The sequence below is a fragment of the Papio anubis genome, chromosome 18, assembly GCF_008728515.1.
Source record: "Papio anubis isolate 15944 chromosome 18, Panubis1.0, whole genome shotgun sequence".
Taxonomy (NCBI): domain Eukaryota; kingdom Metazoa; phylum Chordata; class Mammalia; order Primates; family Cercopithecidae; genus Papio; species Papio anubis.
In genome coordinates this window covers 45,288,923-45,357,545 of record NC_044993.1, presented here as the reverse complement: position 1 = coordinate 45,357,545, position 68,623 = coordinate 45,288,923, and the positions used below count along the sequence as shown (strand labels likewise).

The 68,623-nt window shown below is 50.3% G+C and overlaps 4 protein-coding genes across 7 annotated transcripts; 2 read left to right on the top strand and 2 right to left on the bottom strand.

Annotated features, from left to right (window-relative positions):
- The first annotated feature begins 17,952 nt into the window (after positions 1-17,952).
- On the top strand, positions 17,953-29,898 carry FUS (FUS RNA binding protein). Of its 3 annotated transcripts, none has more exons than XM_017953298.3 (15): positions 17,953-18,866; positions 21,042-21,066; positions 21,157-21,308; positions 22,494-22,635; positions 22,840-23,018; positions 23,215-23,485; positions 25,104-25,138; positions 26,626-26,658; positions 27,423-27,526; positions 27,962-28,091; positions 28,333-28,434; positions 28,570-28,693; positions 29,034-29,134; positions 29,255-29,402; positions 29,692-29,898. In XM_017953298.3, exons 1-15 carry the CDS (start codon positions 18,854-18,856, stop codon positions 29,729-29,731), a joined length of 1,599 nt encoding a protein of 532 aa, XP_017808787.2. In that variant the 5' UTR covers positions 17,953-18,853; the 3' UTR covers positions 29,732-29,898. The 3 variants fall into 3 exon arrangements, with proteins under 3 accessions (XP_017808787.2, XP_009194577.2, XP_009194576.2); XM_009196313.4 differs by having other exon boundaries at positions 22,491-22,635; XM_009196312.4 differs by having other exon boundaries at positions 21,157-21,326.
- Positions 29,899-41,218: 11,320 nt separating this feature from the next.
- LOC100998153 (apoptosis-associated speck-like protein containing a CARD) lies at positions 41,219-43,109 on the bottom strand. 2 transcript variants are annotated; one of them, XM_021931900.2, is made up of 3 exons: positions 42,137-43,109; positions 41,874-42,033; positions 41,219-41,575 (listed from the first exon to the last, which is right to left on the bottom strand). In XM_021931900.2, exons 1-3 carry the CDS (start codon positions 42,408-42,410, stop codon positions 41,518-41,520), a joined length of 492 nt encoding a protein of 163 aa, XP_021787592.1. In that variant the 5' UTR covers positions 42,411-43,109; the 3' UTR covers positions 41,219-41,517. The 2 variants fall into 2 exon arrangements, with proteins under 2 accessions (XP_021787592.1, XP_021787591.1); XM_021931899.2 differs by having other exon boundaries at positions 41,874-41,930.
- An 11,811-nt stretch (positions 43,110-54,920) lies between these two features.
- TRIM72 (tripartite motif containing 72) lies at positions 54,921-66,818 on the top strand. Its single transcript, XM_003916800.5, has 7 exons — positions 54,921-55,192; positions 55,614-56,010; positions 60,301-60,396; positions 60,496-60,726; positions 61,818-61,840; positions 64,005-64,123; positions 65,323-66,818. Exons 2-7 carry the CDS (start codon positions 55,621-55,623, stop codon positions 65,895-65,897), a joined length of 1,434 nt encoding a protein of 477 aa, XP_003916849.1. The 5' UTR covers positions 54,921-55,192; positions 55,614-55,620; the 3' UTR covers positions 65,898-66,818.
- PYDC1 (pyrin domain containing 1) lies at positions 57,576-58,545 on the bottom strand. The gene is given in 3 exon segments (XM_031658622.1): positions 57,576-57,810; positions 58,140-58,200; positions 58,512-58,545. Coding segments are annotated over 3 exon segments (330 nt in total).
- Positions 66,819-68,623: the final 1,805 nt, after the last annotated feature.

Here is a 68,623-nt window from a genome sequence, read left to right as displayed (position 1 = left end):
GAAGGCGAACGCCAGGCTAGGCGAAACGCTGACTTACTTGCCGCAGCCATTAGGGGAATTCCCCCAAAAGGAGAGGGAAGGGGGGTTCCGGGAAGAATACCCAGTCTAATCGCCCATGCTTGCAACATAACCAATGCGTCTATTGTAAGGAAATAGGACATTGGAAAGATGAGTGTCCCCAACAGGAGGAAAAGCAAAGTGACTCGGAACAAAAGACCTCAGATAAAGATGAGGGAGCTTTGTTCAATCCGGCTGAAGGGCTATTGGACTGAAGGGGACTGGGCTTAAGCGCCCCCAAGGAGCCCACGGTCAGGATTACAACTGGGGGCTAGGACATTAAGTTTTTGGTCGATACTGGTGCTGAACATTCAGTAGTGACCACCCCAGTTACCCCCTTATCCAAGAAAACCGTTGATATAATTGGAGCAATAGGAGTTTTCACTAAGCAGGCTTTCTGTCTACCACGGAACTGCTCGGTGGGGGATATGAGCTAGTTAACCAGTTCTTGTACATGCCTGACTGTCCCTTCCCCTTGCTGGGAAGAGACTTGCTTAGCAAGTTGAGAGCCGCCATCTCCTTTACAAAACAGGGCTCTTTACAGCTAAAGTTACCAGGAACAGGAGTTATCATGGCCCTTACAGTCCCCTAGGAAGAAGAATGGAGGCTTTTTCTAACCGAGCCAGACCAAGAGATAAAACCAGCTCTAGCTAAGCGATGGCTCCGAGTATGGGCAGAGGATAATCCTCGGGGACTGGCGGTCAACCAAGCCCCCGTACTTATAGAAGTTAAGCCTGGGGCCCAACCAATTAGACAAAAGCAGTATCCGGTTCCCAGAGAAGCTCTGGAAGGAATCCAGGTTCATCTCAGGCACTTGAAAGCCTATGGAATTATAGTTCCTTGCCAGTCACCATGGAACACCCCCCTCCTGCCTGTCCCTAAGCAAGGACCACCTGCCAGTACAGGACTTGTGCTTGGTCAACCAAGCTACAGTGGCTTTGCACCCAACAGTTCCTAACCCTTACACATTGTTAGGGCTGCTGCTGGCTGAGGACAGCTGGTTTACCTGTCTGGACTTAAAAGATGCCTTCTTTAGCATCAGAATAGCTCCTAAGAGCCAGAAGCTGTTTGCCTTTCAGTGGGAAGATCCGGAGTCAGGTGTCACTACTCAGTACACTGGAACCCGGCTTCCCCAAGGGTTCAAGAACTCCACTGCTATCATCGGGGAGGCCCTGGCTCGAGACCTGCAAAAGTTTCCTGCCAAAGACCTAGGCTGCGTCTTGCTCCTGTACGTGGACAACCTTCTACTGGGACACTCCATGGCAGTCGGGTGTGCAAAAGGGACGGATGCCCTGCTTTGGCACCTGGAGGACTGTGGGTATAAGGTGTCCAAGAAGAAAGCTCAGATCTGCAGACAGCAGGCACGCTACCTGGGATTCACTATTCGGAAAGGGGAGCGCAGCCTGGGGTCAGAAAGAAAGCAGGTCATCTGCAGCCTACCAGAACCTAGAACCAGAAGGCAAGTAAGGGAATTCTTAGGAGCTGTGGGGTTTTACAGATTATGGATTCCAAACTTTGCAGTACTAGCCAAACCTTTGTGCGGGGTTACAAAGGCTGGCGACCAGGAGCCTTTTGAATGGGGGCCTCTACAACAGCAAGTCTTTTGTAAGTTAAAGGAAAAACTTATGTCAGCTCTAGCTGACTACCAGATTTGACAAAGCCCTTTACACTCTATGTGTCGGAAAGAGAAAAAATAGCAGTTGGAGTTTCAACCTAGCCTGTGGGGCCCTGGCCAAGGCCAGTGGCCTATCTCTCAAAACAACCAGATGGGGTTTTCAAAGGCTGGCTCCCATGTCTAAGGGCCCTGGCAGCAACGGCCCTGTTAGCACAAGAAGCAGATAAACTAACTCTTGGGCAAAACCTGAATATAAAGGCCCCCCATGCTGTGGTAACTTTGATGAATGCCAAAGGACATCATTGGTTAACAAATGCTAGATTAACCAAGTACCAAAGCTTGCTATGTGAAAATCCCCACATAACTATTGAAGTCTATAACACCGTAAATCCCGCCACCCCGCTCCCAGTATCAGAGAGCCCGGCCAAGCATAACTGTGTAGAGGTGTTGGACTCAGTCTATCCTAGCAGACCTGACCTGCGAGACCAGCCATGGGCATCAGTAGACTGGGAGTGATACGTGGACTGCAGCAGCTTCATCAACCCACAAGGAGAAATATGTGCAGGATATGCGGTGGTAACTTTGGATGCTGTCATTGAAGCCAAACCGTTGCCACAGGGCACTTTAGCCCAGAGGCCTGAGCCCATTGCTTTAACTCGGGCTCTAGAACTCAGGGAAGGTAAGACTGTAAACATCTACACTGACTCTCGATATGCCTTTCTAATCCTCCAAGTGCATAGAGCATTATATAAAGAAAAGGGCCTGTTAAACTCTGGGGGAAAGGACATAAAATATCAACAAGAAATTCTACAATTATTAGAGGCAGTGTGGAAACCTCAGAAGGTGGGCAGTCATGCACTGCAGGGGACACCAGCGAGCCTCCACCTCAGTGGCCTTAGGAAACTCTCGAGCTGAATCAGAAGCTCGAAAAGCAGCATCTACCCCTTAGCGGGCATCGGTAGCAGCCCCCTTACTCCTCAAACACCTGACCTGGTACCTACCTATTCCAAGGAAGAAAAAGACTTCTTCCATGCAGTAGGAGGGCAAGCAATAAAAGGAGGATGGATCAGACTGCCAGATGGGAGGGTAGCTGTGCCGCAGTTGCTGGTAGCCACAATCGTATTGGCCATGCACGAAACCACTCATCTAGGACAAGAGTCACTTGAAAAATTATTAGGCCGGTACTTCTACGTCTCGTACTTGCCAGCCCTTGACAAAGCAGTAGTACAACGGTGCGTTACTTGCCAACAACACAATGCGAGGCAAGGCCCCACTGTTCTGCCCGGCATACAAGCTTATGGAGCCGCTCCTTTTGAGGATCTTCAGGTGGATTTCACAGAAATGCCGAAATGTGGAGGTAACAAGTATTTGCTGGTTCTTGTGTGTACTTACTCTGGGTGGGTGGAGATTTATCCAACACGAACCGAAAAGGCCTACGAGGTAACCCATGTGCTTCTTCGAGATCTTATTCCTAGGTTTGGACTGCCTTTACGAATCGGCTCAGATAATGGGCTGGCATTTGTGGCTGACTTGGTACAGAAGACAGCAAAGGCATTAGGAAGCACTTGGAAGCTACATGCTGCCTACCGACCTCAGAGTTCCGGAAAGGTGGAGCGAATGAATCAGACTGTCAAAAATAGTTTAGGGAAAGTATGTCAGGAAACAGGATTAAAGTGGATACAGGCCCTTCCTATGGTATTGTTTAAAATTAGATGCACTCCTTCTAAGAAAACAGGATACTCCCCTTATGAAATACTGTATCATAGGCCTCCTCCTATACTGCGGGAGCTTCCAGGCATTCCCTGAGGGTTAGGTGAAATTGAATTACAGCGACAGCTACAGGCTTTAGGAAAAATTACACAGACAATCTCAACTTGGGTAAATGAGAGGTGTCCCATCAGCTTATTCTCCCCAGTTCACCCTTTCTCTCCAGGTGATCGCATGTGGATCAAGGACTGGAACGTAGCCCCTTTGCGGCCACGGTGGAAAGGACCTCAGACCGTCATCCTGACCACCCCCACGGCTGTAAAGGTAGAAGGAATCCCAGCCTGGATCCACCACATCCATGTGAAACCTGCAGCCGCTGAAATCTGGGAGGCAAAGCCGAGCCCGGACAACCCCTGCAAAGTGACTCTGAGGAGGACGACAAGCCCCGCTCCATTTACACCCGGAAGCTGACTAGTCTATGCATGGCTGAAGCATGAGGAGAATCATCATGGAACTCATTTTCCTTATAATTTGGACTTGCATAGTAAAAACTTCCACTGATTTTCCCCGCATGGAGGACTGTTCCCAGTGTATACATCAAGTCACTGAGGTAGGACAAAAAGTTGCTCCAGTCCTATTATTTTATGGTTATTATAAGTGTACCAGAACTCTAAAAAGAACTTGTTTGTATAATGCTATTCTATGCAAGGTATGTAGCCCAGGAAATGACCAACCTGATGTGTGTTATGACCCATCTGAGCCTCCATGACCACAGGTTTTAAAATAAGATTAAGGACTGAGAACTGCTGGGGACTCATAAATGATACGAGTAAAGTTTCAGCCAAAGCAAAAGAAAAAGGGGTGCTCAAACAAGTCACCTTGAAGTTTGATGCCTGTGCTGTCATTAATAGCAATGTTAGGAATGGGATGTGGCTCTTTTTGTTGGGAAAAAGGCTATATGGCTGAAAATGAGTACATTTGTCATAAATTAAGACTGTGTGAAAATGAATATAGATACTGGTTTTGTGTTATTTAGACCACTTGGATAAAAAATGAAAAGGATCCAGTCCACCTTCAGAAAGGAAAAAACGGCCCTGCCTCAGCCTCCCGAGTAGCCGGGATTACAAGAACCTGCCACCACACATGGCTAATTTTTTTGTATTTTTAGTAGAGATGGGGTTTCACCATGTTGGCCAGGCTGGTCTCAAACTCCTGACCTCAGGTGATCCACCCACCTCGGCCTCCCAAAGTGCTGAGATTGCAGGCGTGAGCCAACGCGCCTGGCCTAATTTTTGTATTTTTTTGTTGTTGTTGTTTTGTTTTTGAGACAGAGTCTCGCTGTGTCCCCCAGGCTGCAGTGCAGTGGCGCGATCTCGGCTCACTGCAAGCTCTGCCTCCAGGGCTCACGCCATTCTCCTGCCTCAACCTCCCGAGTAGCTGGCATTACAGGCGCCCGCCACCAAGCTCGGCTCATTTTTTGTATTTTTAGTAGAGAGGGGGTTTCACCGTGTTTGCCAGGATGGTCTCGATTTCCTGACCTCGTGATCCGCCCGACTCGGCCTCCCAAAATGCTGGGATTACAGGCGTGAGCCACCGCGCCCAGCCATTTTTGTATTTTTAATGGAGACAGGGTTTCACCATGTTGGCCAGGCTGGTCTCACACTTCTGACCTCAGGTGATCCGCCTGCCTCAGCCTGCCAAAGTGTTGGGATTACAGGCGTGAGCCACTGCGCCCGGCTTCCTTTTTAATTTTGTAGGCAAAACTTTCCAAAATAAGTTCTTATGAAGTTTCCACTAAAGAAAGGAAACAGTTACTAAATTCTCTGGTTTCTAAACAGCTAATAGACAGGAGCCTTAGGGCAAAATTCTTACTTTCCTTCTTTCTTATTTCACCATGCAAGCTGGTGCTGAGGGCAAAATTCTTATTTATTTATTTATTTATAAATACTTTAAGTTCTGGGGTACATGTGCAGAACGTGCAGGTTACATAGGTATACACGTGCCCTGGTGGTTTGCTGCACGCATCAACATTAGTTATTTCTCCTAATGCTATCCCTCCCCAAAATTCTTTTTTTTTTTTTTTTTTTTGAGACAAGGTCTCTCTGTGTTGCCCAGGCTGGAGTGCAGTGGCACGATTTTGTATTTTTTGTAGAGACAGCGTCTCATGTTGCTGCCCATGCTGGTCTCAAACTCCTGGCCTCAAGTGCTGAGATTACAGGTGTGAGCCACCTCACCTGGTCACAATATTCTTTCTCACACACACACACACACACACACACACGCACGCACACACACACCAATAAACACAACAGGAAAACTGCTTAGTTGGAAACAAATATCGACATTGGAAATTCCAAGAGATGTCCTTTCAGGGGGGTGTGTGTGTGCGTGTGTGTGTGTCTGTGCATTCTTGGTGTGTGTAGCCTGGCCAGAATCATCTTGGCGACCCACCCACTAGACTTTGAAAGCTTAGTGTGAAAAAAAAAAAAAGGCTGGGCATGGTGGCTCACACCTGTAATCCCAGTACTCTGGGAGGCTGAGGCAGGTGGAGTGCTTGAGTCCAGGAGCTCCAGACCAGCCTGGGCAGCATAGCAAAACCGTGTCTCTACTAAAATTACAAAAAATTAGCCAGGCATGGTGATGTGCACCTGTAATCCCAGCTTCTTGGGAGGCTGAGGTGGGAAGATTGTTTGAGCCCAGGAGTTCAAGGCTGCAGTGAGCCATGATCCCCACCACTGTACTCCAGCCTGGGTGACAGAGTGAGAACCTGTCTCAAAAAAAAAAAAAAAAAAAAAAAAAAATTACTCCAGCAAGGTGACCTCTAAGGGGACAGGGCTCTTGAAGGCCTTTGTGGGCCAGAAGAGTTCCTTCCTGGTGGACTGCAGCAAAGCCAGCTCCAACATGCTGCTGCTCCGGGTCCATGGGCCCACCACCCCCTACGAGGAGGTCTCCATGAAGCATGTAGGCAACCAGCAATACAACGTCACATACATCGTCAAGGAGAGGGGCGATTACGTGCTGGCTGTGAAGTCGGGGGAGGAACACATCCCTGGCAGCCCTTTTCACGTCACAGTGCCTTAAAACAGTTTTCTAAAAACAAACAAACAAACAAACAAACAAAACGTAGCTCCTAGAAAATTTAAAATTACGGCCGGGCGCAGTGGGGCTCACACCTGTAATCCCAGCACTTTGGGAGGCTGAGGCGGGCGGATCACTAGGTCAGCAGTTCGAAACCAGCCTGGCCAACATCGTGATTCCCACCTTTACTAAAAATACAAAATTAGCCGGGCATGGTGGCACAGGCCTGTAGTCCTAGCTACTCAGGAAACTGAGGTAGAAGAATCGCTTGAACCTGGGAGGCAGAGGTTGCAGTGAACCAAGATCATGCTACTGCACTCTGACCTAGGCGACAGAGCAAGACTTCGTCTCAAAAAAAAAAAAAAAATTTAAAATTACATAAGTAGATCATGCTGCTCAAAATAGTTCCCTTGAGGCATCCATTTAAAACAAATTAGGCCGGGCGAGGTGGCTCATGCCTGTAATCCCAGCACTTCGGGAGGCCGAGGTGGGCGGATCACCTGAGGTCAGGAATTCGAGATCAGCCTGACCAACTTGATGAAACTCCGTCTCTACTAAAAACACAAAAATTAGCCGGATGTGGTGGCATGTGCCTGTAATCCCAGCTACTCGGGAGGCTGAGACAGGAGAGTCACTTGAACCCAGGAGGCAGAGGTTGCAGTGACCCAGGACTGCACCATTGCACTCTAGCCTGAGCAACAAGAGTGAAACTCCATCTTAAAAAAACAAAAAAAAACCCCCAAATTTAAAAAATATGTGTACGCTGGGTGCGGTGGCTCACGCCTGTAATCCCAGCACTTTGGGAGGTCAAGACGGACAGATTGCCTGAACTTGAGAGTTCGAAACCAGCCTGGACAACATGGCGAAACCTCATCTCTACTAAAAATACAAAAAATTAGCCGGGTGTGGGTGGGTAGCTGTAATCCCAGCTACTCGGGAGGCTGAGGCAGGAGAATCGCTTGAACCGGGACGTGGAGGTTGCAGTGAGCCGAGATCACGTCATTGCTCTCCAGCCTGGAGACAGAGTAAGACTCTGTCTAAAAAAAAAATAAGGCCAGGCTCGGTGGCTCACACCTGTAATCCCAGCACTTAGGGAGGCCAAGGCGGCGGGCGGATCATGAGGTCAGGGGATTGAGACCATCCTGGCTAACATGGTGAAACCCCGTCTCTACTAAAAATACAAAAAATTAGCTGGGTGTGGTGGCGGGCGCCTGTAGTCCCAGCGATTTGGGAGGCTGAGGCAGGAGAATGGCGTGAACCTGGGAGGCGGAGCTTGCAGTGAGCCGAGATCGCGCCACTGCACTCCAGCCTGGGCAACAGAGAGACTCCGTCTCGAAAAATAATAAAATAAAATAAAAAATAAATATGTGTAATTTTTTTTTTTTTTTTTTGAGACGGAGTCTCACTCTGTCACTCAGGCTAGAGTGCAGTGGCATGATCTCGGCTCACTGCAACCTCCACCTCCCGTGTTCAAGTGATCTCCTGCCTCAGCCTCTTGAGTAGCTGGGATTACAGGCACCCACCACCACACCTGGCTAATTTTTGTATTTTTAGTAGAGACGGGTTTCACCATGTTGGTCAGGCTAGTCTTGAACTCCTGACCTCGTGATCTGCCTGCCTCGGCCTCCCAAAGTGCTGGGATTACAGGTGTGAGCCACCATGCCTGGCCAAATATGTGTAATTTTTGTTTTAGCTGTCCCACAGAGAAAGTCAGAACTCTTCTCAGTAGTTTTACATGTATCTTCCTGGAAATATTTGCAAATTAATCTGAAAAAAAGTATACATACATATTTGGCATGTTAGGGTTTAAATCTCCTTGCAGGGTCAAACATAAACAAGTTTCTTTCTTTTTTTTTTTTTTTCTTTGAAACAGAGTCTCTGTCTCCCAGGCTGAAGTGTGGTGGCGCAATCACGACTCACTGCAGCCTTGAACTCCTGGGCTCAAATGATCCTGCCTCTTCAGCCTCCCCAGTAGCTGGGACTACAGGCATGTACCACCATGCCCAGCTAATTTTTTTTTTTTTTTTTGAGACGGAGTTTCAGTCTTATCGCCCAGGATAGAGTGCAATGGCGCGATCTCAGCTCACCCCAACGTCTGTCTCCCGGGTTCAAGCGATCCTCTTGCCTCAGCTGCCCAAGTAGCTGGGATTATGGGCATGGGTCACCATGCCTGGTTAATTTTGTATTTTTTTTAGTAGAGACAGGGTTTCTCCATGTTGGTCAGGCTGGTCTCCAACTCCTGACCTCAGGTGATCCTCCCGCCTCGGCCTTCCAAAGTGCTGGGATTACAGTGGTATACCACTGTGCCCGGCCTAATTTTTTTTAAAGTTTTTGTAGAGACTGGGTCTGGCTATGTTTCCCAGGCTGATCTTGAACTCCTGGGCTCAAGTGATCCTCCAACGCTGGCCTCCCAGAGTGCTGGGGTTACAGGTGTGAGCCACTGAGCTTAGCTTGAAGCATAAAGAAGTTTCTTCGTTCTTTTGCATATTTGTCCTGAAGCCCCTGTACTGATACTCTCTCTCACTCTTCTCCCTTCTCCTATTTAAAGCTAGAAAATCTGTAGCCCTGAGTCCTTGAAAAAGGCAAACGATATGGAATTGTTAACAGATACTTTTACGTTACACTTTTTTTTTTTTTTTTTTTTTGATACAGAATTTCACTCTTGTTGCCAGGCTGGAGTGCAATGGCGCAATCTCGGCTCACTGCAACTTCCACCTGCTGGGTTCAAGCGATTCTCCTGACTCAGCCTCCTGAGTAGCTGGGATTACAGGCGCCTGCCACCATGCACAGCTAACTTTTTATATTTTTAGTAGAGACAGGATTTTACCATGTTGGCCAGGCTGGTCTCAAACTGCTGACCTCAGGTGATCCACCTGCCTCAGCCTCCCAAAGTGCTGGGAATACAGTGTGAGCCACCGCGCCTGGCCTAAGTTACACTTTTGTTTTGTTTGTTTGTTTGAGACGGTGTCTGTTGCCTAGGCTGGAATGCAGTGGCGCCATCTCGATTCACTGCAACCTCTGCCTCCTGGGTTTAAGTGATTCTCCCACCTCAGCCTCCTGAGTAGCTGGGACTACAGGCATGTGCCACCACGCCTGGCTTATTTTTGTATTTTTAGTAGAGACAGGATTTCACCATGTTGATCAGGCTGGTCTCGAACTCCTGACCTCAGGTGATGCACCTGCCTCAGCCTCCCAAAGCGCTGGGATTATAGGCGTGTGCCATGGCGCCCGGCACACTTTTGTTTTTGTCCTTGAGAAACAGAGTTTTCTTGTGGCCCAGGTTGGAGTACAGTGGTTCAATCATAGCTCACTACAGCCTTGACCTCCTGGGCTCAAGCGATATCCCCCACCATCTCAGCCTCCCAAAGCCCTGGGATGACAGGTGTCAGCCACTGTGCCTGACCACACTGTGTTTTTGCAAACCAGGTACCAGGATGCTCAATTTGTTTCCCTGGGACTTTAACCTGTTTGGAAATGGACCTGGCACAACGACTGGTCAATTTCCCATCTATTGCTGTGACTATTGCATACCTTGCCCCAGGCCCTTTTCCTGCCTCCAGGGGGACTTTCTGCAGTTTTCCCTCAGACCCAGCACTGTGTTGCTCTTTTCTAGCTGGTCCAAGCAGGTCTTTTCTTAGCACAGGCCAATTATCTGCCCAGCATTTACTTTCCCAGTCTGTTTACCATGACAACCTCTCCTAGAGACACAAAATCTGAGTGGGCCCCATGCAGACAGGGGCACTTCCTGTCCTGGGCACTGCCCAAGGAGATAATAAAGCAATTATTTCTCGCTTGAAGCAGTACATCTTGAAGGACGAGTGAGAGAGAAAAGGTCATTTATTCATGCCTACTATGTTCTAGGCCCAGTTAAGGGTAATTTGCAGATGGAAATGTCATTTAATATTCCCAGTAGAAGTTGCTTTTTTTTTGAGACAGTTCTTGCTCTGTTCTCCAGGCTGGAGTGCACTGGTGCAATCTCCACTTGTTGCAACCTCTGCCTCCGAGGCTCAAGAGATCCTCCTACCTCAGCCTCCCGAGTAGTTGGGACCACAGGCGTGCACCACCAAGCCCGGCGAATTTTTGTATTTTTTGTAGAGACTTGGTTTCGCCATGTTCAAGATCAACCTGGGGGCTTGAACTCCTGGACTCAAGAAATCCACATGCTTTTGCCTCCCAAATTGCTGTGATTAGAGGTGTGAGCAACCCCACGCCTGTTGTTTTGAGTGATGTGAAATAGCAGGTTGTTTCATACCTCAGGGCCTCTGCTTAGGAGTGTGACCATTTCGTCCTGCATGAAATCCTCTGTCCAGAGTTGAAATGGGGTGGAGTAAAATTCAGCTCCTGCTCTCCTTCCCAAGCCTTGGGCCCTGGGGGGCAGGGTAGGGGGTGGGTTTCTGCCTGGAATAAGGGATGCCTTTTCCTAATTTGCACAAAAATGTGCAGCAGGTTAGAGGTGGGGCCTGGGTCTGGCCCGAGCTGCACTCTCATCATCCCTCCACACTGCTCCCCAGGTCAGAGTGCTCCTGAGGAGAGGGCCTTGTCTGCTCTTCCTCCCTTGCCCTTCTATAGGGACCTAGGTAGGGCAGTGGCATACATCTGTGGTCCCAGCACTTTGGGAGGCTGAGGCGGGAGGACTGCTTGAGGCCAGGAGTTCGATGTTACAGTGAGCTATGATTGCACCACTGCACTCAAGAAGCCTGGGCAACAGAGGGAGATCCTATCTCTAAAATATAAATAAATACATACAAGAACCCAGCTAAAGTGCCTGGCCAGGACGGGCTCTGGGTCAAGCTTACTCTCTTCTGTTCGTGCAGTTTTTGTACTGAGAAATGCTTCATTCGTTCAGTTGAAATGTCAACTCCTCGCTGGGCACAGTTGCGCATGCCTGTAATACCAGCATTGGGAGGGTGGGGCAGGAGGATTGCTTGAGCCCAGGAGTTTGAGACCAGCCTGGGCAATGTGATGAGACCCTGTCTCTACAAAAAACAAAAATTACTGGGGCATGGTGGTGTGAGCTGCTGGGGAGGCTGAGGTGAGATGATCTTCTGAACCCAAGAGATTGAGGCTGCGGTGAGCAGAGATTGTGCCACTGTACTCCAGCCTGGGCGACAGGGTGAGACCCTATCTCAAAAAAAAAAAAAAAAAAAAAAAAAGGTCAACTCCTCAGTGAAGGCTGACCCAGCCTACTTACTGTAAAACTAATCACTCTTCCCCTGTGACTGGTCTTACCCTGTATAGTACCCTCCTCACCTACTATGCTGTGGTGCTTTGTAGGAGTCAGTTTGCTTTTAAATTGGTCATTATAGGCACATGATGAAAAATTAAAATATAAAAGGATCTAGAAAAAGTGAATTTCCTTCAATCCTTGATCCCAAGTTCCCCAGATTCCTTCCTCAGAAATAGGCTATGAATTGTTTTTCTTCTTCCAGAGATATTTTATGCATAAGTAAACATACATATATTATCCCTAACTGTCCTCCTTCTCTTTTTCTTATTCTTCTTTTTTTTTTTGCCACAGGGTCTCACTCTGTTCAGGCTGAAGTACAGTGGGGCAGTCATAGCTCACTGCAGCCTTGACTTTTTGGGTAGTACCCCCCCCCCCCCCGACTCAGCCTCCCAAGTAGCTGGGACCACAGTCACACACCACCAAACCCAGCGAATTTTTAATTTTTTTGTAGAGATAGGGTCTCACTATGTTATTAAGTGATCCTCCTGCCTCAGCCTCCCAAAGTGCTGGCATTACAGGAATGAGCCACTGCCTGGCCCTCTTTCTTTTTTAGAAACCCAAATAGAGGCCGGGCATGGTGGCTCACACCTGTAATCCCAGCACTTTGGGAGGCTGAGGCAGGCAGATCACGAGGTCAGGAGATTGAGACCATCCTGGCTAACACGGTGAAACCCCATCTTTATGGGCCAGGTGCAGTGGTTCACGCCTGTAATCCCAGCACTTTGGTACGCCGAGGCGGGTGGATCATGAGGTCAGAAGATCGAGACCATCCTGGCTAACACGGTGAAACCCCATCTCTACTAAAAATACAAAAAATTAGCCGGGCCTGGTGGTGGGCGCCTGTAGTCCCAGCTACTCTAGAGGCTGAGGCAGGAGAAGGGATGAACCCGGGAGGCGGAGCTTGCAGTGAGGCAAGATAGCACCACTGCACTCCAGCCTGGGCGACAGATCGAGACTCTGTCTCAAAAAAAAAAAAAAAAAAAAAAGAGGCTGGGCCTGGTGGTGCAGGCCTGTAGGCCCAGATGCTGGTGAGGCCAAGTTTGGAGGATTGCTTGAACCCAGGAATTTGAGGCTGCAGTGAGCTTTGATTGCGCCACTGCACTCCAGCCTGGCCAACAGATTGAGATCCTATCTCAAAAAAAAAAAAAAAAAGAAAAGAAGAAAGAGGCCAGGCGTGGTGGCTCACGCCTGTAATCCCAGCACTTTGGGAGGCCTAGGCAGGCAGATCACGAGGTCAGGAGTTCGAGAGCAGCCAGGCCAACATGGTGAAACCCCATCTCTATTAAACATAAAAAATTAGCTGGGTGCGGTGGCACGCGCCTATAATCCCAGCTACTCGGGAGCCTGAGGCAGGAGAATCGCTTGAACCTGGGAGGCGGAGGTTGCAGTGATCTGAGATCACGCTACTGCACTCCAGCCTGGGTGACAGAGCGAGACTCAATCTCAAAAAAAAAAAAAAAAGGCCACTGTTGCCACCACCGAGACCAAGACGGCCACGAGACTCAGCATTTTCCTCAAGATTTCCTGGGCCAGGGAGCCAGTGCTGGTCGGGTCCTTCATCATCTGGAGCCTCGCTGTAATTCTACCCCCACTTAGCCCCTACACCAAGTACTCCACCATGATCAATGAGGCAATGCCCTGCAACTACCCAGTGCCTGTCTGCGATGACGGGAACACGCCCGACGTGCCCAGCCACCCCCAGGACCCCCAAGGCCCCAGTTTGGAGTGGCTGAAGAAATTGTAAGCACCTCCACTGACAGAGGAGGACCTTCCCATGGCTCCCACTAAAAACGTGAAAACCAACCTCTCCCCACCCAAAAAAAAAAAGAAAGAGAAAGAAAAATTGCATTAAATATCTGATCTAGGCCAGGCACAGTGGCTCATGCCTGTAACTGTAACTCTAGTACTTTGGGAGGCCAAGGCAGGAAGATTGCTTGAGGCCAGGGGTTCAAGACAAAACTGGCCAACAAAATGAGACCTCGTCTTTAAAACATAAATTCCGGGGCCAGGCGTGGTGGCTCACACCTGTAACAGCACTTTGGGAGGCCGAGGCAGGTGGATCACGAGGTTAGGTGTTTGAGACCAGCCTGGCCAACATAGTGAAATCCCATCTCTACTAAAAAAAAAATACAAAAAATTAGCCAGGCGTGGTGGCGGGTGCCTGTAATCCCAGCTACTTGGGACGCTGAGGCAGGAGAATCGCTTGAACCTGGGAGGCAGAGGTTGTGGTGAGCCGAGATCGTGCCATTGCACTCCAGCCCAGGCAACAGTGTGAGACTCAGTCTGGAAAAAAAAAAAAAAATACAAATAAATAAATAAATAAATATAAATTCCTGGCACGGTGCACACACCTGTAATCCCAGCACTTTGGGAGGCCGAGGTGGGTGGATCACGAGGTCAGGAGTTCAAGACCAGCCTGGCCAAGACGGTGAAATCCTGTCTCTACTAAAAACACAAAAAATTAGCCAGGTGTAATGGCGGGCGCCTGTAATCCCAGCTACTCAGGAGGCTGAGGCAGCGAATTGCTTGAACTCGGGAGGTGGAGGTTGCAGTGAGTTGAGATCGTGCCACTGCACTCCAGCCTGGGTGACAGAGTGAGATTCCGTCTCAAAACAAAACAAAAAAAAATTAAATAAGTAAATTAAAAGTAACTAACTAACTAAATATCTGGATATCGAAACCGGGTGCGGTGGCTCATGCCTCTAATCCCAGCATTTTGGGAGGCCAAGGCAGGCAGATCATGAGGTCAGGAGTTCGAGACCAGCCTGGCCAACATAGGGAAACCTTGTCTCTACTAAAAAAATTAGCCGGGTGTGGTGGTGCATATCTGTAATCCCAGTTACTCAGGAGGCTGTGGCAGGAGAATCGCTGGAACCTGGGAAGTAGAGGTTGCAGTAAGCCGAGATTGCACCACTGCTCTCCAGCCTAGGTGACAGAGACTCTGTCTCAAAAAAAAAAAAAAAAAAAAAAAAAATTTATATCTGATATACATGTTCATTTATTTATTTACTGAGATGGAGTCTCACTCTGTCGCCCAGGCTGGAGTGCAATGGTGCAATCTCGGCTCACCGCAACCTCTGCCTCCCTGGCTCAAGCGATTCTCCTGCCTCAGCCTCCCGATTAGCTGGGACTACAGATGTGCACCACCACACTCGGCCAGTTTCTGTATCTCTGGTAGAGACGGGGTTTCACCATCTCAGTCAGGCTGGTCTCGAACTCCTGACCTCGTGATGTGCCCACCTTAGCCTCCCAAAGTGCTGGGATTACACGTGTGAGCCAACACATCCGGCCCAATATCTGATATACATGTTAATTGAAGCTGGGTGTGGTGGTCACACCTTTAATCACAGCATTTTGGGAGGATCACTTGAGCCCAGGAGTTCAAGACCAGCTTGGGCAACATAGCAAGACCCTGTCTCAAAAAAGAAAAATTTAACATTGACTTTCCTGTCAGAGATAGGAAGTAAATAAGACACTTATGGTGAATTTAAAGCACATATGGCAGCTAATGGTGACAGCATCTCACTCCAGCTGACCCTTGGCCTATGGAAGTGGGCCTGGAATGGCCCACTATTCTTAGTGTTGGCAACTAGTTAAAAAAATTAAAACATTCGAGGCGGGCGGATTACTTGAGGTCAGGAGTTTGAGAACAGCCTGGGCAATATAGTAAAACCCTGTCTCTACTAAAAAATAGGAAAAATAGCTGGGCATGGTGATGCATACGTGTAATCCCAGCTACTCGGGAGGCTGCGGCACGAGAATCACTTGAACCCGGGAGGCAGAGGTTGCAGTGAGCTGAGATAATGTCGCTGCACTCCAGGCTGGGTGACAGAGTGAGACTCCATCTCAAAAAAAAAAAAAAAAAAAAGAAATGGCCACTTGATGTAGTCTTTCAGAGTCACAAATTTTTTTTTTTTTTTTTTTTGAGACCGAGTCTCATCTGCCACCACAACCGGCCCAGAGTCACAGTTGGAGCCTAAACTCTGCCTCAGCATCTTCACCACTTGTGCCTTTGTCTTTGCAGTTCTGCCTATTATAGCCTTTCTTCCCTTGCTGCTTGGCGAACTTCTACTTATCCAGTGAGGCCTGGCTTCAGTGTTACCATCTCTCTTTAGTGTTTTGTGGTTGTCCACCTGATGGATGACTTACTCTCCTGGCAGGGTTTCCAGTCTGATTCCATGTGATGGCACTTACTACACTCAAGTATACTTTGTGGTCTGTGTGTCTCACCCACATTCACCCACTGGCTGGTCCTGTGGTTTAGGGACTGAGCTTTTCTTTATCCATATCCATCCAGTCGGCCCCATGATTGGAACATACTATGCAGTGCTCAGGCAATGTCTGCTGAAGTGCAGGGCTTAAGAGCAGGCTACCTGGCTTGGGAACCCAGCTTTGCCACTTCCTGTGTAGCTTCGGCATAACTTTCCATCTTTCTTTCTTTCTTTTTTTTTTTTGAGATGGAGTCTTGCTCTGTCACCCATGCTGGAGTGCAATGACATGATCTCGGCTCACTGCAACCTCCGCCTCCCGGGTTCAAGCAATTCTCCTGCTTCAGCCTCCCGAGTAGCTGGGACTACAGGTGCCTGCCACCACGCCCGGGTAATGTTTGTATTTTTAGTAGAGACAGGGTTTCACCATTTTGGTCAGGCTGGTCTCGAACTCCTGACCTTGTGATCTGCCCTCCTTGGCCTCCCAAAGTGCTGGGATTACAGGGGTGAGCCACTGTGCCCAGTCAGCTTTCTATCTTTCTATGCTTATTTCCTCATCTGTAAAATGTCATCCTTAGCAGGGCGAGGTGGCTCACACCTGTAATTCCAGCAATTTGGGAGGCCGAGGCGGGCGGATCCTCTGATGCCAGGAGTTCGAGACCAGCCTGGCCAACATGGTGAAACCCCGTCTCTACTAAAAATACAAACATTAGCCGGGTGTGGTGGCGCACACCTGTACTCCCAGCTACTCAGGAGCTTGAGGTGGTAGAATCGCTTGAACACGGGAGGTGGAGGTTGCAGTGAGCTGAGATGGCGCCACTGCACTTCAGCCTGGGTGACAGAGTGAGACCATGTCTCAAAAAAAAAAAAAAAGATAAAATGTCATCCTCACATCAGCCTTTTGTTGTGAAAAATAAAATCAAGAATTTACTCAAAGCAGTCAGAACAGTGCCTGACAGTAAGTCTCGTTAAAGTGTTAGCTATCATATATTATAGATGAGCACAATGCATATCATTATTAAATGTCAGCTTTATTATTATTATTTGAGACAGAGTCTTCCTCTGTCGCCCAGGGTGGAGTGCAATGGCACGTCTTGGCTCACTGCAACCTCCGCCTACTGGGTTTAAGCGATTCTCCCGTCTCAAAGCGATTCTCCCGTCTCATCCTCATGAGTAGTTGCGATTACAGGTGCGCGCCACCATGCCCGGCTAATTTTTGTGTTTTTAGTAGAGACGGAGTTTCACCACATTGGCCAGGTTGGTCTCAAACTCCTGACCTCATGATCTGCCCGCCTCGGCCTCCCAAAGTGTTGGGATTACAGGCGTGAGCCACTGCGCCGGGTCAGCTTTATTATTAAAAGTTAACTTCATCTACTTTGTACACTAATGCATACCCAGTGCCCAGAACAGTGCCTGGAACATACTAGGTGCTAAATAAATATTTGTGACTTAATGCATGAATGGGGGTGGACTTCCTTTCTTTTGCTCTCACTGGAGAGTTGAACTCTCCTTCCAACGCGGGTGGGGTGGATATTGGCGTATTCAGGGCCATCAGGGCTGAAGTCAAGGGCTTAGTGGGGCTTAATTTGCTGGGGGGGCCCAGGACATGGCCCTCATTGTTTCTCTAGAAGGAAAGGTCCAACCCTCAAAAGACCTTCCGAAATCCCGCTGAAAGTTAAGTTGGGAAGGAAAACCTGCATGCGTATGTATCAGGAATTAACGTCTTTTGTCTTGCTTTGTTCAGTAGTTTCAAATTGCCTTCTCCAGGCAAGGCTGATGAAAGTGCAAGTTGCAAGTTAATTTGAATTTTTCTTTCTGCTTTTGCTCTCACAGAAAGTGGAAAGGCAACCAAACACTCTAGCATTCATGCCACCAAAAAGAGGTTTTGCAGTTACAAGACCTGGATTCGAATCACGACGACTCTTAGCTGCCCTGTAATCAGGCACAATTACTTGGGTCTCTGAGTCTCACTTTTCTTATGTAGAAAACGGAGATATGTTTACCTCCTTCGTAAGACTGATGAGAAGGAAATTATCTGTGCATTTTGAAACCACTTAAGCCTTGTACACGTTTTATTTCTGGGATCGCCACTGGTTCCCTGGTAGGGCTTCAGAAAAATAAAAAGGAGGTCCCTGAGCAAAGGCTGGGGGGCCCTTCATCTGAGGCCAACCCTCTCTTGTCCCAAGGATGGCCAGGACTGCTCCGCCCCGCGGCTCCCCAGGGGCAAAGCCGCGAGGGTCCGGGTGAGAGCCCAGTGCTGGACCAGCTCGGCGCTCAGGGGTCCCGGCCGAAATCCCTGCTGTCTTTCAGGTCAAACGTCATAATTCCCGAATCCCAGAAAGGCCGAAAAGCAAGGCAACCCCGAAAGACGACGAAGTCAACACCAGGGCGCAGGGCCAGTGTGCTGACGACGAGGGAGGCTGGAGCTGCGGGGACAAGGCGCCCCATACAGCGGCAAGAGGGCGGAGGGCAGGAGCTCGCCGTCCTGGGTGAAAGCGGGGCCCAGCGAAGAGGCCCGGCCACAGGAATCTCGGTTCCACCCCGCGACTCCCGGCGGTGACTCCAGTTTCGTCCCCAGCCGCCCGGCCCCGCCCCGCCCCCAGCGGGCACTCAGGCCGTACCACTGTGCCTTCATGGGGGTGGAGTTAGATCGTGGGCTAGTCCTGCCGCGGAGAGAGGGGTTCTTCCTCAAAAAATATCATTATGTATAGTATTTGCATGATTCTAGTTAACTCGTTTCCCATCTGCATGCTCGGAACCTCTACCTGCGCTAGGAAGGGGGCGGAGCGCTTTCCTGCCTCCCCCTGCTCTTCCGCGTTTGGTGCGCGCCTGCGCGGTGCGTAGGCGGCGGGGCGTACTTAAGCTTCGACGCAGGAGGCGGGGCTGCTCAGTCCTCCAGGCGTCGGTGCTCTGCGTTGTTGGAATCTTGTTGCTTGCTTGGCTGTGCGCGCGTGCGCCGACATGGCCTCAAACGGTAGGTAAGGGCGCGAGGCGGCGGCGGCGGCGCACCGGGCCGAGGCCTCCCACCTAGGCTTTTCATTTTCGGTGGGACCGGGGTGGCGATCCTGTGTGGGATTCTTTCGCGCCCCTGTGGCGGGAAACCGCGGAGAGGGGTAACTGGAGGAGGCTGGTGTCGCCATTTTGTTTCGCTCCTCTGGCCCTCGCGCGCGGGGCGGCAAGTCTTCTCTTCGCAGTCCGTTTGCTTGGGGTGGTCGTTGGGAGGGACGCTTCTTAGGGGTTTGAAGCATCAGGTGAGGGTGGAGAATGCCCGGTTTCCGTGGCCTCGCCTCCCCCAACTCCCGGCCCCGCGCTCAGGCCCGCTTTGTCGCAGTGCTGCATCCGGGCACTCGCGGCGCGCACGCGCTCTGCGGGCCCCTCCCCCTTCGCGGCGCGGGTACCCCTTCTCCGCCTCGTGTCGGTTGAGCTTTTTGTCGCGAGACCCTTCGCGGAAGACTTGGCGGCGCGCGTCCGGTGTGAGCCTTGTTCCTCTGTGGTCTTTCGCGAAGGGGCGGGAGCGCTCCATTCCCGCCTCGGTTGCCACGCGGCTGGGGGCGGAGGCTCGGTATCGGGGCCGCGCTCCGGCTTAACGGTTTGGAGGCGGTGGTCGTGGTTCCACCAACGTACTCGGGGACCTGGCCCGAGAGTTTTTCCCGCCCAAATTTTTTTTTTTTTTTGAGTCAAGATCTCCCTCTGTCGCCCAGGCTGGAGTGCAGTGGTGCGATCTCAGCTTGCTGCAATGTCCGCCTTCTGGGTTCAAGTGATTCTCCTGCCTCAGCCTCCTGAGTAGTTGGGATTACAGGCGCCTGCCACCACAGCCCGGCTAATTTTTGTGTTTTTTAGTAGAGACGGGGTTTCACCATGTTGGTCAGGCCCGTCTCGAATTGCCTCAGGTGATCCTCCCTCCTCGGCCTCCCAAAGTGTCGGGATTACAGGCGTGAGCTACCGCGCCTGGTCTAAATTTCTTTTTTCTGAGATTGGGACGGAGAATAACCGCCGTCGAGGCCACACCCTCTCCTGGTCCTTTCCCTTTTCCTGCGGGGGAAGCGCCGCGTTTCCTGCGCTGGGAGGATGAGTTGATCTTGTTCGTGTATCTAAAGTGGGGCGTTTCAAAAGGGCTTTCGTTGCTTTTGTTTCGCCCAGGGGAAGGCAGGGTAGATGAGAAAACAGAACCACAGAACCATCTGGAGCCCCACGGCTGGGGACTCGAGTACCTGTTGACTTTGGCCTCTTAAGGCGAGCACTTGGATGATCTCTGTCATTTGGGGTCCAAGGGCTCTTGATTCTCTGGCTTTGCACTAAAAAGCCCACTTCTTCTCCGAAATTGGTCAAAGAGTGAAGAATGGCCTTTTTTGAGACATTCTTGTTCTGTGGGTCTGGGCTGAGAGAGCAGAGGCCACAATCTGAACACTGCTCGAATTCAAACCTGTGCTACTTGGTAGCTCTACGACTTTAGGCGAGTTAGTCTGTTTTGACTCCCGGCAATAATGGCTTTGTCATAGAGTGGATGAAGCGAATGCGCGATGTTTTAGAGCAATCACTGACATGAATTGGTCTTGCAGAAAGTTGTGGCTGTCCACCAAGACCTTGGTTTTTCCAACGGTTAAGGCTTCTGGGACTCTGTAGAAACTTGCATTTTCTTCACTTGTTCTTTTTTGTAAGAACACTTGGCTGATAGGCCAGTTTGCTACTCTTCTCAACCAGTGTCTCAGTGGGGGAATTTTATGCCCTTTATTGAAACGTGATGCTTTTTTTTTTTTTTTTTTTGAGACGGAGTCTCGCTCTGTCGCCCACGCTGGAGTGCAGTGGCGCGGTCTGCAACCTCTGTCTCACGGGTTCAAGCGATTCTTCTGCTTCAGCCTCCCAAATAGCTGGGATTACAGGCGTGCGCCACCATACCCGGCTAATTTTTTGTATTTTTATTAGCGATGGGGCTTCATGTTGGTCAGGCCGGTCTCGAATTCCTGACCCCAAGTGATCCATCCACCTCGGCCTCCCAAAGTGCTGGGATTATAGGCGTGAGCCACCGCACCTGGCCTGTGTGGTCCTATTTATTCATCAGTGCTTGAGTTAAGGAATTTAGCTTTAATTCAACTGTTTCAGAGTGGGGGCTGAAGGTAATATGATTGTATTTTTTTTTTTTTTTTTGCAGATTATACCCAACAAGCAACCCAAAGGTGAGTGCTGTTTTTGGGCTTCCAGAGTTTGTAGAGGGGAAGGGTGGTCAAGCTGTGTTTTCTGATCACGCTGGTTTTCCTTTCATCTAGCTATGGGGCCTACCCCACCCAGCCTGGGCAGGGCTATTCCCAGCAGAGCAGTCAGCCCTACGGACAGCAGAGTTACAGCGGTTACAGCCAGTCCACGGACACTTCAGGCTATGGCCAGAGCAGCTATTCTTCTTACGGCCAGAGTCAGAGCAGTGAGTCTTTCTCAGCAGGTCACCTCTTCCTGCTCTTTCTGAATATTGCTTTTCTTTTTTTTCTTTTTTTTCTTTGGGAGACGGAGTCTCATCCTGTTGCCCAGGCTGGAGTGCAATGGTGCTATCTCAGCTCACTGCAACATCCGCCTCCCGGGTTCAAACAATTCCCCTGCCTCAGCCTCCTGAGTAGCTGGGATTATAGGCACCTGCTACCACGCCCTACTAATTTTTGTATTTTTAGTAGAGATGGGGTTTCACCGTGTTGGATAGGCTGGTCTAGAACTCCTGACCTTGTGATCCACCTGCGTCAGTCTCCCAAAGTGCTGGGCTTACAGGTGTGAGCCATCACGCCCTGAATGTCGCTTTTCTTAAACCTGAGCAGGACTGAAGTGTTGAAACTCTTCCATATTTCTTTTCCCTAAATGAGTGTATAATTCTTAAAACTCTTTGGGGTCTGAGTCCTTTACAGGGCATTGTGGCACACCTGTAGTCCCAGCTACTGAGGAGTCTGAGGCAGGAGGATCCCTTGAGTTCAGGAGTTTGGGGCTGCAGTGAGCTATGATAGTGACTGAACAGCGACTGCATTCCAGCCTGGGCAGTGTATTGCGGCCCCATCTCAAAAAACAAAAATGTTTTTTGGTTTGTGATTCTGTTTACATTTGTTTTCTTTGGCTTTTAATTTTTATGACTCTCATTTCCCATCTCAGCATGAAAGAGCATATTTTCTAAAGGGAGAACCAGTTTTAGGCCAATTCTTAAATGGAGAAAATGGTTTTGCTTGAAACAAATGTATGAAATCATGTGATACATAAGGAGGTGGGATTTGCCCCAAGGTCCTGAAGTGTAACTAAGAAAGGTGGTTGTCCTGTAAGTAACTACATGCACAACTGCATATCACAGTGCTGTTAACAGGAATCCTTGGGCTTGGGATTAGAGGGTGGTGCTGGAGATGGTGTTGGGGTTGGCGGGGTTAAATTGGAACTGTCTTAGAGAGATGATAGAAGTTGGAGCATTAACTTTGGGCTTTGAAAGGAGGGTAACTATATGAGTTGCAAGATTATGAACAGCTTCTGAAAGGCTGACTTTTTGAGTATAGGTATTAGGTTGTATATGTTTTAACACATTTCTTACATTTTCTCTTTCCTGGTGGCTTTTGTGACTTCTTTTTTCTTATTCTTGTAGCAGGCTATGGAACTCAGTCAGCTCCCCAGGGATATGGCTCGACTGGCGGCTATGGCAGTAGCCAGAGCTCCCAGTCTTCTTATGGGCAGCAGTCCTCCTACCCTGGCTATGGCCAGCAGCCAACTCCCAGCAGCACCTCGGGAAGGTACGGTGGTGTCGATGTCGGGGAAGGCTTGAAAAGAGGGGTGAATTGATGAGGAATGATAAAGGGACCAGCAGCAGTAGGAGCAGTTTAGAGGTGTAATTGGGGTAGGGGAGCCTGTGTTGAGTACAGAGAATGGAATCCACTAAAAGGAAATTGGGGGTGTATGCTGGGATTGTGATTGTGTTTTTTGTTTGTTTTCCTTAGTTACGGTAGCAGTTCTCAGACCAGCAGCTATGGGCAGCCCCCAAGTGGGGGCTACGGCCAGCAGCCTAGCTATGGTGGACAGCAGCAAAGCTATGGACAGCAGCAAAGCTATAATCCCCCTCAGGGCTATGGACAACAGAATCAGTACAACAGCAGCAGCAGTGGTAGTGGAGGTGGAGGTGAGATGTCCTCAGCTTCGTCTGCAGCCCATTTTCTATAAGGATTTGTATTCTCCTGTTTTAGCCTAAAAGGGTTCCTGTTTTATTTCCTAGCTGTCTTTTTAATTTCTTTTGTACTTCATTGCCTGGCACTTGTCAAACCTTTTTGTGCTACCTTGCAATTTTTTTTTTTAAACCATCCTTTTTTTCCTCACAGGTAGCTATGGCCAAGATCAATCCTCCATGAGTGGTGGTGGTGGTGGCGGCGGCGGTGGCGGCGGCGGCAGTGGTGGTGGTGGTGGTGGTGGTTATGGCAATCAAGAACAGAGTGGTGGAGGCGGCGGTGGCTACGGACAGCAGGACCGTGGAGGCCGTGGCAGGGGCGGCAGCAGTGGTGGCGGCGGCGGTGGTGGTGGTTACAACCGCAGCAGTGGTGGCTATGAACCCAGAGGTCGTGGAGGTGGCCGTGGAGGCAGAGGTGGCATGGGGTAGGTGTCTCATGAGCCAGGGAGTATCTTTGGTGGGGAGTGTGGAGGATTGCATGAATCTCCCTGAAGCCAGTCCCTAATGCATGGTTTAGTATTCTTGTTGTCTGGGGGATCTGTGAGGGCTTTGATTTGGGGGCAGTGATTTTCTTTTTACATCCCCATTTTATTTTTGTGAGAATTTGGGAGCCTGAACTCCCATCTATACCACCGAATAGAGATTTTGAGTATTGATACTTGTTTTCAAAAAAAAGAAATCATACATAGATTTCCAATACGAATGGATTGGAGTCATTGATATCCTAGGCAAGAAACATGGAAGTGAAGACTTCTTTCTCTGCAAGGGAAACCGATGAACCCACTCCTGGGAAATAGTAGGGAAACTTGGTATGTGTGTTCCCATGTGTCCTCTAGGGAGTTGGTAATGGTTAACCTGACTTCAGCTTCCAGGAATTGGTTACTCTTCCCGTTTTCTGTAGTCATTTGAATCCACGAGCTTGATTTGCACCAATTTGACTGACATTGATTTTGGGTGTGACTTGGTTTATGGGACCAACTGACTGAAGTGTGCAGACCTTTTGGGCAAAAATATGCTTGACAGTGGTCTCCCACCTAGTTGTTCCACTGTCTGCCTTACCCTGGTTACTTAAAATTCATCAGCTTGTCCAACTGGACCTTCTTTCCTTCCTGCTGAAGTTGATTTGAAGTAAAACCTTAGATTTGATGTTAAAACAGTTGTCAAATCTGTCGGTAAATACGATTTGAAGGACCCTACTCTGTCTCCCTTGAAAAAGGGCAGGAATGTCAGTGTAACTGTTTTTGGAAAAAGTAGATTTTTAAACTGAGTTTGGATATGGTAAGTATGCAGAGGTGGGTGGGGGCAATCTCAAAAACGTACAAAAATGAGGAAAACTCTGTTGTGTGCGTGTGTTTAATGCAAAACTTTAAAAAGAAAAACAACTGTTATGTGACTGTTAACTTGCTCTGCATTTTATGTGCCACAGGTATGAAAGGTGACATTGCAAAATACTCCGCTCTTCTCGCAGTGTAGAAGGGGTGACCCCGGGGGTTGGGGGAGATTAAAAACAGCTCAGTAGTTAGGACAGAGCTTAGCTAAGTTTGTCTTGCTTTAAGGGGAAGTTGCCTTTGGTTTTGACTTTTTATGGAATGGGGTTGGGTCTGCTTGCTGCTTTCAAAGCAAAAACCACAAAAGTGTGTTCAAGGCTACCCCAGCCTGGTGTGAAATGTCTTCTGGGTAAATTGGGGTAGGGTTTTTAAACCAACTACTTGGTTGTCAACCACTTGCGACAAGAGGAAAAAAAAACATCTGCTCCATCGGAAGAACGACCAAGGAAAATGGGTCATTTTTTTCCAGAGGAAATAGATACATAACCTTTTAAAGCAAAATCTTTATAAACTGTGTCTGAGAAATTGCACACGTGTGTGTGACATGCTCAAAGGTCAGACAAGGGGTGGTCAGGAAGGGATGTATTTTAGTAGCCACTTGTATCTTTTTCCAAAAACACCTACCCGTGTTTGGGAAATGTTAAACAAAATCAAAAAACACCCTTTTGTAGCCGTTGGAAGCTTCATGTCCTTTCTTCTAACTTGTCTTCTCCAGCGGAAGTGACCGTGGTGGCTTCAATAAATTTGGTGGTAAGTGAACAGAGTTTCCAAAATTCCCAACTCCCAGCAATGCTTTGTCTGATTGTTCATTTGCAGATGTCTTAGCGTGTTAATTTAAATGTCAAAGGTTTTGAGGTGTCCAGAACCACCTCCATAAAGGGGTAGGGTAGAATGCCACCTGTTGCCTGGTGTGTGCTAACCTGGAGCAGGCAGGGGTAAGATTCAATAGTCGTCTTTTACCAAATGGGTTTGCCCCAGGTTAATAAGAGGGGTTTAGTAGGCCTTGGACAGGGCTGTTGCCACACCTGGCACTTAGTGACCATCATCATGAGAAACTGGAGAGTGCGTGCTGGAACACGTGGTGCCATCTTGACTTTAGGATCCTTTTGATCATTGTGTCCAAGGCTTGTGTGTGTGTGAGAGTGGGAGACAACCTCCAAATGTTTTAATTCTGGAAGAGGGATGTAACATTGCCCTAAGAGTGGTGAAGTTGGTATACCTTTATAAAGTACGGAATGGTGTCAATGAATGCAATTCTATGTATATGGACTTAACTCAGATGGGCAAATAGAAACTAGCTCTGGGAAGGAACATGTGCACTACTTCAAGAAAGATTGGAAGCATGTGTGGCTCATGGGAAATAACCAGGTCTTAAACAGCACAAACTGAATTCATGGACCAGGAAGGTCTTAAACAGCACAAACTGAATTCATGGAAAAATGACAAATTTGAGAAGTCTCCCAGTAAGCTGGAACTTTTCTGGTTTGGTTAACTAACAAAAGGTTTCTTGATTTTTCTCAACATTTAAAGCCAAAGGCTTGGGTTCATAACTTAGGTGTCATTGCGTGTGGGTACAATATTTATATATGGCGAATTCAGATAAACATTGGTCAAAGATGGTCTCTGGAAAAACAAAATAGAGGCTGCATTACGAAAGTAAGATTTCTGGTCTGTTCCCTGGGACATGCTTAAAAATACAATAGCTATTATGTATGGTTTTTATTTTCATGTGGTTTTGGGGAAACATAACACGGTTTTAAGGATGGTTTCTAAAGATGAAATTAAAAATTGTTCCACAAGGGATAAGTGTCTTTGGTAAAGTTGGGAGAAACTGGATGGATGCACATCTCATGGCTGGTGGCGAGCCCATCTCTCTTCTCTCGGGTGAGAGAACTGGGCCAAGCTGAGTTGGTTTGTTCACTTTAATGGGTCTCCCTTTCCCCTGCCATCTGTGCTGAGGACATTTCCCAGCTTGAGCTGGGGGAGGCAGCATTTTCTGAAGTGTGGAGTTGTCTCTGTGGAGACTCAAGTTACAGATCTTAAGGGGCCTGCCTAGAATTTTCTCCGGGCAGGCGACCCAGGAAAGGGTTTGGAGTGAGGCTGTGAGCATTTACATGATATTTTACAAGTTTGGATTTGGTGTTGATTTTTTTCCTTGTCCATTTTTTCCTGTTGACTAACGGCTCCTCTTCCTTGTTTTTGTTTTTTTTTTGTTCTTTTTTTCCATGTCACTTAAGGCCCTCGGGACCAAGGATCACGTCATGACTCCGGTGAGTTCACAGGTGGTGGCATGAAGAGTGGCTAAAGTGGTATCAAGACTTTGCCTGGATATTGTTTGAAACTATTATAAAAAGGAAACTGAAAAAAAGGGGATAGAGAAGGAAGGGAGTTAGGTGTATCCTTAGCTAGCAGTGAGAAGTATTCATTATTAAGTATTTCTCAGAAATACCTGGCTTGTGGGTTCCACCCCCAGCGATTTAGAAGGTCTGAGATGACCCTGAAAACCTACCTTTCTAAGAAGTCCCTAGTGATGTTGATGTGTCTGCACCACATTCAGATGGTTTTTACAGCAGTGGTTTTTTAAAAATGTGGATCATGTCCAAGCTGGTAAATAAAAACTAGTGAACGAAGACCAGACCACATGAAGTAAAGCATTGAACTCTTGTTTAGATTGTATTGATGTTTGTGTACTAGATTTGAATGTAAAATGGGTCTCTTAATTCGGGACCTTCAACTGGAAGTTGATAAATACTGATGGGCTTTTTTGTGTGGTCTTGGGCATTTCACTCCTGAGCCCGTGTTTCCGTACTGTATACTGTGTGTTAACATGTTTCAAAGGATAATATTCAAACTAAATTTGAAATGTATCAGCGTGGGTGGCATATAGGGACTCAAAAGGGATGTGGATTTTTCAGTTGTCTTCATAAACCAAATAATACGAGTTGCTTGATGGATACTAGGTGCTTTAGGTTTTTTCCTATGTCATTTATTTTACCTTTTCACATTTGCATTTTCTTCTCTGTTCAACAAGCAGAACAGGATAATTCAGACAACAACACCATCTTTGTGCAAGGCCTGGGTGAGAATGTTACAATTGAGTCTGTGGCTGATTACTTCAAGCAGATTGGTATTATTAAGGTACTTGTGGAGCGGAGTGGGTGCTTTCTGTCAGTGTTGCAGGCTTTTGGATTTCACACATTAGTAAAAGCAAGTCTTTAATGGTTGCCAGCAGTAAAAACAAATCTTAATGGTTGTTGCCAGCTTAATTTGTTGAGGAAAGAGCCTTAGTTACTGTTTTCTAAAAGAAGTTCTATCTTAACATGAAAAGTATAACTGATAAGAATGCCCTAAACTCTGAAATTTGTACTTTATAGTAACTTTTAGTTTTATCCTTCAATATTGGAGGGAAAGACAGTTTTCCTCAATGGAGGTTTACATGTGAGGTAGGACGAAGTAACTAGGAAGAGGGGAGCTGAAGTTTGGGAATGATAAACCTCATGTTCTGGAGGAAGAAGATGGAAAGGGAGTACTGTAGCCTTTAAAATTGATGTTACCTCATTTTGCTTTCTTTAGACAAACAAGAAAACGGGACAGCCCATGATTAATTTGTACACAGACAGGGAGACTGGCAAGCTGAAGGGAGAGGCAACAGTCTCTTTTGATGACCCACCTTCCGCTAAAGCAGCTATTGACTGGTTTGATGGTATGTATGAGAAGGCTGGCAGAGGTGGGGCTGGGGATATAGGGCAGCAAGCCATAGGAAGCAAGTCATAGTTTGAGGGTTCATTTGAGTCTTCCGACACTTTAGCTGCGGTTTCAAGTAGTCTCATTTTTGCTTATGAGTCAATAGATTATAAACTATTTGAGAAAGGCACGCTTATCTTGTATTTTTGGATTAATGTATCTTGCATTTAAAGTCTCTTGATACTTTTTTATTTCTCTAGGTAAAGAATTCTCCGGAAATCCTATCAAGGTCTCATTTGCTACTCGCCGGGCAGACTTTAATCGGGGTGGTGGCAATGGTCGTGGAGGCCGAGGGCGAGGAGGTGAGGAGCTACCTGCTGTTGGTGCAAAGGGGGGTGATGAGGAGAGTAGAGAAGATGGTAAAGGCTTGCATGGAATGGGTTAGGTTTACCAAACTTGGAGGGGGAGCAGACCCATACTTGTTTTATCTGCATTAGGACCCATGGGCCGTGGAGGCTATGGAGGTGGTGGCAGTGGTGGTGGTGGCCGGGGAGGATTTCCCAGTGGAGGTGGTGGCGGTGGAGGACAGCAGCGAGCTGGTGACTGGAAGTGTCCTAATCCGTGAGTGAAACTTAAATTTTTTTCTTAGTTCTCTCACATGCCTGCTCTTTGATATTATGGTAATGAGGTATGTGCGTGTTTTCCAAAGAAGTAAATGTCAAGGCCGCACTGTTGGGGTCAGATTTAGCCAAAAGCTTACCTAGGTAAGGTTGATGTAATGGGAAAGGTAATGGATTGGGTTCAGTAATGATTTTTGTTCCTGGCTTTGAGAAGCAAGCCTTTTTGTCTTTCTGAAGCCTCAGTTTCCTCACTGTATCTCTAAAGTCATGGTAGTTTTTTCCTACTTCTAGGTCTCGTCTATTCCCCATTCCTCTAGACTAATTGTCTTCCTTCTCCTTAGCACCTGTGAGAATATGAACTTCTCTTGGAGGAATGAATGCAACCAGTGTAAGGCCCCTAAACCAGATGGCCCAGGAGGGGGACCAGGTGGCTCTCACATGGGTAAGAAAGGCAGACCTGTTGCTAAGGAGCTGGGACCAAGGAATCCTTAGTTTTTCAGCAGGGAGGCTCGGGGAAGGTAGGGGAATGGGAATATGATAGATCTTACTTCTTTTGTCCTAGGGGGAAACTACGGGGATGATCGTCGTGGTGGCAGAGGAGGCTATGATCGAGGCGGCTACCGGGGCCGCGGAGGGGACCGTGGAGGCTTCCGAGGGGGCCGGGGTGGTGGGGACAGAGGCGGCTTTGGCCCTGGCAAGATGGATTCCAGGTGAGACTTTAAATCAGAATAAAAAAGTAGAGCAGGTGAACAGAGGCCATAGGATAACAGGGTTTTGTTGAGAAAGTGGTTTCATTTTGAGGGCTAGATGGAAGGATCTGAGATTGTAACCAGTAGTGGAGAGGGAAAGAAAATTAACTCAGGAGGAATGAATCTGTAGACCCACTTGAGATAAGATACTCGCTGATTTAGGTAGGAGGGGCAGATAGGATATCTAGGCTTGGAGAGACTGGTAACTCAAATACAATGGATACTTAATTTTTTTTTTTTTTTTTTGCAGGGGTGAGCACAGACAGGATCGCAGGGAGAGGCCGTATTAATTAGCCTGGCTTCCCAGATTCTGGAACAGCTTTTTGTCCTGTACCCAGTGTTACCCTCGTTATTTTGTAACCTTCCAATTCCTGATCACCCAAGGGTTTTTTTGTGTCGGACTATGTAATTGTAACTATACCTCTGGTTCCCATTAAAAATGACCATTTTAGTTAAATTTTGTTCCTCTTCCCCCTCTTCAGTTTCCTGGAAGATTGATGATGTCCCAATCAGGAAGGTGGGGAGTTTTCCTGTTCAGATTACCCTGCCCAGCAGGAACTGGAATACAGTGTTTACTCCAGGGGAGAAGGCCAAATGATACCCCTTGAGAGCAGATATGAAACTTTCCTGTCATGGGCAAAGTTGGATGTATAAATGAGAAATGAAGAACATGGGATGTCATGAGTGTTGGCCTAAATTTGCCCAGCTATGGGGGAATTTCTCCTTTACCACATTTATTTGCATATTGGTCTTAGTTTATTTGCAGCAGTTTAAGAACTTTTTAAGAACTCTTGCATCTTTGGCACATTTAATGGTGAGGCTCAAACAAACTAGATTTAAATGGGGCAGTATTCACATCTGACCATGGTGGAGAGTGCTTAGCCACTCTGGGTCTTTCACAGGGAGAGTAACTTAGTGCCTGCTGAGTGCTGCAGAGTTTGTGGAGTCAGGATCTAATCGTCAACCCTGGGAGACCAGCCAGTTAATGGCTGAGAAGGAAGTACATGAATTACATGGCTCTCAGAACCAGAAAATGGGAAAGCTGGAAGTGAGTCCTACTCGAGATTTCTTGACTCCATTTCCGTTTTATGGCATTTTGACTTGAAACCATCATGCGGGAGATCCTGAAGAGGCCAAATTCCTATCCCACACTGGTTTACTTAGGTCTTAAGAGGATGCTACAATAAGAGACTTGGGAAATGGAGATGGTGAAGAGGGGGAAGGTTTTCTGCGAAAGGAAGGTAGAGGTAGTTGCTTGTATTTAGAGGAGGCGAGTGACTCCCTTTGTAGCTACCCTGGTGAATGGGGTTTAGGTAGATACTTGCTGTAAGGAGACTGGTCTGGCTGGGTCACTTTCACATCCTGCCTGCACTCGGAGGGCTTGAGGTCATTGACATTTTGAGATTTTAGGCTTGATCGTTTTTGATTGGAGGGTGGAAGGCCCTCCTGAGGGAATGAGTGATAGAGCGGAGAAGGGGTTGCAGCCAGTGAGTTAAAACGTTGGAGCAGTGCCCCTCAGCCTCTTACCATGTGGCTGAAAACTTGCACATACCTGGCAAGCAGTTACTTTAAAGCATACTTTTTATTTTAATTACACAGCGTAAAATTAACCCAAGAGCAAAAAGGTTTTAGTTAACGGGGTTTTCAAACTTGGTTTATAAGACAGCTGCCATCACAAACATAGCTTATAAATGTGCTGGGGACCCCTAATTGGGAAGTGCTTTCATCCCAAATTTTTATTTTTGGAGACTTGCTCTGTCATGCAGGCTAGAGTGCACTCTTGGCTCACTAACCTCTGCCTCGCGAGTTCCATCGATTCTCCTGCCTCAGCCTTCTGAGTAGCTGGGACTACAGGCCCACCTAATTTTTGTGTTTTTAGTAGAGATGTGGTTTCACCATGTTGACCAGGCTGGTCTCTCAATTCCTGACCTCAGGTGATCCACCTGCCTTGGCCTCCCAAAGTGCTGGGATTACAGGCATGAGCCGCTGCACCCGGCCGTCCTCAAATTTTCAAGTGTGTTCCCTAAGCATGTTCTTTACAGAAGAGTTGCTGCAACCTTGAATCTTGGTGATTTGAGGCACAGAAGCTAGGACTTTATTTTTTGAGATGGAGTTTTGCTCTTGGTCCCCAGGCTGGAGTGCAGTGGCGCATTCTCGGCTCACTGCAACCTCTGCCTCCTGGGTTCAAGCGATAGCTGGCATTACAGGCATGCGCCACTATGCCCAGCTAGTTTATTTCTATTTGTAGTAGAGACAGGGTTTCTCCATGTTGGTCAGGCTGGTCTTGAACTCCTCACCCGAGGTGTTGAGCCCACCTCGGCCTCCCAAGAAACTGACTTTTAAAAGGAATAGCAGGTTTACCTTCCCTGCCAGCATTGGAGTGCTCTCTAAGCAACAGTAGGCTAAGAGTAGTCTGGCATGTTGAAGGATTGTCAAGTGGGCCTTCCCAGGCGTTGCTTTGACTTGGTACATGTAGAGAAGTTCTCTGAGAACAAGGATGTGGCAGTTCTGTCCCTGTCCCTGCTGCTTTTGGTTTCTTTGTTAAATGTTTAGTTGAAATGGCCAGATAGGATATTTCTGAGTAGTTCACTGTTGGTGCTTTGCCTATCAGGATTCTAGCTTTGGTTGTGGTCCCCTGATCTCTTCCAGGAGTGGAGGAGGTTGAAGCTCCTTGTAAGACCTGATTACTGGGACCGTTAGTGTCAAGTTCCTGTGCCCTTCAAATGGCTTATGTGATTGGCCTTGGCCTTAAAAGGAAATAGGGTCCCAAGTGACTGTTCAGTGGGTAGGTCCAGTTTGGGGGCATTTTCCAGGAGAACGGATAGAGACACCTAGCAGCCGAGAGAACATTGGTGCCTCTGAAGCCAACCTCCCACCTCAGCCTCCCAAGTAGCTGGGACTACAGGTGCTCCCTCGCTACCATACCTGGGTAATTTTTTTTTTTTTTCTTAATTAGGAGGGTTTTGCTGGGTTGCCCAGGCTGGTCTTGAACTGGGCTCAAGTGACCTGCCTGCCCCAGCCTCCCAAAGTGCTGGGATTACAGGTATGACCCACCGTGCTTGGCCAGAATACTCTTTTGTTTTGTGAGATGGAGTCTCGCTCTGTTGCCCAGGCTGGAGTGCAGTGGCACAATCTCAGCTCACTGCAAGCTCAGCCTCCTGAGTAGCTGGGACGACAGACACCCACCATCGCGCCTGGCAAATTTTTTTTTTTTTTTTTTTTAAAGTAGAGACAGGGTTTCACCGTGGTCTCGGTCTTCTGACCTTGTGATCCACCTGCCTTGGCCTCCCAGAGTGCTGGGATTACAGGCGTGAGCCACCGTGCCCAGCCCAGAATACTCTTAACTGAATGATTGAAATCTGTCTTGAAGCATTAGGTGCCCCATTTTTGTGAGTTGGAATTGGGACAGGCTAACTAGGAAGTGAGGATGGTGGGGAGAGGTGTGCTGTAGATCTGTTTGCCCCTTCCTTGATGTAGTCTTCGGTTAGCCCTATCAGCTTTTTTTCCCCATCTCGTGCCAGGCCTTCCTGGGTTTCAGTACTTCGATGTTGGGCTGTAGTTAAGTCAGTGGTGGGTAGATTGACCAGGAGTTAAGTTCGTGTGAGACTTGACTCATTGATCACCTTTAGGCATGTCTTCCTACTTCCAGTCTTCCTACTTCCAGTCTCATCCTTTTTAAAGAAAAAAAAAAAATTTTTTTTTTGAGACTGTGTCACTCTGTCGCCTAGACTGAATTGCAGTGGTGTGATCTTGACCAACTGCAACCTCTGCCTTCCACCCCCAAGCAATCCGCCCACCTCAGCCTCCAGAGTAGCTGGGACGGGACTACAGGCACCTGCCACCATGACTGGCTAATTTTTTTTGTATTTTCTGTAGAGATGGGATCTTGCCATGTTGCTCAGGGTTGTCTCAAAACTGCTCTGGGCTCAAGTGATTCTCCTTTTGGCCTCCCAGAGTGTTGGGATTAGAGATACGAGACACTGCGTCTGGCTATGAAAATTCTATTTTCAGTTGACTTGCATATATTTATGGGGTACAATGTCCTATTTCTGTACACATACATATTGTGGAATCAAATCGGGCTAAGTAACGTATCTGTAACTTTATATCATTAGCATGAATGAGAACATATAAAACCACTCAGCAAATTTTGAAATTTATGTTACTTCAGCCCTTTTATGCTGGAGGTTGCAAATTTTGTGTGTGTGAATTAAAAGACCAAAAATAAAAACAAAAAATGATTGAAGACAGACTTCAATCATTCAGGAATGGTGTATTCTGGGTAAGCGTGGTGGGTCACACCTGTAATGGAACACTCAGCGTGGCATAAATGGGTGGAGACGGGTCTCCTTATGTTGCTCAGGCTGGACTCGAACTCCTTGGGCTTAAGTGATCTTATTGCCCTCAGCCTCTTAGCTGGGACTATGGATGCATGCCACTGTGTCTGGCATTTTTATGAACTATAGTCACCATGCTGTGCAGTGGCTTACCAGAACTCATTTCTTGCACCTGAAGTGTTGTACCCTTTGTCTCCCTGCTTACCCATACCTCCAAGCCTCTGGTAACCCCCATTCTACTTTCAGCTTCCGAGTTTGACTTTCTAGATTCCATGTATATGAATTCAGGTGGTCTTTCTGTGGCTTACTTCATTTAGCATAATGTCTTCTAGATTCATTGATTCACCCATGTTGTTACAAATAACAGTTTCCTTTTAAAAAGCTGAATAGTGTTCTGTTGTGTCAACATAGCACATTTAAAAATCCATCCGTTAATTGGGCACTTGGGTTGCTTGCATATCTTGGCTAGTGTGAATAACACTGCATTGGGTGGGAGTGCAGATGTCTCTGACGTACGGATTTTTTTTTTTGATCAGACAGATCAGTCTTGGTCTGTCACCGAGGCTGGAGTGCAGTGGTACAGTCTTAGCTCACTGCAACCTCTGCCTCCCAGGTTCAAGCGATTCTCCTGCCTCAGCCTCCCAAGTGGCTGGGATTACAGGTGTGCACCACCACGCCCAGCTAACTTGTGTTTTTAGTAGAGATGGGGTTTCTCCATGTTGGCCAGGCTGGTCTCAAACTCCTGACCTCAGGTGTTCCGCCTGCCTCCATCTTCCAAAGTGTTGGGATTAGAGGCGTGAGCCACCGTGCCCAGCCGACGTAGATTTCAGTTCCCTTCAATGTACACCCAGAAGTGGTATTGCTAGGTCATAGGATACTTCTATTAGCTATTTGAGGAGACTTCCTACTATTTTCCATAATGGCTGTATTAGTCCACATTTCCACCAACAGCGTACAGGGGTTCCCTTCCTCCACGTCTTTGCTAGTTATCTTTCATCTTTTTGATACAGCCATTCTAACAGGTGTGAGGTGACATTTCTTGTCCTTTTTAACCGTCCACCATGGAGTCTGTAACCAGGTCTCACTTTCTATCGTAGCCTGCAAGAGAGGCTAAACTTAGTATGGAATGTGGGGTCCTATCTGCAGTCATTCCTCCCTAGTACTCTGACTCCATTTTTACCTTTGGATCCTCAGTTCTGACCAACCCTCTTTTTTTTCATCTTTAACTATATTTTGAAATTTTAAAGACACGGGGTCTCACTTTTGGCCTGGCTAGTCTCAGTAGGCCCTAGCGATATCCTTCCACTTTAGGCTCCTGAATGACTGGGACTACAGGTGTGGTACTGCACCTGGCTATTTTGGAATAATTTGACTTCGAAGAAAAGGTCTACAATTGCGGTGTTCACTTTCTTAATGCAAACGTCTTCAATGGCGCTGGCATATACAAGCTGAGAAAGTATTGTCAAGTGGGTTGTGCCAGCACATCTGACCAGGATTTTTTGTTGTAGAAATATTGGATCCTCACCTGAGGCCAGGAGTTCGAGATCAGCCTGGCCAACATGGTTAAACTCCGACTCTACTAAAAGTACAAAAATTAGCCGGGCGTAGTGGCAGGCGCCTGCAGTCCCAGCTACTCGGGAGGTTGAGGGAGGACAATCGCTTGTTGAACCCAGGAGGTGGAGGTTGCAGTGAGTGGAGATCGCGCCACTGCACTCTAGCCTGGGCGATGGAGTGAGACTCTGTCTCAAAAAACAAAAAGAAGTATTAGATCCTCAATCTCAAGGTATTCTAAGAGCTTTTGGAGACCATTGAGTCTAAAATTCCCAGTATCCTTGAGGCAGTAACAGACTTGGAGAATGTAGTTTACGAGCAGGAGTTTGGAGCTGGAAGAAATACTGCTTTCTGTCCTTGGATTGCGGCTTTAACTCTAAATATTGGGGCAGTAGAGACTCTTAACTGGAAAACAATTGAGGGCCACCGGTGTAGGGGCAAGAGGCAGAGGAAAGCTTGGGTGCTTGGGTTGAAGATGGTGGATGTGCTGTCCCTGTGAGAGTGTTGTTGCTGGACCCTGGAGCCAACCACGAAGCGTTTCAGCGAGCAGGGTCCAAGCAAGGGCAGTAGAGGGCCGGATGAAGTGGGCAGGAACCGTTTCCCAGGTGACATCCTGCCTGTGCTCATCACGCCGAGGGGTGGCAGTGTTGCACAATCACACAGATTCCTTGTCACTGTTGAGTGCAGTGTTCTTTTTTTTTTTTTTTTTTTTTTTTTTTGAGACGGAGTCTTGCTCTGCTGCCCAGGCTGGAGTGCAGTGGCCGGATCTCAGCTCACTGCAAGCTCCACCTCCCAGGTTCACGCCATTCTCCTGCCTCAGCCTCCCAAGTAGTTGGGACTACAGGCGCCTGCCACCGCGCCCGGCTAGTTTTTTGTATTTTTTAGTAGAGACGGGGTTTCACCGTGTTAGCCAGGATGGTCTCGATCTCCTGACCTCGTGATCCGCCCATCTCGGCCTCCCAAAGTGCTGGGATTACAGGCTTGAGCCACCGCGCCCGGTGCAGTGTTCTTAAGAACGGACCTGGCGGCCAGGCACAATGGCTCATGCCTGTAATCCCAACACTTCGAGAGGCTGCAGTAGGCAGATCGCGAGGTCAGGAGTTCGAGACCAGCCTGGCCAACATGGTGAAACCTGTCTCTACTAAAAATACAAAAAATTAGCCAGGCGTGGTGGCAGGCATCTGTAATCCCAGCTACTTGAGAGGCTGAGGCAGGAGAATCGGTGGAAACTAGGAGGTGGAGGTTGCAGTGAGCCAAGATTGTGCCATTACTCTCTGGCCTGGGTGACAGTGCAAGACTCTATCTAAAAAAAAAGAAAAAAAATAGGTGGGGGGGAACCTAGGCTTGTTGTGCTTGAATTTTGGTTTTGATTTTCCAGACTTTGAGGGAAAGTTGACCCATCCTGTTCATTGTGCCCTTGAGGAGGAAACAGGGCAAATCCCCATCCTTGTGAGCAGGGGTGCGCAAACCTGTCAGTCTGAGATGGCTAGTACCACATCCTTTATAACTTGGGGGGGGGGAATATATATGTACACACACATACAGATTAAAAAGATAAAAATATATACACACACACACACACACACACACAGAGGAATCCTCCCTTATCTATGGTTTTGCCTTATACAGTTTCAGTACAGTATAATAATCTCGTGTGCTTAATTTATAAATTGAACTTTATCATTGGTCAGCATATGGATTCTAGCTCAGTAGGTCCAGGTGGGGCCCTAGATGTGCATTTCAGGCCAGGTGCTGTGGCTTATTCCTGTAATCCCAGCACTTTGGGAGGCTGAAGTGGGAGGGTCACTTGAGCCCAGGAGTTGAGACTAGCCTGGGTAGCAACGACATTTTGTCTCTACCAAAATTTTAAAACATTGACTGGGTGCAGTGGCTCACACCTGTAATCCCAGCACTTTGGGAGGCCAAGGTGGGCGGCTTAGCCAACATGGTGAAACCCTACCTCTACTAGAAGTACAAAATTTAGCTAGGTGTGGTGGCATGCACCTGTAATCCCAGCTACTTGGGAGGCTTAGGCACGAAAATCGCGTGAGCCTGGGAGGTGGAGGTTGCAGTGAGCCGAGATCATGCCACTGCACTCAAGCCTGGGCAATAGAAATGAGACTCCGTCTCAAAAAAAAAAAAAAAAAAAAAAGTGTGGCATGTACCCGTGGTCCCAGCCGGGGAGGTTGAAGCTGCAATGAGCTGTGTTCCCACCACTGCACTCCAGCCTGCAGGCCTGGGTGACAGAACAAGACTGTCCCCCTGCCCTCCCCCCAAAGAAAGCATTTATGACAGGCTTTCTGGTGATAATGCTGCTGTTGGTTCAACGCTTCTCTTAGAGTAACGTTCTAGAGTTTGGCAGAGTCAAATTGTTTCTGAAAGGGAACTTGACTTCGTACAAAACTTTCATCTTTCTCCCTCCCCCACCCCACTGCTTTATTTTTTTTGAGACAGGTCTTGCTCTGTGGCCCAAGCTGGAGTGCAGTAGCATGATCACAGCTCACTGCAACCTCCAACTGCTGGGCTCAAGTAATTCTCCCACCTCAGCCACACGAGTGGCTTGGACTACAGGCATGAACCACCATGTCCAGCTAATTTAAATTATTTTGTGGAGATGAGGTCTCCCTGGGTTGTTCAGGCTGGTCTTGAACTCTTGAGCTCAAGCAATCCTCTCTGCTCGGCCTCCCTAAGTGCTAGGATTATATTTCTATATAAACTGTGCTGGCTGGGAGCTAAGGAAAAGGAAGACAGGGTCCTGCATGTGGGTTTTTGTAATTAGCAAAAGCCCAGCCAACACTGGCTTCTGTTAATTTTTTTTTTAAGTCTTGTGAAGCTTAGATGGGAGGTTTGAGCAAAAAAGAGGATGCTGTCCTCTTTGTGGGATTTTTGCTGGTATGCAGAGATCTGGACCATCATGGAGGGAGTCCTCAGCACAGGGATGGGATTTGGTTCCTGCAGGGCCTCAGAGAAGCATGGGAGAGCCCTTCAGGTGTTAGGGGAAGATGATTTTGAGTTGCTCCTTCACTTTGTTGAATGTCTCTGAAATCCAGTTCTGGGGCTTGGCAGGAATGTTGCCATTAGCAGTGGTTGCCCTTCAGCTTGTCTGGGATGTGTCCCAAGATGCTGGAGTTGTCTGGGGCCATCTGGACTGGGGCTGGGGTTTCCACATCCATGGAGCCACTACTAGGACTGGGAGCAACAGAATGAGTCTGGGGGTGCTGCCAGAGAGGCACTCTAGATTGTTTTTGGGATAGCACAGGTGCCCACCTACAGTTCTCAGCCACTGAGGGGCTAGGAGCAGAACCGTCCTAGTGGAGGTGATTGCTAACGCTGAGGTGTACTTAACATGAGCCAGCTGCTGTTAGAGGATGAGCTATGTCCTGTCACTCCCACTGTACAGAGGGGATGCTGACACAGCTAGTGAGGGGTGTGGCTGGGACTTGAACCTCTATTCTTTAGCTATAGAACTGTCGTTAACCACTATGCTATGCCTAAAATCTGAGGAGATTTCTGGTAGGATTCTTTCTCCTGCAGCCCAAAGGAAAAAGGAAGCCCCAAGAAATGTTTTATCTTAGGGAAACCTTACTGGAACCACTTCCTTCCCTCAGGCCTGCCCTGGTTTTTGTAGTGACTCTAAGGATGTCTGTCATGCAAGGATGTGTTACCTATATGGCCCCATGCCATGAGAATGATTAGGTTCCTGTGAAGTTTAAAAAAATCCTGTGGCCAGGCGCGGTGGCTCAAGCCTGTAATCCCAGCACTTTGGGAGGCCGAGACGGGCGGATCACGAGGTCAGGAGATCGAGACCATCCTGGCTAACACGGTGAAACCCCGTCTCTATTAAGAAATACAAAAAACTAGCCGGGCGAGGTGGCGGACGCCTGTAGTCCCAGCTACTCGGGAGGCTGAGGCCAGAGAATGGCGTGAACCCGGGAGGCGGAGCTTGCAGTGAACTGAGATCCGACCACTGCACTCCAGCCTGGGTGACAGAGCGAGACTCCGTCTCAAAAAAAAAAAAAAAAAAAAAAAAAAATCCTGTTAGATACTAGAGATACACAGTAACTGCCATATATTGATTACTTTCTACATGCAAGGCACTTGTATAGAGGTTGAAAAGATGTCTCCATTTAAGCGTCCATTTAAGCAGGGGAGTGGTGGAGTCTTCTGTGAAGGTAGACCAGCACATGGTTTGCATTGCCACAGAGACACTGGGAAAAGCCTCTAAAATCCAGAGGAGTGCATGCGTATGGGCAGTCTGGGGCACGTAGAAGATGTCAGCGTGTCCAGAGATAAAGGGGTCAGCATGTGCTAGGGCACTGGGTGTGCGCAGATAGTGGTGGGATCGTGGGTATGTGAGGAGAGGAGACGTTGCATGGGGTTAAGCGCCAGGTTAGGAGGAGAGTTTAGGTGTCCTGTTAAAAATGACAGTCAGCTGGGCATGGTGGTGTGCACCTGTAGTCCCAGCTATTCAGGAGGCTGAGGCTGGAGGATTGCTTGAGCCCAGGGATTTGAGGCTGCAGTGAACCATGATCACACCACTGCACTCCAGCCAGAGCAACAGATGAGATCCTATCTCAAAGAAAGTGAGAGTCTGTTGCCATGATCAGTTTGGATTTCTCAGGCTCTTGGAGCTAGAGGCAGGGAGGACAAGGTAGGAAGTGTTGCAGATAAGATGTAATTAGAGAAAAGGCTGGTGCGGCAGTGAGGTTGGAAAGTGGTTGTCTGGTGATTCCTAAGAATAGGATCCAGGGCCTCCTTGGTATCTGCCCATTGCTTTGCAAATCTTCCCTCTTCAAGGCCAGAAAGGATTGCTTGTAAAGTATACTCAGAAGTAGCCCTAGATTCCTGCTTTCCCAAACAGCCTCTGGAAAGACCAAATTTCCTGGAGTGAGAGACTCATATTTCCCTTTGTAGGCAAAAATTGCATCAAGAAGGCGGGCGCGGTGGCTCGCACATGTAATCCCAGCACTTTGGGTGGCTGAGGTGGATGGATCACTTGAGGGAGGCCAGGCGTTTGAGACCAGCCTGGGCAACGTGGCAAAATCCCGTTTCTGGTAAAAATGCAAAAATTAACCGGGTGTGGTGGCAAGCACCTGTAATCCCAGTTACTTGACTGGCTGAGGCATGAGAATAGCTTGAACCTGAGAGGTGGAGGTTGCAGTGAGCTGAGGTCGCACCACTGTACTCCAATCTGGGTGACACAGCGAGATTCCATCTCAAAAAAATTTTTTTTAAATGTTCCTTTCAAATGAATGAATAAATAATAACCCTCCAAAAAAATTGCATCAAGAAAAGAGGCAGCTACCACAACTCATTTCCTGAAAATTTGCTTCGGTGGTTGGCATGTTTTTTGAGCAAAGTGTAACCTATGAGCCTTACCCCCATGGAATGGGGTGGGGCAGAGGGGGCATTTAAGCCTGTTAGAGCCAGGGCCAGAAGGAGCCCTCGAGTAATTTGGTGACTTGTGCTCTTCTGTCCTATGTTTAGATAATGCTCTAATGTGTCTGCCCCTGAAAATGTCTCTAATTTTGCATTTTTCTCCTGTGGAGAATGTGGAATGTAGGGGAGCTATGAAGACTAGTGTGTTTCTAAATGCCTTGGACAGAGCTGCCCACCACAGTTCGTGCCCTTTCGTACATGCCTCTTTTAACCTTCGGAACTGGGCCACAGGCTGTTGTCTATAATGGCAAGGTTAGACCCTTTAGGGGAGCACTCAAGGAGCACCACCTGGTGAATGAGGAGGGATAGTCCATGGCCATACCAGGAAGGATGGAGGAAGCATTTGGGGTACAGGAGGCATAAGGGACATGGAGCTGGAGGCTGGGCGGCCTCTGAAGCATAGCTGAGCTCTGCACATGCCAGCAGGCTAGAAGCAGGAAAACACACAAGTTCAAGCTGGCTTTTCATGTATTGTTTACAAAAACATCAGATGCAGGATGAGTTTGTTGGGACTGCCAGGGGCTGACTGGAGTGTTGCTGGGAAAGAGCCTCAGCTCCGCTCCAGGTCCTCCACCAGGTAGGACTGGGTCTCCCTTAGGGCCTGGAGGAACAAGTCCTTGCAGGTCCAGTTCCAGGCTGGCATGAAGCTGAAGAGCTTCCGCATCTTGCTTGGGTTGGTGGACTCGGCCTGCACTTCCTGGTACTGCTGATCCTTCAGGACCGTCCCGTACAAGGCATCCAGCAGCCCCTCAACGTCTGTGACCCTCGCGATAAGCGCAGCCCGGTGCAGGTCTACAAAGTGCAGGCCTGGGGGTGGGAGGAGAACATGAGCCAGCAGCCAGGGTGTGGGGCCTGTCCCTGCTGAACTTGAGTTCTTCAGGAATTCCTCTGCAAGCCTAGGGGCGGGGGCTTTACGGGGCGGCCCAAGAGGACCCCACATGCAGTGGGATGAGGGTAATATTGTCTCCCTTCCCCGGCAGGGTGTGGGCTGGTGGGTGGGGTGCGCAGGGTTGCCAAGCTGTGCCCTGCCCTGCCCTGGTTGCGGGAGCACAGATGCAGGCTGTGCGGGAGTGTAGTGGGGCTGGGCTGGGTGTGGAGGCCTCACCTGGCTTGGCTGCAGACTGAGGAGGGGCCTGGATCCCAGCTGGTGCAGCTCCAGAGCCTGAAAGGATATGAGCCAAGTGGTCCCCTTCCCTTCCCGCCGTGTGGCGGGGTCCTCTCGTTTGGGAGGCCGAGCACGGGGAGCCTCCTTTCCGGTAGAGTAGCTTTGTTTAGGGGTAGGAGGAACAGAAAGCGGAAGAGCCCGAGGGGTAAGTGCTGGTGTGGGTGGAGGGGAAGACCGGGTGGAGGGGAACGGGGGCGGCTTACCCTGGTGCGTGGCCGCCTGCAGCTGTCCGGCCGTCTCCTGCAGACCCATGTCGCGCAGCACGTTAGCGGTGAGCTCGGCGCCGTAGGCCTCCAGGTAGAAGCTGACCAGCTTGTCGGTGAGGTCCAAGGCGTCCATGGACAGCAGCGCGCCCCTTGGGATGCGCCCGTAGCCCTCGCGCAGCGGCACCGACAGCAGCTTCAGCTTGAACTTCTTGAGCTCCTCGGCTGTCAGGTTCTCCAGCGCTTCCAGGATGGCATCGCGCGCGCGCCCCATGGCTCCGGGATCCCCGGCCGCTGCCGCCGCTCACCCGGCTGCTGCAGCCGACCAGGAGGAAGTCAGCTCCGGGGCGGAACCTGGACTCCCCGCCTTCCTCCCACTCTGGTCTCCCGACTCCCCGCCCGGGTCCGTTGCCCTCCAGCAAAAGGCACTCCCTGACTACGCCCTTGGTCCCTGCCCACCCAGGCCTCTGGATTGGGGCCCCAGGCCGTCGGGGGGGACGCCAGGATCGCGCCCTCCAGCTGGCCTGTGAGGTGGGACCTGGGAGGAGACCCGCAGAGGGGCTCATTGGTGGCGCCTGCTTGTCTCTGGGCTTGCACCAGCGGGTACAGACCAGAAACCTGGGCTTGCTTTCACTGGGTTTATTGGAGCACTTAGGCTTAGGATCTCGTATTTCTAGAACCCGCGAAACCTCTGCGGCTCCCCGAACCTTAGGATTCTCTCCCACATGTCATAGAATCTTGGAATCATGACAGCTAGATGCATGAAGCTCCCTCAATTCCACATGCTGGAGAAAAATGAGGTGTAAAAAAGGGTAGGGAGTGCAAAGCTCTCTTGAGCTTCAGTTTCATTTTCTACCACATGGGGATGATAACCCTCAGGTGCTTATAAATATTCCAGCATAATGTGGCCGACCCGATGGCTCCCGAAACCTTGCCAGATGCTTCCTAGGGGAGCTAGAATTTGATCCCAAGAGCTGAATTTCTTGGAAAGTGATGACAACAGCTATTGGTTGAGAACATTCTCAACTGGAGGGAGCATCCTGGGTAGGGAGTCAGCCACTCTGGGCCCAGGGGCTTGGGATAGCATTGGAACCTGTGCTGTGCCAAAAATTCTTCCTTTTTTTTTCTCTTTTCTTTTAGAGACAGGGTCTCACTGTGTTGCCCAGGCTGGAATGCAGTGGCGTGACCATTGCTCCCTGCAGCTTTGAACTCCTGGGCTCAAGCGATCCTCCTGCTTCACCTCCCAAAATACTGAGATTATGGGCACCAGGCACCGTGGCTCGCCCTCAATTTGTTCCTAACATGGCTGGGGAAGTCTGCTGGTCTGACCTCTGTGAGCCTCCCTGGCCTTGTCTTATGCCACGCCCTGCTTTCCCTCCATCTCCGAGCTGTGGCCATGCTGGTCTCTCAGTTTCTCAAGCGTGCCAGCCTCCTTTTACCTCTCCAAGCCTTTGCACAAGCTGTTCCCTCAGCCTTGAAATCACTTCCCTCTTTGCCTGAGAAACTTTAGGCCTCAAGTTAAATGTCACTTCTTCTGGGAGACCAGGCTTAGAGCTTTTCCCAGGCTAGTTCATAACATGTGCTACGTATCTGTAGCTCTCATGGCAAGTGTAACGAATCCTGTGCACTTGTTTAAAACCACTTCTCCCTGCCAGTCTGTAAATCATGCCTGTCCAGATCATTGTTATGTCCTCAGCATCCAGAACAGGGCTTGACAAATAGTAGGTGCTCAATAAATGGTTCCAGAATGAATAATGAATGAATGGACCTTGTGGCTCAAGGGAGGATACCAGTAACTGCAAGTTATGCCTTATGCACAAGCTCTTCAAAGAGAGGCAGCCTCCAGAAGACTAAAGACCATGAACTTGAAGCCCTACAGTTCTTCGTTTGAATCCTGACTCTACTTCCCAGGGTGGGGTATTTGGAATCCTTTATTTTTCCTTCTCATCTGGGTTGTAACCATCACTGTTCCTTATAGTCATACGACCCTGACATAGTATACATTTATTTACTTATTGGACATTAATCCCTCTCTAAAATGTGAGCCCTGTGAGCATCAGAGACCTTAACTGTCTTGTTCTTTGCTGAATCCCTAGCGTCAAGAATGTACCTGGAAATAGCTGGGTGTGGTGGAGGGCGCCTGTAATCCTAGCTAATAGGGAGGCTGGGGCATGAGAATCTCTTGAACCCGGGAGGCAGAGGCTACAGTGAGCCGAGATTGCACCACTGCACTCCAGCTTGGGTGACAGAGCTAGATCCCATCTTAAAAAAAAAAAAATGTATCTAGAACACAGTAGGTACTGAGTAAAGATTTGCTGAGTGAAGGAATGAATGAGGCTGTGATACCTGCAGCATGTTGTATTCAAAAGCTTCCAGCATGGCTGGGTGCAGTGACTCATCATGCCTGTAATCTCAGTGGTTTGGGAGGCTGAGGCTGGAGAGTCACTTGAGCCCAGGAGGTTGAGGGTGCAGTGAGCTATGATTGTGCCACTCGGCAACAGAGACCTTGTCTCAAAAAGAAACAAGACAAACAAAAAGCCAGGATGGGCCGGGCACAGTGACTTATGCCTGTAATCCCAGCATTTTGGGAGGGCGAGGTGGGTGGAGGTCAGGAGTTCGAGAGCAGCCTGGCCAACAGGGTGAAACCCCATCTCTACTAAAAATACAAAAATTAGCTGGGCGTGGTGGCAGGTGCCTGTAATCTCAGCTACTGGGGAGGCTGAGGCAAGAGAATCGCCTGAACCCAGGAGGTGGAGGTTGCAGTGAGCCAAGATCACACCATTGCACTCCAGCCCAGGCAACAAGAGCGAAACTCCATCTCAAAACAAACAACAACAAAAAAACAAAAACAAAAAACCAGGATGGGGAGCAGTGCTCTGCTACCCTGCTGAAAGCCTTTTTGTTGTTGTTGTTTTTTCTTTTGAAGACAGGGCCTCACTCTGTTGCCCAGGCTGGAGTACACTGGAGGGATTGTGGCTCACTGCAACCTCGAACTCCTGGGCTCAAGCAATTCTCTCATCTCGGCCTCCTGAGTACCTGGGACTACAGGTGTGCCACCATGCCTGGCTAGTTTTTTAAATTTTTATAGAGAATGGGTCTCCCTATGTTGTTCAGGCTGGTCTCGAACTCCTGGGCTCAGCAATCCCCCTGCCTTGGCCTCCCAACATGCTAGGATTACAGGTGTGAGCCACCATGTTCGACCTTGCTCCCCATCCTTGTACCGTGTAGGCTGGGGTAAGCTGTGTGCCAACATCCTCACCATGGGTGGCACTTGTGGTCCAACAGCCAGTGTCCCTTGGCTCATGGATGTTTATCATGCCTTCTCACTGGCCTTTATTCTTCCAGAATCTCCATCTTCTTTTGTGCACTGTGGCCAGAAGGATACATCTTCCTAACCCACACATATGCTCCTGCTCCTGCCTGGCTCAGAGACCCCCCCATGACTCCCCAGTGCCCTCAGAGTCAAGTCCCAAGACCTTGGCTTGGCCTTCAAGGTCCTCGCTAACCTCTTCAGCTGCCCCTTCCACCCTGTGATCTGTGAACCTCTCCCCTTGTGGGGGCTGCTCTCTGCTTGGCCTCTTTTTCCTTCTGGTCTACTTGGTGAGTTCCCACCTGTCTTCTGACATTCATCAGGCATCACTTTTTTCTTTTCTGCTTTTCTTTTTCAGAGATGAGATCTCACTCTGTTGCCCAGGCTGGAGTGCAGTGTGCAATCATAGCTCACTGTAGCCTCGAACTCCTGGGTTCAAGCGATCCTCCCACCTCAGCTTCCTGTGTAGCTGGAACTACAGGCGCATGCCACCATGCTCAGCTAATTTTTAAATTTTTTTGTAGAGATGAGGTCTTTCTATGTTGCCCAGGCTGATCTCCAACACCTGGGCTCAGCGATCCTCCTGCCTAGGCCTCCCAAAGCACTGAGATTACAGGTGTGAGCCAACACACCCAACCTAGGAGTCACCTCTTCTAATAAATAATAGAAGTAAGCCTTTAGTCTGCAGTCTTTCACATGCCTCCTTCCTTCCCTCCCTTCCTTCTTTCCTTCTTTTTTTTTCCCCTTTCTCTCTCCCTCTCTCTTTTTTTTTGAGACAGAGTCTCGCTCTGTTGCCAGGCTGGAGTGCAGTAGCGTGATCTCGGCTCACTGTAACCTCCACCTCCCAGGTTCAAGCAATTCTCCTGCCTCAGCCTTCCGAGTAGCTGGGACTACAGGCGTGCGCTACCATGCCTAGCTAATTTTTGTATTTTTATTAGAGACGAGGTTTCGCCATGCTGGCCAGGATGGTCTTGATCTCTTGACCTTGTGATCCTCCTGCCTCTGCCTCCCAAAGTGGTGGGATTACAGGCATGAGCCACCGCGCCCAGCCTCTTTCACTCCTTCCTTCCTTCCTTCCTTCCTTCCTTCCTTCCTTCCTTCCTTCCTTCCTTCCTTCCTTCCTTCCTCTTTTTCTTTCTTTCTTTCTTTTCTTTCTTTCTTTCTTTCTTTCTTTCTTTCTTTCTTTCTTTCTTTCTTTCTTTCTTTCTTTCTTTCTTTCTTTCTTTCTTTCTCTCTCTTTCTCTCTCTCTTTCTTTCTTTCTTTTTCTTTTTCTTTCTTTCCTTTCCATCTTTTCCTCCCGCCCTTCCTCCCTCCTTCCCTCCCTCCCTCCCTCCCTCTCTTCCTTCCTTCCTTCCTTCTTTCTCTCTTTCCTTCCTTCCTTCTCTCACTCCCTCCCCCTCTCCCTTACTTCCTTCCTCCTTCCTTCCTTTTCTTTTTTTTCTCTCTTTTTTTTTTTTTGAGTCAGGGTCTCAGTCTATTGCCCAGGCTGGAATGCAATGGCATGATCATAGCTCACTACAGCCTTGACCTCCTGGGCTTAAATGATCCTCCCATCTCAGCCTCCCAAATAGCTGATACTACAGGTGCATGCCATGATGCCCAGCCAATTTTTGTAATATATATATATTTAGACAGAATCTTGCTCTGTCACCCAGGCTGGAGTGCAGTAGTGCAATGTCCCCTTACTGTAACCTCTGCCTCATGGGTTCAAGCGATTCTTGTGCTTCAACCTCCTGAGTAACTGGGATGACAGGCGTGAGCCATCATGCCCAGCTACCTTTTGTATTTTTAGTAGAGACGGGGTTTTGACATGTTGCCCAGACTGGTCTCGAACCCCTTGGCTCAAGTAATCTTGCCTGCCTTGGCCCCCCCAGGTACTGGAATTACCGGCGTGAGCCACCATGCCCAGCCCACGTGCATTATTTCTAAGCCTTATAGCAATCCCTCTGAGATGGGGAATTGTGGCCCCACTTTGTAAATGAGAAGATAGGTTCAGAGAGGTGGAAGGGCTTGTCCAAGGTCACATTCCAGCACAGAGCTTGGCACAGACCCAACCTTGATAAGCCGTTGTAGAATGACACAAGAATCCTAGAATCTAGAATCATCGAAACCTGCTCTTTTCACTTTGGTAGAATTGGAAGAGCTTTGGGTGTTTGATACATTGAAAAATGATTGCCTGATTCAATCCCTACAACGCAGAGCAGGGGGCCCCTTTGCCATGTGGCCTCCTGCCTGCATCTCTGGAGCCCTTGTTTGGATGGGGTGGCCTTTGCTTTAGGTAAAACAAATGTGATGCCTTTCAATGGAACCTTTGGGGCTGCAGGAAAATGCACCTACAGGAGCGTGTGTGTGTGTGTGCGCGCGCGCGCGTGTGTGTGAGTGATGCCTCTCTCCTCCTCACACCCAGCTTCTTGGTAGAGAGGGAGGTGAGCATGTGAGTCCCCGTGGGGTGAAGCTCCCCCTGTTTCTGAGCATCACCACCCAGGGTCCTTCCTCTGGGGCCCAGCTTGGCCCTGGGATCTGACCCCTGTTACGTCCTACTGACACACACATTCAGATGGAGACGGGGAAGCTCCTGGCTGTGACCATCACCTGACATCACCTCAGGGCAAGTGTTAGCACTTCGGTGAGATGTCACAGGGAGGCAAGGGATAAGGCACTGGGGAAATGCAGCCGTTTCTCTCGGATAACTGGAAGCGTCCCTCCTGCAACAGTTTCAGGTCGGAGCTCGGTGAGAACAAGTGGCATCTTTTGGCAGGTGCATGTGCTCTGTGAGCTGACTGCAAATTCTTTTGTTGCTTTTGTTTTTGAGACAGGGTCAGGCTCTGTTGCCCAGCCTGGAGTGTAATGGCACCCTCTCGGCTCACTGTAGCCTCAACGTCCCAGGCCCAAGCGATCCTCCCATTTCTGCCTCCCAAGCAGCTGGGACCATAGGCATGTGCCACCATGCCTGGCTAATTTTTGTATGTTTTTTTATTTTTTATTTTTATTTTTTTTGAGACGGAGTCTCGCTCTGTAGCCCGGCTGGAGTGCAGTGGCCGGATCTCGGCTCACTGCAAGCTCCGCCTCCCGGGTCTATGCCATTCTCCTGCCTCAGCCTCCCGAGTAGCTGGGACTACAGGCGCCCGCCACCTCACCCGGCTAGTTTTTTGTATTTTTTTAGTAGAGACGGGGTTTCACCGTGTTAGCCAGGATGGTCTCGATCTCCTGACCTCGTGATCCGCCCGTCTCGGCCTCCCAAAGTGCTGGGATTACAGGCTTGAGCCACCGCACCCGGCCCTTGTATGTTTTTTTAGAGATGGGATTTCACCATGTTGCCCAGGCTGGTCTCGAACTCCTGGGCTCAAGCAATCTTCCCGCCTCAGCCTCCGAAAGTGCCGGGATTACATGCGTGAACCACCGTGCCTGGTCTGACCCTCCCCCCCGGCAGGAAAGAGCCTCCAGTTCTCAGCCCAGGCTCACCCTTGCCCCCCTGGACAGGAGCCAGAGCAGTTGGTGGAATTAGGATGCCTGCTTCCTGGGTGTGACCCCCACCCCCACAACAAAGTAATTCCTTGATTGCTGGAGTCAGATTGCTTCTCCTGGGGCAAGAAGGACCACAGACTGCCAGGACATTGGGCAAGTCACTTAGCCCCTGTGCCCCATGGCCTCCCTGTAGGATAGTGAAAGCATTGTTATGAGGCTGCAATGAGTTCAGAATTGTGAAGAGATTGTGCAGTGGCTCACGCCTGCAATCCCAGCACTTTGGGAGGCTGAGGCGGGTGGATCACCTGAGGTCAGGAGTTTGAGACCAGCCTGGCCAATAGGGTGAAACCTTGTATCTACTAAAAACACAAAAATTAGCTGGGTGTGTTGGCGGGTGCCAACTACTTGGGAGGCTGAGGCAGGAGAATTGCTTGAACCCAGGAGTACTGTACTCCAGCCTGTGAGACAAGAGTGAGACTCTGTTTCAAAACAAAATAAAATAGCTGGGTGTGGTGGCTCACACCTGCAATCCTAGCACTTTGGGAGGCCAAGGTGGGTGGATTGCCTGAGCTTGGGATTTTGAGACCAGCCTGGGCAATATGGCGACACCCCATCTCTACTAAAACACAAAAATTAGCTGGGTGTGGTGTTGTGTGCCTGTAATCCTAGCACTTTGGGAGGCTGAGGTGGAATAATCGCTTGAACTTGGGAGGCAGAGATTGCAGTGAGTTGAGGTGACAGAGTGACTCCATCTCAAAAAACAAACAAACAAGAAACAAAACAATTTACTTGTTGCATCTTTACAGAAATCCATAGTCTTGATACTAATCCTTACACGATTCTCATTTTATAGGTGAGAAAATCAGGTTAAGCGACTCGCCCAAGGTCACACAACAAGGAAATTCTAGTCAGGATTGGAACCTGGTAGTGGCAGTCACTGCACCCTTGGGTGCCAGCACACTGTCCCTGTTTATGTGGCATATACATTTTTTCTTTTTCTTTCTTTCTTCTGGTTTTTGTTGTTGTTGTTTTGAGACCGCGTTTCGTTCTTGTTGCCCAGGCTGGAGTGCAATGGCTCGATCTCAGCTCACTGCAACCTCCGCCTCCTGAGTTCAAGCAATTCTCCAGCCTCAGCCTCCCAAGTAGCTGGGATTACAGGCACCAGCCACCATGTCCAGCTAATTTTGTAATTTTAGTAGAGACAGGGTTTCTTTTTTTTTTTTTTTTTTTGAGGCGGAGTCTCACTCTGTCGCCCAGGCTGGAGTGCAGTGGCCGGATCTCAGCTCACTGCAAGCTCCGCCTCCCGGATTTATGCCATTCTCCTGCCTCAGCCTCCTGAGTAGCTGGGACTACAGGCGCCCGCCACCTCGCCTGGCTAGTTTTTTGTATTTTTTAGTAGAGCCGGGGTTTCACTGTGTTAGCCAGGATGGTCTCGATCTCCTGACCTCGTGATCTGCCCGTCTCGGCCTCCCAAAGTGCTGGGATTACAGGCTTGAGCCACCGCGCCCGGCGAGACAGGGTTTCTGTCTCTACTAAAGAAAGAAGTAGACCATGTTGGTCAGGCTGGTCTTGAACTCCTGACCTCAAGTGATCCACCCACCTTGGCCTCCCAAAGAGCTGGGATTACAGGTGTGAGCCACTGCACCCAGCCTATGTGGCATATTTTTTAGTTTAATCCTCATGACAACTCTACGGGTTGGTTTTTTTCCTTTTCTTTTCTTTTTGAGACAGGATTCAAGCAATTCTCCTGGCTCAGCCTTTGGAGTAGCTGGGATTATGGGACTACAGGCATGAGCCACCATACTGTTTTGTTTGTTTGTTTGTTTTTGGTAGAGACGGGGGTCTCGCTGTGTTGCCCAGGTTGGTCTCGAATTTCTGGACTCAAGTGATCCTCCCACCTTGGCCTCCCAAAGTGCTGGGATTACAGGTGTGAGCCACCACACCCGGCCAGAATGGTGTTATTTATCCTTATATTGTAACTGAAGGTGCTGAGGCCCAGAGAGACAGGTGATTTTCCCTGGGAGTGCCCAGCATGAGCTCGTGAAGTCAGCATTCAGGACTTGCTTCTGTAGCAGCCCTGACTGGGGCTTTCTGGCCTCTCTCTGCATGTATCCAATAACCAGGAGCTCTCACCTTCCAAGGCACTCATTGCTTGCACTGTTGGGAAGCTTTCCCTTAGCACAAGCTGAAATCTGTCCCTAGCGAGCTCTTTAGGTCTGAGTGACCTCGTAGGGCCAGCCACACTGGTTCACCACTCCCTCCTTCGTTGCACATGGCTTCTTGCCTCTTCTTGTTCTCAGTCTGCTTAGGACAATCAATGTTCTTTCCATGGATCAGAGGCCAGTCCTTGCCCATCTGCAGGGAGGGATTGAGTTGACTATCACCCACCTGTCTTGGACAGCAGGAACTTCAGCCCCAACTTGGCCATGATGGAAACTCTGGATGAGATTTAAGTTCTGGAAGTTGAGTTTTTGAGCCTGAGCAGCTTGTGGTTTCGGAGACCAGCTCCAGATATACCCTCTTTCAAACCCTCTTGTGTTGCTAATACAAGGCTGAGTCTGAGCCATCAAGAATGGAAGAAATCAGGGGCTTTTAGCCAGGCATGGCAGCGAACGCCTGTGGTCCCTGTTACTTGGGAGGCTGAGGTGGGAGGATCACTTGAGCCTGGGAGATCGAGGCTGTAGTGAGCCATGATTGCGCCATTGCACTCCAGCCTGGGCGACACCGTGAGACCTCAGAGACTTAAGGACAAAGAAGGTGGGGACACAAAACTCCCCTGGATTTCTCAGTGTGCCGGTAAAGAGCGCCAGCTTTGGCTGGGCACGGTGGCTCACGCCTGTAATCCCAGCACTTTGGGAAGCTGAGGCAGGCGGATCACGAAGTCAGGAGATTGAGACCATCCTGGCCAATATGGTGAAACCCTGTCTCTACTAAAAATACAAAAAATTAGCTGGGTGTGGTGGCGGGCGCCTGTAGTCCCAGCTACTTGGGAGGCAGAGGTGGGAGAATGGTGTGAATCCGGGAGGTGAAGCTTGCAGTGAGCCGAGATCTTGCCACTGCACTCCAGCCTGGGCCACAAAGCGAGACTCCATCTCAAAAAAAAAAAAAAAAAAAAGGAAAAAGCGCCAGCTTCCTGAGACTTTTCACATACCCCGAGAATCTGCAGTCATTTACACAGGTAATTGCTCTTATCCGGAAGAATAATAGAACTTTTCTCCTCCTAAAAGAACCAAATGGTTACAGCCTGAATGAGGGCCTAGGTTAAACAAGGTGTCAGGCAGCCTGAAGTAGCTACCTTCCTAAGCAGACCAGCAGAAGTTTGTGCTGTCACCATGCAACATGCAAGAAGGAACGAGCAGCTGGGTGCAGTGGCTCATGCCTGGAATCCCAGCACTTTGGGAGGCTGAGGCGGGTGGATCACCTGAGGTCAGAAGTTCGAGACCAGCCTGGGCAACATGGTGAAACCCCGTCTCTACTAAAAATACAAAAATTAGCTGGGCGTGGTGGAGCGTGCCTATAATCCCAGCTACTTGGGAGGCTGAGGCAGGAGAATCGCTTGAATCTGGGAAGTGGAGGTTGCAGTGAGTTGAGATCATGCCGCTGCACTCCAGCCTGGGTGACAGAGTGAGACTCCATCTCAAAAAAAAAAAAAAAAAAAAAGAAAAAGGAAAAGAAAAAATTAAGAACCTAAGAGAGAAGGCAAAGGGAGAGTCCAAAGGGGAGATTAAGAGACTGAAACAGAAACAAAAATTCATTCTGAGAGAGAGAGCAGTTGAGATAAGAAAGAGTGAAACCAGGGAAAGGTTTGAGGGAAGCTAAGAGAAAGATGGCGAGACCAAATGCGAGGGACTGAGTTTGCATGTTTGTTCATTCACCTAGTGTCTGTAGAGCGCCTAATGTGTGTCACACACTTTAGTCTAAGCTGGAGACAAGCAGTAAACACAATTTCTTTTTTTTTTTTTTTTTTTTTTTTGAGACGGAGTCTGGCTCTATCGCCCAGGCTGGAGTGCGATGGCCGGATCTCAGCTCACTGCAAGCTCCGCCTCCCGGGTTCACGCCATTCTCCTGCCTCAGCCTCCCGAGCAGCTGGGACCACAGGCGCCCGCCACTTCGCCCGGCTAGTTTTTTGTATTTTTTAGTAGAGACGGGGTTTCACCGTGTTAGCCAGGATGGTCTCGATCTCCTGACCTCGCGATCCACCCGTCTCGGCCTCCCAAAGTGCTGGGATTACAGGCTTGAGCCACCGCGCCCGGCCAAACACAATTTCTATTCTGTAGGAAGAGACAGAGAAGAAACCAGCAAACAAGTAGAATGGTGATAAATGTTACGGAGAAAAAGAAAGCCAGGCAGTGAGATGTTGAGGAGATAGGAGATTTAAAATCAGGGGGTTGGGAGAGGCCTTGCTGGAAAGGTGATATTGAGCAAAGTCTGAGGGAGGAAACAGAGGAAGCCATGCAGTACTTGGGTTGGAGAGTGTTCCAGGCAGAGGGGACCTTAATTGAAAAGTCCCTGATGCGAGTGATCAACGGGGAAAGGGGTGATAAATGGGTCAGAGTGATTAATGCGGTCATAGCAGATAGGGCTTTGTGGGCCACAGTTAGCACTTTGGTTTTTATTCTAGATGAAATTTATTTTCTTTCTTTTTTTTTTTTTTTTAATATTTATTCATTTTTTTTTTTTGAGACGGAGTTTTGCTCTTGTTGCCCATGCTGGAGTGCAATGGCATGATCTTGGCTCACTGCAACCTCTGCGAGACGGAGTTTCGCTCTTGTCACCCAGGCTGGAGTGTAATGCTGTGATCTCTGTTCACTGCAACCTCTGCCTCCCGGGTTCAAGCGATTCTCTTGCCTCAGCCTCCCAAGTAGCTGGGATTACAGGCACCTGTCACCACACCTGGCTAAGTTTTGTATTTTTCATAGAGATGAGGTTTCACCATGTTGGCCAGACTGGTCTCAAACTCCTGACTTCAAGTGTTCCACCCGCCTGGACCCCCCAAAATGCTGGGATTACAGGTGTGAGCCACTGCACCTGGCCCTTGCCAACTTTTTAATGGAGTTGTTTTCTGCTTGTTGAAATGTTTAGTTTTCTTATATAATCTGGATGGTAGATCTTTGTTGGATGCATAGTTTGTGAATATTTTCTTCCATTCTTCAGTTGTCTGTTTGTTGATAGTTGCTTTTGCTTTTGCTGTGAAGAAGCTCTTTAGTTTAATGAGGCCCCACTTAACAATTTTTGTTTTTGTTGCTTTTGAGGACTTAGTCACGAATGCTTTACCAAGGCTGATATCCAGAATGGTATTTCTCCTGGGGTTTCTTCTACAATTTTTACGGTTTGAAGTCTTACATTTAAGTCTTTAACCCATCTTGAGTTAATTTTTTTATATGGTAAAAGGCAGGGGTCCACTTTCATTCTCTTGCATATGTCTAGCCAGTTATCCCAGTGACACTTAAATGAAATTTCAGCTGAGATTTGAAAGATACACATACAGGAACCAGGGCAGAATTGAGTTCTGGGCTGCAGGCTCTGGATTCAGTTCATTCATTTATTCAATCTCTCTCTGTCATTAATTCTCCAAGCATTTAGAGAGGCCTACTTTGCCCCAAGGCTTGTCCTGGGTGTACTAGAGAGACCAACTTGGAGAAGACCCTCCCCTCAGCTCTGGAGGAAGAAAACATTTCAGAGTGGGGTGAGGTCCTGCCCTCCTGCAGGTGGGATAATCCTGCCAGGGTGACCTTGGTCAGCCATAAACTTGGGGAATGAATGGGCAACAGGCTGGGGAGCGGCTGCCAGCAAGGAGGAAGGAGCTGGAGAGTGTGAAGGTGGGAGTTGGGGGAGAAAGGGGAGATCCCCCCTCAATTTTCTGTCTTTTCTGTGGTGAGAAAGGTCCTGTCTCCCCGCTGGCTCTGAGCTCTGGCTACAGGCTGGCTGGGGAGGGAACAGTGGATGGGCCAAGACAGGTGGCCCTGGCATGTGATGCGTGCACGGGGACTACTCAGCTCTCACTTTTAGAACGGTTTCCGGAAGTGATGGGAGGGATTGGGCAGGGCAGCTAAATATAGTCCTGGAGCCATGGCTCAGTCTGGGAGGGTCTTCCACTGAGCACTGTGTGCCCATCACGCGTGGTGTCCACTGCCAGCTTCCCCTGTGAGTCCCTGTCTTTGCTTGGAGCCTGCTCCTTGTCTCAGATCTTTGGACACAGCCCTGACCCCAGTCCAGCTAGGCTCGACCCTTACCGGTCCTCCTTCCAGTGTCTTTCAGCCTAAGATCTCCAACCAGACCTGTGAGTCCCGTGGGCTGGAGCGGGGGGAGGGGAGGGCTGGAGATCTTGGTAAAGTGGGGGAGGGGAGTCTCGAAGTGGGGGCTCTGGAGAATTTGGGGCCAGGGCTGAGGTCAGAGGCTGAAGCCTGGGGCTAAGGCGAGGGCAAGGACAGTGGGCTAGGACCTGGGCTTGTGTTCAGGAACTGGGGTTCACCGATAGCGCATATTTTTGGAGCTGGAGCTGAGAATTGCAGTGGAGGCTAGTTTTGGGCCTGAGACCGAGTTCCTCTTCCCCTTCGGCCGTCAGAGCCCCATCCAGTGTAGGATGGGAGGTCTTTACAGGCTGCGGCTTCTCCCTGCGGCGCGGCGGGCCCGTCCTGGGCTAGGGCTGGGCCGGGAGCGCGGCGCCGTGGGTCCCCCTAACCGACTCCTCCTCCACCCAGGCCCGCCATGTCGGCTGCGCCCGGCCTCCTGCACCAGGAGCTGTCCTGCCCGCTGTGCCTGCAGCTGTTCGACGCGCCCGTGACAGCCGAGTGCGGCCACAGTTTCTGTCGCGCCTGCCTGGGCCGCGTGGCCGGGGAACCGGCGGCGGATGGCACCGTTCTCTGCCCCTGCTGTCAGGCCCCCACGCGGCCGCAGGCACTCAGCACCAACCTGCAGCTGGCGCGCCTGGTGGAGGGGCTGGCCCAGGTGCCGCAGGGCCACTGCGAGGAGCACCTGGACCCGCTGAGCATCTACTGTGAGCAGGACCGCGCGCTGGTGTGCGGAGTGTGCGCCTCACTCGGCTCGCACCGCGGTCATCGCTTGCTGCCCGCCGCCGAGGCCCACGCACGCCTCAAGGTGCGGGATCTGAGCGCATCGGGGTCGGAGGGGTTGCTCGGCGGCGCGGGGCCTGGCCGCTGGGGAGGTCGCTGTACTGATTTGGATTCTGAGTCTCTAAAGAGGGCCTGGAGTTGCCGGGGTCGGGGGCGGGGCGAAGCAGCCAGGAAAGAGTGTCTGAGGAGCTGAAGGCGGGGCTGACAGAGGAAAGCCGCGCAGGGACGGAGACTGGCGAGAAGGGGGCTGAGCAAACCTAGGTTCCCGGCCTTAGCCTCTAGAGGGACCTGGAGATGGGCGGGCGGAGCCCCAGGGCTGGTCTGATGGGCGGGGCGGAACCAGGCGGAGCAGCGACTGACCAGCCCCTACGGCCCACGCGCTCATTCCTTCACCAGGTGGGCCGGTCGGGCAGGCTCTCTGCGCGGCGCTGGCCCACTTTGGAATGGAGGCGCGGCGTTCCGGGCCGAGCCAGGCGGCCGGGCCAGGGCTGTCCTGTGGTGCTCAGCGGAGGCCCACGCACCCCTGAAACTTCGGAACTTTGGCTGGCCTCACGGTCCCCAGGCGGGGCCTCACCAAAAGGGAGACTGGAAGGGCCAGGCAACCGGGATCTGCACTTGCGTGCGCGGACCCAGGGTGGCACCGAGAGCCCCGTCCAGGATGTTTTTCTGGGTGGAGCTGGAAGTCCCGAACGCCTTGGGAGCCCACACGTGGTTGTGTGCGTCCCGAGGTACTCAGCAGACACCCAGACAGAGGCAAATAGAGACCCACGCACACTGGCTAGTGCGTGCTATACGTGTGGCAAAAGCACACGCGTGTAGCCACCGGCGGGCACGTGTGCGCGCAGCCCCAGGAAAGTCTGTCATGAATATTTATTGGGCAGTGGAAGAAGAAATGACAGGTGCAGGGGCTGGAGGAGGCGGGGTCTGGAGGCACGGAGGCGTCCTTGGTCCCCGAGGTGGAGACACTGCCGTCGTCTTACGCTACTGGTGCGCGCGCGGGGCTGGCTTCACAGGCGTTGCACTACTCCTTCCCTTGGCCTGCCTCCTAGAGGGGGTAGACTACCGTCCTTTCGTTGGTATTCGAGGCCCCCGGGCTTCCCAAGGACCCAGCCTCTCAGTCCCGCCAGCTCCTGCCTGGCCCAGTTCAGCCCAGGCCTAGCTGGTGGTCTCCTAGCTCAGGGCAGGAGCCTCCTCCCGGGAGCCCTCCCATCCCAGCACACCTGTGCTTAAGAAAGAAAAGAAAGAAATTCAAGATGAAGCTGGGGACTGTGCCACTGCGCGAGGGCTTTGAGCGCATTCCAACCTCGCCCAACCTTGCCCGTCTTTATCTGCGAAGAGAGCACGGAACCCGTGAAACGGAACAGGGCCCAGGCAGCCCAGGAGCCTGGAAGGGGGCAGTGGGGCGAGATGCAGCCCACCGGGGTTCGCGGCAGCCCAGCCCTTCGCCGCCGGGAGGGGCTGGCCGGAGGTCTGAGGGAAGACCCCAGGAGGGACCCTGAAGGAGGAGGGGAACAGGAAGGCTCTGGGCGGGACCCGACGCCTGGGTCCTTGGCGAGGAAGCGGGGTTGGGTCCCTAGATCACGTACCAGCTCAGAGTGGCCCTCGCGCGGCCCGCGGCAGCTGTGCCGCCTCCAACAGCATGCCCATGTCGAGCAGCACGGCCACGACGAACTCGACTGCGTAGTCCTCGTAGTAGGAGGCGACCAGCTGGTCGGTGAGGTCCACGATGTCTAGCTGCCCGAGTGCGCCCCGCGGGATACGCTCAAAGCCCTCGCGCAGTGGCACAGTCCCCAGTTTCATCTTGAATTTTTCTTTCTTTTATTTTCTTTCTTTTTTTTTTTTTTTTTTTTTTTTGAGACTGACTCTTGCTCTGTAGCCCAGGCCGGAGTGCAGTGGCGCGATCTCCGCTCACTGCAAGCTCCGCCGCCTCCGGTGTTCACGCCATTCTCCTGCCTCATCCTCCCGAGTAGCTGGGACTACAGGCGCCCGCCACCACGCCCGGCTAATTTTTTTGTATTTTTAGTAGAGAGGGGGTTTCACCGTGTTAGCTAGGATGGTCTCGATCTCCTGACCTCGTGATCCGCCCGCTTCTGCCTCGCCTCCCAAAGTGCTGGAATTACAGGCATGAGCCACCCCGCCCGGCCCATCTTGAACTTCTTGAGCTCCTCCGGGGTCAGGTTCTCCAGCACCTTCAGGATGGCCTCGCGCTTCCTTCCTATGGCTCAGCCCTGAGCCTCTGAGCCTGGGAGGGCCTGGAGCCATCAGGTCCTACCTTTCCTGCAGCAGGTGGAGCCGCCGTCCCCGGGGATGAACCGGGGAGGAGACTGATCTGGCAGCTCATATTCAACCCTGTGGCTCCTGCTGGGAGGGGACTCTGCAACCACCACCTGGAGGGTCCCCTAGTTTCCCCTGGGAAAGTGGGGGCACCAAATTGTTGAGGTGGGGATTGCTGTTCCCAATCTGCAGAGGAGGAAACAGGTTGGAAGTCATGGAGGCAGGAGTGGAACTCATTCCATGGCCAGGCACCTTCCAGCAAAGAAGTGGCTTTGTAGCCTGGCATGGTTGCTCATGCTTGTAGTGCCAACTATTCAGGAGGCTGAAGCAAAAGGATTGCTTGAGCCTAGGAGTTGGAGGATGCAGAGCTGTGATTGTGCCACTGCACTCCAGCCTAGGCAATCCTGTCTCAAAAAAAAAAAAAAAAAAAAAAATTTTCTTTGGCAGGAGTATTGGGAGCTCTCCTATATTTGCATATTTGCATTTGAGGTCTTGGGTGAGATCTAGACCACGGAGTGTTTGGTTCGTCTATGCAGGGGATTCTTTTTTTTTTTTTTTTTTTTTTAAACGGAGTCTTGCTCTGTCTCCCAGGCTGGAGTGCAGTGGCACATTCTTGGCTCACTGCAACCTCTGCCTCCCTAGTTCAAACCATTCTCCTGCCTCAGCCTTCCGAGTAGCTGGGATTACAGGCACCTGCCACTGCGCCCGGCTAATTTTTGTATTTTTAGTAGAGATGGGGTTTCACCATCTTGGCCTGGCTGACCTCGAATTCATGACCTTGTGATCCACCCACCTCGGCCTCCCAAAGTGCCGGGATTACAGGCGTGAGCCACCACACCCGGCCAGCAGGGGACATTTTAATTAAATTCCGTGCCCCCCCACTCCAAGCCCATGCATGTACAGACTGGCTGACGTGGGGGTTAGGTTGACAGTCTGACTGAGGCTGATGTTCTGCTTTTAGGTAAGAGAGGAAGCCCAGGCGTAGGGGGAGTTTGCTTTTCTTCTTTCATATAACCTTCACGTACCCCCTGAGGTCTGTTGTGTGCCAAGCTCTGTGCCTGCCTGTCTGGTGGGAGAGACCAAACCAGTTTGGCATTTGCCATCCTCACAAAGACCTGTGCTATGGGGCTGACTGCTGAGCAGAGGGGATCAGGGAAGGCAAGGCCAGGGAGGGGTCAACAAAACAGACAAGGGGCTGGGGGTGTGGTGGTTCACACCTGTAATCCCAGCATGCTGGGAGGCTGAGGTGGAAGGATTGCTTGAGGCCAGGAGTTGGAGACTAGCCTGGGCAACATAGTGAGATTGTCTCTACAAAAACATTTTAAAAAATCATGGCCAGGCGTGGTGGCTCATGTCTATAATTCCAGCACTTTGGGAGGCTGAGGTGGGTGGATCACCTGAGGTCAGAAGTTTGAGAGCAGCCTGGCCAACATGGGGAAACCCTAACTCTACTAAAAATATCACAATTAAGCCAGGCCTGGTGGTGCACCAAAATTAGTCCCAGCTACTTGGGAGGCTGAGGCAGCAGAATCACTTGAACCCAGGAGGCGGAGGTTGCAGTGAGCCGAGATTGTGCCACTGCATTGCAGCCTGGGCGACAGAGTGAGACCCCATCTCGAAAAAAAATAAAAATAAAAAAATTTGCTGGGCATGGTGGTGTGTGCCTATAGTTCCAGCTACTTGGGACTTGGGAGACTGACGTGAGAGGGTCAATTAAGCCTTGGAGGTTGGCGCTGTAGTTAGCTGTGATCATGACACTGCACTCCAGGGTCACTCCAGAGCGAGACCCTGTCTCAAAACAAAACATCAAAATAAATAAATAAAAAAACCGCACCAAAATAGGCAAGGGGCAGGGGAAGCATTCGGACTTCAGGAGTAGCAACGGCTGGGGCTGGTAGGCATGTAAGTGGGTTTGGGGATGGGAAGATGGCTGGAGGAGAAAGTGGCATTGAGGTTGAGCCACAGAGGGCAGGTTTAGGTTGGGAGGTGTGGGTTTGGGGTGAGTGGCATCCCCATCACTTCTCCATGCCTCGCCCCCCAGACACAGCTGCCACAGCAGAAACTGCAGCTGCAGGAGGCATGCATGCGCAAGGAGAAGAGTGTAGCTGTGCTGGAGCATCAGCTGGTGGAGGTGGAGGTGAGGACTTCATAGGACCATGTCTCAGGGGCTGGGGGCCAGGCTAGGGGTCTCCAGCCAAGAGCCTTTATTCCGTCAATCACTGCCCCATTCCCGCAGGAGACAGTGCGTCAGTTCCGGGGGGCCGTGGGGGAGCAGCTGGGCAAGATGCGGGTGTTCCTGGCTGCACTGGAGGGCTCCTTGGACCGTGAGGCAGAGCGTGTGCGGGGTGAGGCAGGGGTCGCCTTGCGCCGGGAGCTGGGGAGCCTGAACTCTTACCTGGAGCAGCTGCGGCAGATGGAGAAGGTGCTGGAGGAGGTGGCCGACAAGCCGCAGACTGAGTTCCTAATGGTGAGCACTGGGTGACCCCCCGTCCCCTCCCTGCCTCAGCCCCCTCACTGCTCAGGCCCCAGAGACCTCATCCCATTGTCAGATAGGCCCAGAGAGGGGCAGGGATGAGCCAGCGTCACATGTCCGGGAGGGGCAGGCCTCAGGGCTGCTGTATGGTTGTTTAGGCTGAGCACTGCATAAGGACATTGTATTAAGTGAGCACTATTCATATCACAGACCTTGTCGGTTTATATATTTATTAGGACACTTTTTTTTTTTTTTTTTTAAGGCAGGGTCTCACTCTGTCATCCAGACTGGAGGGCAGTGGCATGACCATAGCTCACTGAAGCCTTGACTTTGTAGGCTCAGGCAGTCCTCCAATCTCAGCCTCCCATAGCTGGGACTATAGGCACTTACCACCATGCCTGGCTAATTTTTGTATTTTTAGTGGAGATAGGGTCTCACTATGTTGCCCAGACTGGTCTCAAATGCCTGGACTCAAGCAATCTGCCTGCCTTGGCCTCCAAAAGTGCTGGGATTACAGGTGTGAGCCACTGCACCCGGCCTATTAGGACAGTTTTCTATCAGGTGGAATCAGAGTTGCTTGGAGGCGAAGATACCTTTTTGTAATCCACATAAAAGTGAAGGGTTAGGGGTGGCCTTGAGTTCTAGGTCTCTTTTGGCTTTTTTGTTTTTTTTTTTTTGAGACAGGACTTTGCTCTGTTGCCCAGGCTGGAGTGCAGTGGTGTGATCTCAGCTCACTGCAACCTCCTTTTCCCAGGTTCAAGTGATTTTCCTGGTTCAGCCTCCCAAGTAGCTGGGATTACAGGTGCCTGCCACCACGCCCATTTAATTTTTTTGTAATTTTGGTAGAGATGAGTTTCACCATGTTGGCCAGGCTGGTCTCGAACTCCTGGCCTCAAGCAATCCATCTGCCTTGGCCTCCCAAAATGTTGAGATTGCAGGCATGAGCCACCTCATCTGGCCTCTTTGAGCTTCTCTGATTCTTCCTGACCTTGCACTTAGCATTCCTAGTTGTCTACCCCATCCTCAAAAGTCTCCAGTGTCCCCAACATTGGCTTCACCACCATTCTCTTTTTCTCTCTCTCCAGAAATACTGCCTGGTGACCAGCAGGTGAGAGCAACCTGGCCCTGCCCCTTTGCCCGACTTGTCCCAGTCTTCTAGGGACACCAGCCGGCTCACTCTCCACTCACTACTGTGCCTGCACACCTGCAATTCAGTCTGCTGCCCCACCCCTGCCTGAACACATGGTTATAGACAGAAATGATCTGGACGGATCCTTTTGCTCAGGGACCTCCTAGACTGGTGCCATGAGACACATGTGGGTGGGGACAAAGGCATCACTGTGTGCTCAGTGGGGCTGTGGAGGGAAAGGGGTGGCCAGGCATGGAGTGAATGTTTGAGATGGGCCCTGGAGGGATGAACAGGAGTTGGCTAGGCAAAGTGCTGGGAGAAGAAGGGCATTGCGAGGAGAAGGGCATTGCGGGGAGAAGGGCATTGCTGGGAGAAGAAGGGCATTGCTGGGAGAAGGACATTGCTGGAAGAAGAAGGGCATTGTGAGGAGAAGGGCATTGCTGGGAGGAGGGCATTATGGGGAGAAGGGCATTGCGAGGAGAAGGGCATTGCTGGGAGAAGGGCTTTGCTGGGAGAAGGGCATGGGAGAAGAAGGGCATTAAAGGAAGGGACACAGGGGAGAATGGTGGAAGAAGGTAGGGAGAAGGGCACAGGGAGAAGGGGAGAAGGCATGGTGGACACAGTGGAGAAGGAAGGAAGAAGGTAGCCACGCCTGGCCGCATAGGCACGCCGAGCAGGGCTGCTCACGGGGATAGCCGCCACCGGGGTGACACGGCACTGCCGGCACAATGAAACCACGGGAAACAGCCAGCCGGGCACCAGAGGATAGCCGCCACTGGCCGTGTATAGCCGGGCAATTACGTATAGGGCCGGGCACAGGAGAAGCCGGCACAAGCAGGCCGGCACTGCCGGGGACAGGGCCATCGTGTATAGAAGGGCTGGAAGGAAGAACACTGCCGGGAGAAGAAAAGACCGTGATATAGCCATACTGCTGGGAGAAGAACAGGGGAGAAGGGGCATTGCTGGGATGAGAAATGCATCAGGAGAAGGGCATTGCTGAGAATGGCATTGCTGGATAAGGGCATCATGGGAGAAGGGCACATGGGGAGAAGGCACTGAGGGAGAAGGACATGGAAGAAGAAGGGTGAATAGTGGAAGAATGGAGAAGGGTGTTGCTGGGAGAAGGACATTGTGGGGAGAATGGTATTGCTGGAAGAAGAAGGGCATTGCAGGGAGAAGGGCATTGTGGGGAGAAGGGCGTTGCTGGGAGAAGGGCATTGCGGGGAGAAGGGCATTGCTGGAAGAAAGGTGTGGGAGAAGGGCATTGTTGGGAGAAGGGTGTTTCTGGGAGAAGGGCATTGCTGGGAGAGGGGACAGCCAGCTAGAGGGCTGGCGAGTGGGAGGGAAGAGGTACTGGGGTAGTAGGTGTGTGTATACTGGCAAAGCTGAGAAGCTTGGACCTTATCCCAAAAGAAGGATGAAAAAAAACGTAGTTGGGCTGGGTATGGTGGCTCACGCCTGTCATCCAAGCACTTTGGGAGGCTGAGGCGGGTGGATCATCTGAGGTCAGGAGTTCGAGACCAGCCTGGCCAACGTGGCAAAACCTCCTCTCTACTAAAAACACAAAAATTAGCCAGACATGGTGGCAGACACCTATAATCCCAGCTACTTGGGTGGCTGAGGCAGGAGAATTGCTTGAACTCGGGAGGCAGAGGCTGCAGTGAGCCAAGATCATGCCACTACACCCCAGCCTGGGTGATAGAGTCAGACTCAATCTCAAAAAAACAAAATAAAACAAAAAAAAGACCAATAAACAGTGGTAAAATATATGTAACATAAAATTGACAATTTTAAGCTTTTTTTTTTTTTTTTAAAGACAGGATCTTGCTATGTTGTCCAGACTGGACTCAAATTTCTGAGCTCCAGTGAGCCTCCTGAGTCAGCCTCCCTGGGCAGCTGGGACTACACTCTACCTGGCTCATTTTAAGCATTTTTAAGTGTGCATTTAAAATTCAGTGGTGCTAAGTACATTCACATTGTACAACCATCACCAGTGCTTACCTCCAGAATTTTCTCATCTTCCCAAATCAAAACTCCAAAGGAAGAGTTTTAAGCAGGGGTGCGATGTGGAGAGATCCTGGAATCCCCCCAGCCCTTGTCCTCCCCGCTCACAGATGCCTCCCCTTACCCTCCCCACCCCCAGGCTGCAGAAGATCCTGGCAGAGTCTCCCCCACCCGCCCGTCTGGACATCCAGCTGCCAATCATCTCAGATGACTTCAAATTCCAGGTGTGGAGGAAGATGTTCCGGGCTCTGATGCCAGGTACCGGGAGGGACTGGCTCAGGTTTGTGTGTGACTGGGCAGTTGATGGGAGGCCCTACCCACCCTGGAGAGGCCTCCCAGTCCCAACTGGGGAGGCCACTGAAGGAAGTACCCAATACCCCTTTGCCTCTGGGGTTCCCCCCTGCAGTCCTCTAACCTGTGTTGGGAGGAGGGCCTTTGAGAGCATGGGGTTTGCAGTGGGTGACTGACACGAAGATGCTGCTGCTGTTGGCGGCACGGAACGCTGGGGACTAGGTCTGAGCCACTGACTTGTTGTGTGATCCTTGGTCAGTCTCTGCCGCTCTCTGGACAGTGGAGATGATAAATCCTGCCAATTGGGGACTGAGGCTCTGCAGAGCTCCTGGAACCCTGGGGACTGGCCTGGGTTAGAGAGTGACTCTGGTGTCCTGTGGCTGGGGAGGCCCAAGGGCTCAGTTCGTCCCTGCAAGAGCTGGATGATGCAGGTTACAGAGCTCTGGGGCATACACATTGCTGGGGCAGCCCTTCCTTGCCTCAGTGGAGGTGGGAATGCAGACAGCCTCATTTTATTCAAGAGAAAACTAAGGCTCAGAGACTGGGTCTAGGCTGATGTAAAGATCGGGCTCCTTGACCTTGGGCCTTGGGCCTTGTTCTGGGCCTCAGATGGTGATGCCTTGTACCAATTTAGTTCTGTTGGCCGGGTTCGGTGGCTTACGCTTGTAATCCCAAAACTTTGGGAGGCCGAGGTGGGAGGATCACTTGAGCCCAGGAGTTCGAGACCAGCCTGGGCAACATAGTGAGACCCCCTTGTCTCTACAAAAACTTAAAAAAATTAGCCAGGTGTAGTGGCACATGCTTGTAGTACCAGCTACTTGGCAGATGGGAGGATTGCTTGAGCCTGGGAGTTGGAGGTTGCAGTGAGCCAAGGTTGCACCACTGTGCTCCAGCCTGGGCCACAGAGTGAAACCCTGCCTCAAAAAAAAAAAAAAAAAAGAAAGAAAATGCAGGCCTGCCTGCCACCCTAGAGGGAAGCAAAAGCAATCATGGCCTCATCTCACAGCTGAGCAAACTGAAGTTGAGCCAGGTGTGGTCTTGTGGCCCAAGCCGGTGAACAGAGATGCCAAGAGGATTAGGGGAGACAAAACTGGCCTGTAATTGGTTGGGAGAAGGCCCCAGCGAGGCAGAAACCTAGGGTTTTCTGATCGTGGTCTCTCTGGCAGCGCTGGAGGAGCTGACCTTTGACCCGAGCTCTGCGCACCCCAGCCTGGTGGTGTCTTCCTCCGGCCGCCGCGTGGAGTGCTCGGAGCAGAAGGCGCCGCCGGCGGGGGAGGACCCGCGCCAGTTCGACAAGGCGGTGGCGGTGGTGGCGCACCAGCAGCTCTCCCAGGGCGAACACTACTGGGAGGTGGAGGTGGGCGACAAGCCGCGCTGGGCGCTGGGCGTGATCGCGGCCGAGGGGCCCCGCCGCGGGCGCCTGCACGCGGTGCCCTCGCAGGGCCTGTGGCTGCTGGGGCTGCGTGAGGGCAAGATCCTGGAGGCTCACGTGGAGGCCAAGGAGCCGCGCGCTCTGCGCAGCCCCGAGCGGCGGCCCACGCGCATCGGCCTCTACCTGAGCTTCGGCGACGGCGTCCTCTCCTTCTACGATGCCAGCGACGCCGACGCGCTCGTGCCGCTTTTTGCCTTCCATGAGCGCCTGCCTGGGCCCGTGTACCCCTTCTTCGACGTGTGCTGGCACGACAAGGGCAAGAACTCCCAGCCGCTGCTGCTCGTGGGGTCCGAAGGCGCCGAAGCCTGAGCCGCCGGACGGGTCCGGGAGGGGCCCAGGGACCTGGGTTGGAGCTTAGGTCTCCTTGGTCGGGTCTGAAGGGAGAAGGGTGGGGTGCGGGTTGCCAGGGCCCAGGGGGCTGGGAACTGGGGAGTCTCCCAGAATACTGACGTGGGGGTAGGACTGGCTTGGTGGCTCATACCTGTAATCCCAGCACTTTGGGAGACGGAGTCGGGTGGATCACCTGAGGTAAGGAGTTCAAGACCAGTCTGGGCAACATGGTGAAACCCGTCTCTACTAAAAATACAAAAATTAGCTGGGCGCGGTGGTGTAGCCTGTAATCCTAGCTACTTGGGAGGCCGAGGCAAGAGAATTGCTTGAACCCAGGAGGTGGAGGTTGCAGTGAGCCGACGTTGTGCCACTGCACTCTAGCCTGGGCGACAAGAGTGAGACTTTGTCTCAAAAAAGGAAAAAAAAAAAAAAAAAAAAGCATGGGGGTTGGCATGGCCTCGGGACTGCTGGTGAGGGGTTGGGGTGATGCTGGGGACAAGACCCAGTGGGGTAGGGAGATCTGGAGTCAGGTCAGTGGGGAAATCAGAATTTGGGAACCAGGAGCCCTGAGAATTCCAGGAAGAAACTAAGGTTGAGCGAGGGAGGGCCAGGGCCAGGTAGAGGGATTGACAGGAGGAGCTTGAGAACCTGTAGAGTAAGGGGCTCCTTCAGCCTCACACTCCCCTCCTCCTTAGGCCTTGGGTCCCCCACTCCAGACTCACCTTACCCAAAGGCCTTCCCCTTAGTTCTCCACCTTAGGCATGCATTCAAATCACCTTTTTAAAGCCCTTAACCATGACTTGTTAAAGCATAGGGTGCTAAGTTTCTGATTTAGTAGGTCAGACAGGTCAAAAAATGCTCCTTTCTTTCTTTCTTTCTTTTTTTTTTTTTTGAGACGGAGTCTTGCTCTTTCACCCAAAGCTAGAGTGCAGTGGTGCCATCTCGGCTCACTGTAACCTCTGCCTCCAGGGTTCAAGCAATTCTCATGCCTCAGTCTCTCAAGTAGCTGGGACTACAGACGCCTGCCACCACACCTGGCTATTTATTTTTATTTTTTATTTTTAGTAGGGGTTCACCATGTTGGCCAAGCTGATTTCGAACTTCTGACCTCAAGGATTCACCCGCCTTGGCCTGCCAAAGTGCTGGAATTACAGGCATGAGCCACTTCGCCTGGCCAAAAATGCTCATTTTTTTTTTTTTTTAAATTTAGTTTTTGTAGAAATGGTGTCTCATTATGTTGCCCAGGCTGATCTTGAACTCTTGGCCTCAAGTGATTTTCCTGCCTTGGCCTTCCAAGTGCTGGGATTACAGGTGTGAGCCACCATGCCCTGCCAAAAATGTGCATTTCTGGCAGGTTCCCAGGTGACGCTGCTGGCCACAGGGGCTGACGCTGGGGGAAGCCCTGACCTAGTGCACATCCCACTGGGCTCTTCACTCTCAGTGTAGATCGAGGAGAGGCATAGGTCCAAAAATATGTTTCCCCTGTCAAAAACATGTAAGGTTTGCACCAGGAGTGGAAGGAAACAAACATAAACCAACGCAGAGACATTTAAGGGCTGGGCACTCATGCCTGTAATCCCAACACTTTGGGAGATTGAGGCAAGAGGATCATTTGAGGCCTGGAGTTTGAGACCAGCCTGGGCAACACAGCGAGACCCTATCGCAACAAAAACCAGAAAAACAACAAAAAGAAGACATTGGAAAACTGCCAGAGCCGTTTCTAGGCAAATAAACAACCTTCGACTTAACTTGGTTTGACTCTGGGATATGTTTATCGAGCGTCTTGAACGTTGAGGAAGCCAGTTAAGAGAAAGAGCCCGATGCCAAGGTCACACTGGTCCCTGCTGCTTGTGGGGAAGAGAAGGGCCCCCACTAGATGTCCCAGAACTGGCCACTCCCCACTTACTTGCTGGTTCACACCTTCTTTGGTTTTAGCACGCAGGCATTTCTTGGGCTCTGGAGTAACCACTGAGGCCAGAGTGAGAGTCCCTCTTCCCTGGAGGGAGAGGCCTTTGGGGATCCAGACAGTCTTCTCTCCTGAGGGAAGACGCTGGCCTGGTGTCACTCATTCTCACGGGGAGGGTGTGCTGGCGGGATGGGTGGAAGGGCCTGGGGCCCGGGCAGCCCATTGCGGGGGTTTTCTCAGGAGATGGTGGGTATGGGACTAAGGGTGAAAGGGAGGTTGTGAGTTGGGTAAGAAAGGCCTGAGGATCTGGCAGGGGAAGGCGGCACCCCTGGGTGTGTCTCCCAGAGGAAGGCCTGTGGAGCCCTGGCTTCAGGAGACAGAAGAGAGGATTAATGGTAGAAGCTCTTTTATGTTAGAAAATAAAACAATATAGTAAAGGGATTATTTGGTTGTAAAATTCAATACCATTAATAAAACTATTATATTCTGACTCCTTCCTCATTAAATCTGCGTGAAAAGACAAATGACTTACTGCAAGGCCTCCTAATTGCCCTCTAGCCTTCAATCTTGACTTGGTAATGTTTCTAAAAATGCAAATGTGGTCACAGACTCAGTTGCTCAAAACTTTCAACAACTCCCTCTTGCCTGTAGGATAAAGCCCCCAGTCTTTGGCTTAGCATTTGAGCTGTTCTGCCATGTTTTTTTTGTTTGTTTGTTTTGTTTTTTGAGACGGCATCTTGCTCTGAGCCCAGCCCAGCTTCATCTTTTATTTTTTTTGTTTTTTTGTTTTTATTTTTTG

Bases quoted from the DNA above. Each gene is read 5' to 3' on its own strand.
- TRIM72 (XM_003916800.5), top strand. From the start codon at position 55,621: ATGTCGGCTGCGCCCGGCCTCCTGCACCAGGAGCTGTCCTGCCCGCTG. The intron at 60,727-61,817 runs GTGAGCACTGGG...CTCTCTCTCCAG, and splicing joins CGCAGACTGAGTTCCTAATG to AAATACTGCCTGGTGACCAG. The intron at 61,841-64,004 runs GTGAGAGCAACC...CCCCACCCCCAG, and splicing joins TACTGCCTGGTGACCAGCAG to GCTGCAGAAGATCCTGGCAG.
- FUS (XM_009196312.4), top strand. The intron at 21,327-22,493 runs GTCACCTCTTCC...TTCTTGTAGCAG, and splicing joins CAGTGAGTCTTTCTCAGCAG to GCTATGGAACTCAGTCAGCT. The intron at 29,135-29,254 runs GTAAGAAAGGCA...CTTTTGTCCTAG, and splicing joins ACCAGGTGGCTCTCACATGG to GGGGAAACTACGGGGATGAT.
- LOC100998153 (XM_021931899.2), bottom strand. From the start codon at position 42,410: ATGGGGCGCGCGCGCGATGCCATCCTGGAAGCGCTGGAGAACCTGACA. The intron at 41,931-42,136 runs GTAAGCCGCCCC...ATATCCTTTCAG, and splicing joins GCAGGCGGCCACGCACCAGG to GCTCTGGAGCTGCACCAGCT. The intron at 41,576-41,873 runs GTGAGGCCTCCA...TCCCACCCCCAG, and splicing joins TCAGTCTGCAGCCAAGCCAG to GCCTGCACTTTGTAGACCTG.